Genomic DNA, 72,089 nt, shown 5'->3' with positions numbered 1-72,089 from the left:
CGTGTTCTTTATACTTGTTAAGCTAATAAAATATTCTTAATAAATATAAATATTATATTATTATAGTAAACAGACAAATAGGCACATTTGATATTTTAAAATCTATAAACAACTGTATAGTATTACATTTGCAAAATGTATATATATGGAAAGTATATTGATTAGCATCTACCAGAAATACTGATACAGGGTGCAGCCAAGAGAGGGGCCCAGAAAAGATTTGGAATGGTGTCCAGAACTCAAAGTGTACAGGAATATTGGAGGAAATATTATTAAGATGTCCTCACCCCACCCAGGTGTCAGTTGGGGGAAGGGACAAATGGAGCAGGGCCACTGAGAGCTGTTTTGCATGGCAACAGTTTTGCAGCTAACCTCTGGAATGGTTATTTAACATATCTATAACCTTTAACTGGTTTCATAGATATGTTAAATAGCTATGGCCAAGTTTTGGGCAAGGGAGAAGTGAGTGGTGGCTACCCGGGATGGAACTGGGGGCTGCTTCTCTGAGAGAGGGCTTGTGGGAGAGCCATGTGGCTTTAGCAGAGTGCAGACCCCCTCTTGGCCAGGTGAAAGGGAAGACCACGCAGCTTTGCCAGAATGGAGATCCCTGCTGCCAGGTGAAGAAGAAAGACGTGCGCTTTTGGTGGAGTGCGGCTTTGGTAGAAGAGGCCCACGCAGCTCCGAGGTGCTCCCTTTGGCCGAGTGGCCTGGGAAGCAGGAGAGACTTTGACTAGGACTTGGTACAAAGAACTCTTGCCAGTGGAAGGTGCCGCATGACTTTGGATTAATTGGAGATCCTGTCTGGACAGGCGACACAGCTCACGTGCCAGCGACCTGAAAAATGGACGTGTGCTCTTTTCCTGACTTATGGTACCTGGAGTTGGGACAGTGGGAGAAGGGAACGCTGTGTGTGTGTGCATAGGTGTAGGTGTATACCCTTAAAGACTTTAATATTTTAAGGAAGGCATTAGGCCTGAATAGCATTAAATAAACATTTTGTTTCCTTTTCACAAATCTCTGGCATTGAGAGACATCTTTCCAACTGGCGGGGGACAGAAGAGCCCAATAGATATTAGTATACCATCCTTGGGAGGGGCCTCTGTCTTCTGAAGCAGTTTTTGACATCCCTGGGTGGGCCAAGTATTGCCCCCCCCTCGGATCCTTGTTCGGTAACAATACAATAACATACTAATCACTAGAAAGTAGAAAAATGAGCACTATAATGGAAATTAGACATAGTTCTGGTTCTGCCAGTCATTTGCCATTTTTGAACCACAGTTTTTTCCAACTAATAATACAATTTATAAGCTATAAAATCGATGAGATTTTTTTACAGCTTTAAAAATCTATGGACATATAGATTTTTATGGAAATCTATGAACACTATTCTGTTTTGTAGGAATCTTTAAGTCCTTTAACCTGTGAACTATTTTACTTGGGCTAATGATATAAAATTAACTTTAATATTAATAGCATAGGTGTGGTAAATTGCAATTATATCTTGAAATTATTGCTTGGGGGAATCGAATATTAAAAAAATTAATTTCATTGCCAAGAGAGTTACAAAATTCAGTTCAAATTATTATTATTGAACTTAAGTCTGTAGAGACATCATCAAAATTAACTTAAGAAAAAGAAAGAAGATGGTGGAAACAGGTTTTGCGAAACAAATTACATTTGAGCTTTAGTATTTTAAATGAAGAATTATTAATATATTAAATATTGGGATATACTTTGCTCACATCATATTATATGTGTTCAGAGTCTAATGAGAGTGTAGCTGCTTTCAGAGAAATTACTGGGACAAAAAATCTAACCCAAATTTCTCATCCTTAATATAAAAAAACAAATGTTTACTTTGTCTCACTGCTAATGGGAAGAATTTTTGCTTATTTCATACAAATTTTATAAAAAGTTATATTACTGCTACTTATGACAGCTCAAACTAGAAACAAAGACCAGATTATTGAACCTATGGTAGTGTTTATTATTCTACAATAGTAAAGATTTAATGAACATAACTTTAAAAATATTTTATTTAATTTTAGACCTTTAAATTCATTTTGTCACATACTGTCAAAATAATTCAGTGACTATGTAAAGATGCACACACCTTGAGCAATATTTTGTACTAAAACTTGGTACAGAGGTAGAGAATCATTGAAAATAAGGGCAAATACTCATAAAAATTAAATAATATTTAAAGCTTATAAAAATGTGTCCTGAAATCATTTTAATCAAGATGATCAGAAATAATGTTTTATTGAATACTAATATTTCCACATTCATTCACTGACATTTTTTAAACATAATTTCAAACTCCAGCAAGAAAATTGTATTTAAAGGACAGTCACAGTTGTAAAAGCCAATACATTTCCAAATATATTTCTGAAAACCTTTCTTATATGTTAGTCAGATTATATGGTTTATCAAATTGTTTAATTTTTTAGTGGTCCTCTGAGACTTTTACTATTTTTCTACCTCACTACAAGTATGACTTAGGAATAAGGAGTATCATCATAAAAATAGTCAAAAGCTCTTCCTTTCTATTTATAATACAAAGTTGAAACGTATAATACAATGCTGCCTGTTTCAAACTTACTATTCTTATGTTCTTAAACAAGGAAAGAAAGCAATGTTATACCAATAAGCCAGACAAAAATTTCTCAAAATAATCAATTCTAGTGAAAGAAAATTATACTCACACACTCAAATTCATACACATATATTATTGTTTAAATATAATATTTATACATTTACTCATTTTATCCATTCTATAAATATTAAATGAATGTCCAAGCACTATTTTGGGGAGTAGAAATGTACCATGTTGCATCAGAGATAAAACCCACCCTCTACAAGCTAATACCCTAGCAGGAAAGACAGATAAATGAATCAGAGATTATTGATCAATTGTGATAAATTATGTGATAAAGTCAGACATATAAGTAATTCAAGGAAGCCTCATGAGAGAATAGTTTTAAATTGCCACAATTTATTTTGCATTTTTGATGTAGTTTAAAAAATTTATTATTTACATATTAAAGTTTGTATATAAAAGCTACAAAATTTTTGTTCGTTTTTCCTAGTGCATTCTTTGGGAGGAGGAAACTCCTTCCAGGGATTTCCTTGAGAGATTGTCATTGGAAATACACTCAGCGTGGCTAAGTCCTCTCATGCTCATGCTGCTCTAATTTTCATGCATCTGTGGGCCACTTATTGTATCTCAGAAAAGTCACAAAACTCCTCTCAATAACAACTCAACCCCTTATCTGAGGATTATAAAGAGTTGTAGAAGCTACACAATATGCACAGAAAAATACACAAAGAGCAACATGTACACTGATTTTATTTGATCTATCCATTGTCTCCAGGGCTTATTTGCACACTCTTGCTGACACAGAATAATAGCTTTGTATGTCTAATGGGACAAACATCTTTATTTACATCTTTATTTACAGTTTTGAAAAATACTAAAAAAGATGAATTCTGTGTGGCTGTAATGCTGATATAACACACTGCCTACAAAACTCATCTGACATGATATTTCACCATCATACTGCACAGATTTAGAGTTTGGGGGAATTTAGGTAAAATCATATTATAGTTTTATCCTTTCACAACTCTTGAAGAAATAGGTTTATATTATTTTAGTGCATACTAAACAGTTATTTTAAACACAAAGCGTATTTTGATTTTTTGCTTTCCGAGCATTAGTCCACTTAAAATAAGAACCTTGAAATGAAATCTACTTTGCCATATTATAATAACTGATAGAAAAAGTCCATTTAGAAGTTCTGGCAGAAAGCTTTACTGGCAAAACTTTGCTAATATATTCAATTGAATCTTGTAAAAATACTAGTTTTATACATTAAAAATAGTAAAAAACAAGTTTTTGTCTAATGCGTTGGAGATATTTTGTTTGTCTGGATGCTAAAAAACACACATCCCTAACTGTATATCTACCTAATGAAACATGCTGCTTCGACTTTTTGGTATATTCTTTATGTAACTTGAAAACATTTTAATATCTAAATATTCTATTGACATCTTTTAAAAAGAACAGGAAATTTCAAATTCTAAGTTTTTGGTATTGGTTTTGTTTAGTAACAATAATTCTGGTCCTTTGTCCGTGAGCTACTAAAAGTATAAAATCCTATATCCCTGGACATATTAAACAGATCTACCAGAAAGAATTTTAACTGTATAATCAATAACCACATCAAAACTATGTAGATAGTTCCAACAGTTCAAAAAACTGCAAAATTATGATTACGCACTTAACTGTTCACTAATCTCCAATACTTCGAACACCACTTCATATTTTATGCAAGAAAACTTGTCCAGGTCAGGGGATTGAGAACCTCAGAAACCTGAAGCTGTGCCAACTTTGTACATTGTTTTTAAAGGGGCGACCCCTGTGTTAACTGCTAAATGGAGCGATTGTACCCCACGCACAGGTATTGTTCACTCCCCTGTCTAAGGAAAAGAGCACAATATTTCTGAGGATGCTGGTAACTTACAGACCTGCTGACAACACAAAAGAAGGTGACACAGTAGCTTGATGCATGTTCCATCACCATCACACATGCACCTGCCACCAAACTACAATAAGAAATACTTGTTCTTCAGGTGCATCTACAGTTTGTGACTGTGACATAATCTAATGTTGATGGAAAGAAGGAACCACATAGGACAACTGATAAATGATACATTCAGTCCTTCCTATCAGTGTCCAACACAGACAAGGCACACAAGATAGTATGGAAAGAAAACAGCGGAATGTCTATTTCTATTTTTTTCTATTTCAACCTGTTTAATTTATATTTGTGTGCATGATTTATAATGCAAAAATAACTAGCAGGGTTACACATGCATAAATTTTCTCAAGTTTAATGGAGTTAAAATTAAGATGAGGCTCAACTGTCAGGATCACATTGTTATTAAAAGAGATAATAGTATCAAAGAAACAAAAACTCAGACACAGACCAGTGCATGGTTACCAGAGGGAAGGGGAAGGAGGGGTATTTAACGGTAATGGGGATCAAATATAAGGTGATGGAAGATTTCACTTTGGGTGATGGGCACACAAGGCAATATACAGATGATGTATCATAGAAATAATATGCTTGTAATATACATAATCTTATTGACTGATGTAAGCTCACTGAATTTAATTGAGAAAATAGAAAACTTTCTCTAGCACTTTAACCATAATTTGAACTAGTTATTGTGTACTTGAGTATCTTCCACTGCATTAATATTTTTATGAATTTTGCTTTTATTAATATTTACTATAACTAGGGACAGTGTATATTGTAAAAGCATAGCATCCCACCCCCAATACACTAATCATGCCTCTATTTTCTTTCAGAGAGTTTACATTTCCATGATAGAGAATTGGTGAGCTGTTCTTCCATATTTCTTTCTTTTCCTGACTAAAGAGTAGACCTACAACCAATATGAACCAGACTCCCTGTCTCTTCTGCATGTACATCTTGAACAGAAAAATAACAAACCTGAAAACCACTGCAACTGACTCATCCAGATAAATCATTTTATCTATATTTTATAATAAAATTACCTCTATCTGACCTAAAATGAAAAATTTTAACTTAAATGCCAATGACTGAGAAATAGATAGATTGATAGGCAGGGTGGTGATTTTGCTAAATAAGAAAAGCAGCAAATTTTCTTAGAGTATAAAACTTTTTCAGAAATATAGAAATTATATTATAATTCACCCACATCACCTCTTTCAGCTGAATAAAATGACAAATAAAGTAATGAATAGCAATAGTTTTAGAGCTCTTTCAATCATGAATGTATCTACATTTGATTCATAATAAAACAAGCTGATATTTATTACATTATTGCTACTTGCCAAATGATATTGAAAGTTTTGTATGCATATTAATTCAATTAATCCTTATAATAAGACTGTGAATTAGCTATAATATTCTTATTTTACATGCAATAAAAATTGAGGCAACTGTTGCATTCAAACAAAAGGTCCACAAACAGACAAGAAGATAGCAGGCACTGTATATCTGAGATATGTTCTCTTTTTCTTCCACACTGCCTCGCATGTAGCTTTGAAAGTCTGTCGGGGCCTAAAGATGGCGGATGCAATCTATCAAGAAGATCGCACCAGGAGGGCTTGGCTGAGGCAGCCCCAAACAGGATACTGCAGCCGAGCCAGGTAGCCCCACCCTTGTGGGCATCCCTTGATCACGAGTACTAACTACCAATCAAGATGCTGATCACGCGCCCACCTACCAATCGTCGCCAGGAGCATGCAGTGAGCATGCACAGGACAACCTATCAGAACCACCTCCCCTTTTCCCCTGCCCCCTATATAACAGCCCCGCCCAAAATAAAATTCTCAGCTTGATCAGAATCCTTTGTCTTGCTGCCTTTCTTCGAACCTCTTGTTCCCATCCCTATTCATCCGTTTCAGGTAGACTCGGGACCCCAGTTGACTGTTCCGCGGGACGGAACAAAAGTCAAACCTTTTGGATATTGTTTACTGCTATAAATAGTTCAACTAACTTGTAGTATAATTTCCTAGTCCTTCACCCAGCCCTTCCTGGCAACAAAAGTCAAGCAAAGCAAGATATGCACAAGCAGAAGGGTAAGTCACTAAACACAGTTTGTCCAAATCCTGCACATTCACAATAAAGGTTTGGTCCTTGGCTAGTACTGAGAGATAAGCTTTAGGCCTTGGAATAATTAACATAACAAGAATGTCTTTGTTTACTTGGGGTCCTAGGCCAGGCCAGGATATTTTATGCTAATGATCTGATCTATCGTGGGAGCCACATCTTCGGAGGCAACATCAGCAACATCAGTTTGACACTGAAAAAAACACCGAAGTGTTTAGTTGACAACTTAAGCTTCCCTGGCTGGCAATACTTTGTGCATGTTTTTACATATTGTTCCTGAAGAATTGTGTTGTCCACTGGATTCCACTGGGAGAAGACAAACGGAAACCTGCACCTGTTCTCTCCTGGACTCTGCTCTTTGTGCCGTTCACCTTTGCTGATCTCTGTGCCCTTGCATGGACATAAGCTACATTTATGAATTTGATAACTCTCCTGAATTCTGTAAGTCCTCCAGGCAAATCATTGAACTGGTACTGGGGGATGTCGAATACAACACCATGTCCTTTCTTCACTCTTTTTTAAGTACACAATTCCATGGTTTTTATTATATTCGCAGAGTTGCACAATTACCTCTGCAGTCTGTGTAAGAACAGTCTTTTTTTTTTAATTGTTCAAATATAGTTTTCTGTCTTTTACTCCCATCCCAGCTTGGCACCCCAGTGCTCCCCACCTCCCTCCCATTTCCACCCCCCTTAGTTGTTGTCCAGGCATCCTTTATACTAGTTCCTGTAAATCCTTCCCCTTTTCTCCCTGAAATTCCCTCCCTTCTCTCTTCTGGTCACTGTCCGCCTATTCTCTATTTCAGTGTCTTTGGTTATATTTTGCTTGTTGTTTGTTTTGTTGCTTAGCTTCCTGTTAAAGGTAAGATTGTATGATCTTTCAACGCCTGGCTTATTTCACTCAGTTTTTCATTTCCATCCATACTGTTTCAAAGGCCGGAGATCCTTTTTTCTTTCTGCTGCATGAAATTCCATTGTGCATATGTACCATAATTTTGATCCATTCATTTACTGTATTTTTTTCACTTTTAAAAAATTACATCCCAACAAGGAAAGAATAATGAGAATATTTAAAGGAGATTAAGAGACACTGATCAAAACTTTCAAGTGTGGAATTCTCTCAGTTCTCTAGATGATTAAATTGAATCTTGTTTAAATAATATTTGATGCAGACCCTGGCTCATGGGGTCCTCCACATTGTGGATGAGACACAAGAAATTCACACGGACTACTGAGTCCTGTGGAGGAAAAGCGATGGCCTGGATGACGTGGCTTTTCTCTCAAGAGAAGAAAAAGCCTTGGCCCTTGCCATGACTGGCCTTTTTGGGGGGGCACATTACATTACAAGATGGTCCTCATTTACTATGCAGAGATTGCTTTAGGTGGTTACCTTTTTACAGAAAACAAAGGAGATGATGCCACTAATCACATCACAGAAGAAGGATATTTGCAAATGAAAAGGAAAAAGTGGTTGAACCAGTTACACTCATCCTTGGAAAGTTTAGCATGGATTTTAGGAAGTTACTTTGCATTAAATGTTTGCCAGTGAATTGTGTCCTATTAGCCATCAGAAAAATGCAAATTAAAATCTCAATGAGATATCACCTCACACCAGTCAGTCAGATGGCTATCAACAATAAATCAACAAACAATTTCTAGCAAGGCTATGAAGAAAACTCTCACCTGCTGGTGGTAGCATTGCAAACTGGTGCAATGAATATGGAAAACAGTATAGAGGTTCCTCAAAAAAACTGAAAATAGAGCTATTATACGACCCAGCAACCCCACTTCTGGGTATTTATCCAAAGAATTCCAGAACACTAATCTGAAAAGATATATGCATCTCTATGTTTATTACAGCATTATTTATGGTAGCCAAGATGTGGAAGCAACTTAAGTTCAACAGATGACTTAATAAAGAATCACACACACACACACACACACTGTGGAATGTTACTTGGCCATTAAAAGAATAAAATATTACTATTTGAAACAACACATATGCATCTAGAGTAGCAATTTTCAACATTATTCATCTTGTGGCATTCATAAACTAGTTACTAAAATTCTGTAGCACCCCCCAAATATATTTTTTGCCAATCTGACAAAAATAGGTGTAATTTTGATTCATTCACACTGGACAGCTATTGTTGTGTTGGCTGTGATAATTATTTTATTGGGCAACTTAAGGGAAAAGAGGTCAGTGCCCTGGGCTAAATCATCAGGCATTTCATATTTTAAAAATTCTTGCCACAAACCAATTTTCTGGTTGAAAATTGCTTACCTAGAGGTATTATGCTAAGTGAAATAAGCTCAACAGAGAAAAACAAATACCATGGGATTTAATGTACCTGTGTCACCTAAAAAACAAAATAAATAAACAAAAAAACATAAACAAACTCATAGTTACAGAAAACAAACTGATGGTTCCAGTTAAGAAAAGGATCGGGAGAGCATGATAAAACAGGTGAAGGGATTAAGAAGTACAAATATTCTGCTTTCCCTCAAACAATTTGTAAACATTTATCTTTTACCTTTAAACATTCTGAAAGCATTTCTACTACAAGACTCTGTAATACTTTATGTTATGACTCTAACAAACAATTCCCTATCTTTGGACATTTGTATATCCACCTTTCTAAATAATTACTAAAGTGTTCCAATGAGCATTTTTATAACAATTGGTGCCATTCTTTGATTAAATATCTGGAGTAAATTCCTGTAATTAGAATTAAGATTCATTGAATATGAATATTTTGCTTATTCTTTCACCAAATACTTTAAGAAAATTTTAATAGCTTCAAAATATTACACTCCATGTATTATTTAAATTTTATAAAGTATGTTTTCAGGATAACATTCACAAAATTCTTTGTTATATTCCCATATAATTTAATATAAATTAACTTAAAAACAGTAAGTTCCTAGAGTCAAATGGTATAAAATATTCTGAGGTGTTTAATATATTTTCTCAAATTTTCCATTAGCAATATTGAATTTACAATCTCACCAACAAAAATTTAAGTCATTCTTAAAGTCTAGTTGACCAAAGTTGGAGAATTTACGTATTGAAGTTGCTAATGATCATAATACTATTTACTACATATTGAGCTCTTACTTCTTTATACTACATTATATTTGGTCCCCAAAACAATGTTAGGGAATAGGCACTATGTTATTCCCATTTTGAGGATGAGAAAACCCGTTTAAAGGCATTACTTAACTTTTTCAAGTCCAGCAGATAGAAAGTGAAATAAGTATTATGTGATCACAATCAGTCTGATTCTTAGTTCAGTGTGAAGTCTTCCGAACACTAATAGGGTAATATAAACATATTCAACAATCTAACAGTAACATAGAAAAAATAAGTTCCCATTTAAAAATATCTTCACATATTTTTTGTGTGCCTATCAATTCTTCCTTTAGCAATTTACTAAATCAATAACAAATGCATATAATTTATTGTAAAAGTAATATTTATACCAGAAGTTACTACAAATAAATGATATTGTAAAATGACTATAAATAAATATACCTTCTGGTCTAATAAACAAACACAGGCACTTTTTTGTAATTCCTAATGCTATGTGTTTACCCTTCCAAATTTTATTAGTCCTGTATTTTGAAAATTTACACTTTTCATACGTCCTTTTTTATTTTTGCAAGAATCTGTATTTTCATGCTAATGCGGCATATTTTATGTGATGTTTGCCTTTTGATTGATAAAATCAGTCTGAGATAGAAGGCAGTAGACCAAAGGTAAAGTCTGTCCCTTTGAAGTGTTGCCAGAGGGTTCTAGCACAATGAAGCGCACTTACATGCAACAATGCATGCCATCACAGGAGCTACAATAGAAACTGTCCGTGTATAAAATAATAACATTTATTCTATCCTTGCAATGTCACACTGTCTATAATTTATAGGTTAAAAAAATAATACATTTGGAGTTTTACCATGGAAAGGGTGAAAAACTAGCTTAGAAACCTAATTTTAGGCGTATTTCTGCTACATATTATCTGTGCCACATTAGGTAAACATATTAACATGTTTGGTTCTTGTTCTCCCACACATACAATAAAGTGATGGCTGTATTACATGATGTAATTCTGTATGGCCTTTCTGGGTTCAAAATATCTATGAATAAATTACTCAGCACGTGATTTGTTTAATTTTCACTTGATTTTTCTCACTGAGAGTTGTGACTAGTTGTGACAAGAATCAGACTTTTGTTGTAACTTAGTTTAATCATGGCCAGGGATTTGGGGGAATTTGCGGCCTCTGCAGTTCGTAACCTGGAAAACCATTACAAAGTGTTGTGAATCCTCTGTGACTTGCAATCCTATTCAGTCGTATAGGTTTTTCATCATGTCACATTTTTGTGCTTCCCAAAATGAGCTATTTTAAGACATGCTTAAAGTTTTAAGCATAATTACTGCAAGTTAAATGGTGAAGGAGAGGTCAGATTTTTGCTTTAGAATGCAACCATAAAAATACCTAATTTAGAAAACAGTTTTAGAGGTTACTTAGCATTGCAATCTCATCCAGCTTGGATGCATTAAAATATCTTTGCTTTGATTTACACCACATTTATCTATCATGATGATAGCTATTTATTACATGCATATAAGAACAAGGCACTGGCCTACATTCTCTCCATGCAATATTTCATTGCTTTTATATCAAACCTACAAGTTTGATATAAACTTTCTATAATTTTCCTTTTATCACTATTTCATAGAAAGGAGAGCAGAGATTTAGAAAGTTGAAACCACTTCCCCAAAGTCACTAGCTAATAAAGCACTGATATCCAAACTCAAGTCAGTCTGCCTCTAAAGCTCCTGCTCTGAAACACTACATTTTACTTCCTTTAAAAGAAAAAAGAAAACATGTCCTTCAGGAGGAGGCATGGGCTGACTAATCCGTCTTCTCCAGCTTTAAACTCATATCATGGTTTCCAGATTCACACAATCAGAACCCCTCAAAGACAATAAAAAGGATGGTAAGAACAAAGAGATAATAAGGAGGAGATTTGTCTTAATATAAGGCATAAAATTTGACTATATTCACGTTATGATTCTTGAAGCAAGTGTTTCAGAATTTGGATCCATTATTTCAGAAATATAATTATATATATACTATTTGTAACATAGCACCTTAATGTTTCCTCAGAAAAATGTATGAACATTCACATTAAATGGAATAAACAAGTCTCTAAATAAACTTCTGTTGGTTCAAGTCAGGATTTATAACAAAATAAGTTACAAAAAAGCTTTCCTTAATAGAAGTAGAGATAAGAAGTCATAGGCCTATATTTCTTTTCTTTCTGCAAATTAAAACAAAAGTCAAGCAATATAATCTTAAGTTACTGCTACTTATTCTACTTTCAATCTACTTTTTGTTTAGTTTTATTTGATTTTGTATGCAGCACTGTGCAGGCTCTCCTTTTAACTACATTCTGTGCAAGTAGAAAAAAGTAAAGTAAATGTCAAGAATTTATTTAAAAAAAACACATACCAACAAATGTCAATTATATTATTTAGAGTCTTTATGTTATTCAGAGTCTGTCTAAATAGTTTCAATTCTTCTATTATTTTATAAATCTTTCCCTCATATATGATTCACAAAGGCACTACACTAAATTATATTTGTTCAGGTTTCAAATTTTCTTACAAGACCTCATTTTTTAAAATCATAATAGACCTCTAAGAATGTTGGGTACATTGTGATTCCTTGTACAATAACTATTGGCAATTTTAAAAGGCTCATGCCCTTTTGATTGCTTCAGATAAATTTGAAACTATATAGACAACTATCTTTGAAGAATTCCCTTTACAATGCTAGCAAAAGATGAATTTTGAAGATGTATATCGCTCCCTTAATTTTGAGTACTTTGGAATAACTAAAAAGCAAATCAGACTTGAAGATGTACAATTGTCTTCTCCAAAAGTTACCTGAATCATCTCTCATTATTTTGAACTATGGCCAAAAAACAAGACCACTTTTTTCTAAATACTTCTCTAAATATGAATAAAAACTTTGAAATCAAAATCAACCATAAAATCATGGGTTACCACTAATTTACTTGTAGGGAACAGGTAAGAACATTTTTGCTTAGCTAATAGAAGGGGATTTTCATAAAATCCCAAGTTTCTGGGTAATCATCAAACTCTCCAACATAAATCATATCCACATGCTGCCAAATGAAACAAGGACAAATTCTGTTCCACAGAGGAAATAGAACAAGGGAAAGAGGAAATGGACCCTTTCACTGGGCTAAGCTACGTAAGGTTGGCATTTTATGTCACCAGGATGGTGCCACTTCCTTATTACGACATATTGTTACCAAACAAGGGTGGGGGGGGCAATACTTGGCCCACCCAGGGATGCCAAAAACTGCTTCAGAACACAGAGGCCCCTCCCAAGAACATTATACTAATATCTACTGGGCTCTTCTGTCCGCCGCCAATTGGAAAGACATCTCTCAATGCCAGAGATTTGTGAAAAGGAAACAAAATGTTTATTTAATGCTATTCAGGCCTAATGCCTTCATTAAAATATTAAAGTCTTGAAGGGTATACACCTACACACACACACACACACACACACACACAGTGCTCCCTTCTCCCACTGTCCCAACTCCGGGTACCGTAAATCAGGAAAAGAGCACACGTCCGTTTTTCAGGTAGCTGGCACTGTGGGCTGGATCCTGTCTAGGCAGGATCTCCAATTAATCCAAAGTCCTGCAGCACCTTCCACTGACAAGAGTTCTTTGTACCAAGTTCCAGTCAAAGTCTCTCCTGCTTCCCAGGCCACTCGGCCAAAGGGAGCGCCCCAAAGCTGCATGGGCCTCTTCTACTAAAGCCGCACTCCACCAAAAGCGCACGTCTTTCTTCTTCACCTAGCCGCAGGGATCTCCATTCTGGCAAAGCTGCGTGGTCTTTCCTTTCACCTGGCCAAGAGGGGGTCTGCACTCTGCTGAAACCGTGTGGCTCTCCCTCCTAATGGCTACACGGGTCTACATCTTTCCAAAACAGCATGGCTCTCTCCCTCACCTGGCCAAGAGGGGGTTCCTCACTCTGCTAAAGCCACATGCCTCTCCCACAGGCCCTCTCTCAGAGAAGCAGCCCCCAATTCCAGCCTGGGTAGCAGCCACTCACTTCTCCCTGGCCCCAAACTTGGCCACAGCTATTTAACATATCTATGAAACCAGTTAAAGGTTATAGATATGTTAAATGACCATTCCAGAGGTTAGCTGCAAAACTGTTGCTATGCAAAACAGCTCTCAATGGCCCTGCTCCATTTGTCCCTTCCCCCAACTGACACCTGGGGGGGGGGGCGGTGAGGACATCTTAATATTCCCCCCAATATTCCTGTACACTTTGAGTTCTGGACACCATTCCAAATCTTTTCTGCCCCCCCGCCCCTTGGCCGTACCCTGTATCGATATCACATATCAACATTACAAGGTGAAAGGAGAAAATAATAGTAGCAAAGTCGTTTGATGCCATTTTGAGCTATTGAATAGTTTGGGATCTCATTTTTGACAGCTTCTACTTAAAGACATATGTTTTACTCTCCCTCTCCCTAATTTCACTTATTTTAACAAATTTGTAATTCAAAATAGCTATTAAAACCTCAAACAGGCACCAACATTTCTAACATCATCAGTGATTTCAGGTAAAACCAATATCATTTTCTTTTTTTAAATTTTATTTATTTATCTTTAGAGGGGAAGGGAAGGAGAGAGAGAAGGAGAGAAATATCAATATATGGTTGCCTCTCGTGAGTCCCCTCCTGGGAACTGGCCTGCAACCGAGGTATGTGCCCTGACTGGGAATCGAACCACAATCTTTTGATTCGTAGGCCCGCACTCAATCCACTGAACTACACCAGCCAGGATATCATTTTCTTTAATATTCAAGGCAGCTAATTAAAAGAGTTTTGTTTAAGATTGGCAAAGGAGAAAAAATCTCAACATCCATCTATTTTAGGGACCTAAAATGTGCCATCACGTATTGAAGAGATGTCACGTAAATATATTTAAAGTATCTAACTAAATTCTACTCATAAAACCTATAATATTTGAACATGAAAAAAATTGTCTTAGATGGACATAAATACGCTTTGTGGGTTCAGTTTGTTATTTAAGGAAAACTCTCTAGGTAAATAGTAGCAGTACTCTCAAATATTTATCACATACTATGAGAAATATAGGTGTGGTTTCTCTAAAGGATAAACCTGTATATTCTGCAAGGATCAGTTTAAGTATTTCTAAATGGTTTACTGTTGGAGTTTAGTTTAATTACTATGAAAAATATATTTATATATCATCTAAGTGTCTTTAAAAGATCTGTGGTGTGGTTTTCACAATTGTTATTAAATTTCTTATAAATAAGAAAGCAATGGTATGGAAATCACAGAAAGAGTCATCAACTTCCATGTTCATAAATAATGCTGTTCCACCTGAGAACTAAGCTTCCTACAGCATTGATTCTATCTCTGCACAAATAACTCATCGCAAAATACTCCACATTTGCCAGGCTTGTTTTCATAGCCTTTGGAAATAAAGTGCTTAATAACTAGACTCATTAATACTAATGGTAAATCAGTGAGATTAAATACTTCTATAAATCATTTTATTAATAAAACAGAGGGCCGACTAAAGAACTATTGAACTGTTAAGCTGCAATATTTCAGAACCAGCACTTTATAAACAGTTCAATTAGCACAGGTTGACAACACCTAGAAAAAGGCACAGCACACCAATGTCACAGGATAAGAAAATGTGCACCAGCCAAGCAAATCATGAGGACACACTTTTCTCTAAAATATTATCATGTATGGTAGTTGGACATATATATTAAATGAATATGTTGTATTAGATGGATATTTCCTAGATACATAAATATATGACAATATATGTATCATATATATATCCATATATATTTTATATATGGGTATTTTAAAATATTCATATATATTAAACAGATATTAATGAGCATGTATATAATATATATATAAAATATCCCCATGTTCTGTCTTACGCAGCTTTCAAGAACCCTCTGAAGGATGGCATGCTGTGATATTGACTAACACATTCTGTCATGTTAATATCATCCTTAAACAAATCATGGACAACATGAATGATATTTGAGCAGTGAAGACTAGAGGAGTGAATACTGAAACACAAAAAGAAAAATGATAACTTACTACAACTCTCAGTAAGAATGTTCAGGATACGTAAGAACTGAGAAATGAGAGTAGAGAGAATCCATTTCAAAAAGTGAGCACAGGCCAAATGCAGCAATGGCCACCGACTAAGTGGTGTGTAAAAGTATGGAATGTTTGGAGTCTTTCATATGTAAAAAACTTCACTTTTCATTAGTTTTTTTTTCCCCTTTTAGACTTTACTTAGTTATTTTTTAGAGAAAGGAAGGGAGGGCGAAAGAAAGGGAGAAAAACACTGATGAGCTGCCCCTCACATGACCCCTACTGGGGGCCTTGCCTGCAACATAGGCATGTGCCCTAGACTGGGAATTGAACCAGCAGCACATTCATTCTCAGGCTGGCATTCAATCACTGAGCCACACCAGCCAGACCTCGTTTTTATTTCTTTTTTGACTGCCGTGTGTGTGTGTGGTGGGGGGCTGTATGTTTAAGCTCCAACTGCAACTATTCAGTTGGTAGAAATTATTTTACCTTCAAGCTACAATCTCTGCTATAGTCCAGAATGCTTCTAATTTGCCAAGAACTGCACATTAGTTCAGGGGAGGTGAGGAGCAAAGTGTAAAAAACCATCAGAATTCCTGGCAAAGGGCTGTAGCAAAAAGAGCCCAGGATTCAGAGAAGCTGGATAAATATCTAAATTCAAATCCCTTGTTTACTATAATGTTTTCTGTGTTGGAAAACCAAGCTCATGCAGCTTAGGTTCTGTGTATCAGAGAGTAAAATTTAGGTGACTTTTTGCCAGGCTATTGTTTGTACTAGCATTTGGGGATTGAGTTTCCAGAGTTTTTTCATTAGAAAGTGTAAGGTGAGCCATATGTTAACCAATGCAGCACTGGTTTGAAATACAGAAAACAAAACTAAGAAATAAGAAATAATTAAGTGTGATTTTATATTATAAAGAATATACACAACAATTATATATCTCAAACGAAAGTTTGCCACAGGTCTTTTCACTCTATTCCCACAAAAAGGTGGGAGTCTATTTTTTGCCCCTTGCCTTGAATCTGGGGTGGATCGATGTTGCTTTGACCAGTAAAATGTGGCAGAAGGAACATGATGCCATATCCTGGTTTAGGAATTCAGAGGGCGAACAGACTTTAATTTGATGTCTGTCATCTTTGAGACACACTTTGAGAAGCCAAAATATCCTGGGGTTGCCGTGCTCTAAGAAAAGTAATCCACAGGAGGAACTTTAGAGAATGATTTATCTTGTGGAAAATGAAAGAAAAATAGCAAAGACTATGAAGGACTCAGACTTGGAAGTAGAGTTTCTAGGACCAGACACTCCATGGGAGCTATATTCATCAGAGACTACGCACCCAGACTATTAACTTCCAAATTGATGACCCAAAGTCATTGACAAAATGAAATGATTGTTTTAAGCTGTGTGACTTCAGGACAGTTTGTTACACAGTAATAAATAACCAAAATACAACATTAGCATGAGAATCCTCAGGTTTTCATAAATTTAAACATGTAAGAAAACCAATGCAGGGCTTCTGGTCAAGATACTAGGATAAGTAAACATGGTACTCACAGCCGCCCAGAAACAACACATCAAGGTTACAACAAACTACAGAACTACCATCCTATCAAATCACTCTGAAATCTTGCTGAACAGAAGAAGTCCTACAACTAAGGATATGCCTCAAGATTGGTAGGAGGGACCAAGACACAGAACAGGCTGGCCCCGAACCCATATTTGACTGTTAAAAATCAGAAGGGATATATCAGCTGCTGAGAATGTCCCAAGGACCGAGGGGTCCCAGCTCCATGCCAGGCTCACTAGCCCAGGATTCAATTACCATGAAGAGAAATTCCCATAATGTCTGCCTGTGAAAACCAGCGGGGATTGTGGAGGGCTAGGTAGTCTCAGGCATTTCTCTTAAAGGGCCCATACAGACTAACTCAGATTTGCTAACTGAGCTCCAGTGTTGTGGCAGCAGCTGAAAAAGCACCAGAAACATAGGAAAAGGAACTGGCTTTGAAGTGATGGCCAGAAAGCCAGCCTTCTCCCAGAAAGAAGTGCCAGTGGAAGCTACTGTTTCTACAGGTGCCAGTAGGTGTCATATCTGAGTCTCCATCAAACTTGTAGCACTGCTCACCCTGAGATACTGCCCCACGGAATATGTGGACCCACTCAAGCTGCTTCCAGTGGCTTTTCCATACAAATGGTCTGTCTTTGCTCCTATTGGGGATATTCCTAAAATCTCTCAAAGTTTCACAAATTCGAAACAAGCAACAGTTGGCCTCAGTGTACCCTGTACCTCTTGCTAAATGGACCCAGGCCCCGTGCTAGTGGCAGCCAGCCTCAGTTCACAGCTTGGCCACTCCTGGGCACATCCAGACCCAGCACAAGTAGCAGCCATCTGAAGATTGCTCTGTCACTCATTCAAGGTGACTCTGGGCAGGGCACAGACAGAGGCTGACCTTGTCTGTACTTCCCTGGGAGGCTTCACAGAAAGCACACCAAGTAGATAGCTACAGACCATGCCAGAGTGCCACCAAACCAACTCCATGAGTGACACACTCAAAGGGTAGACACATCAAACACCAGAGTCCTTCTGCAGTGAGTCCTGGGGCCCACCATCGCACAGCTGCTCTTCCACTGCAGGTGCAACTGGTCCTCACAGCCAATCAGACTAGGGAAAATCCCTCCCACTGGGGTGCCAACAGCAATCCAGGCTAAACTAAAACGGGAGGGTACACACAGCCCACATGGGGACACACCAGGAGCATCTGGCTAGGGTGACCAGAGAGGCTGTGTCCCTAGCCTCCACAGGACACTGACTACACAAGGCCACTCTACCAAGATGAACAGGCATAGCTACTTAGAAAGAAACACAAGGAGGCAACTGAAATGAGAAGCTAAAAAAACATGCTAAATGAAAGAACAAAATATTTTTGTTTCAAAGGCTGTAACAAAAGACAAAAACAAGAACCCAAAATTTTACTGCTGAGTATTTATCCGAAGAAATTCAAAACACTAAATTGGAAAAGACATACATATCCACATGTTCCTTGCCACATTATTTACAATAGCCAAGATACGGAAGCAATTGAAGTATCTATAAATAGATGGATAGATAAAGAATAAATGCTATATATGTATGTATAATGAAATATGATTTACCCATACAAGAAGAATAAAATCTTGCCATATGAAATAACATGAATGGACCTAGAGGGTATTGTTTTGAGTGAAATAAGTCAGACAGAGGAAGACAGATGCCATATGACTTCACTTATATGTGGAATCTAACAAAACAAAATAAATGAGCAGAACAGAAACCAACTCATAGATACAGAGACATTTTGACAGTTGCCAGATGGGGAAGGGTCTGGGGGACTGGGTGAAAATGGTGAAGGAATTAAGAGGTATAGATTGGTAGTTACAAAATAGTCATGGGGACGTAAACTAGAGCATAGGAAAGAAAGCTGATCATTTTGTAATAATTATGTATGGCGTCAGAAAGGTACTAGATATATTGGGGTAATAACTTTATCAGTTACGTAGCTGTTTAATCACTGGGCTATACAGTACTATTATATGTCAAATGTAATTGAAAAACAAAAAGTTATTTTAAAAATGAAAAAGAAAAGAAAATAATTCAGAGAAGCCAAAAAATTTCTCCTGGCACAGAAAATATTCTCCAAACTACTAACAATGGCTGTCTCTGAAAGGGTTGTGACTTTTTTATTAAACTTGCTGAAACCAGAAATATTACTTTTAAAATTTAAGATGTTTAGCAATATCAATTTGATCACAAAAATTAATAAAGTTAATTAGCCAATAGTTTTTAAGTATTTTTATTGGTTATGCTATTACAGTTTTCCCAATTGTCCCCCCCTCTACTCCCCTCCTCCCTGCCCCCCCCAACTCTCCAACATCCCCCACTTAGTTCATGGCCATGGGTTGTACATATAAGTTCTTTGAGTCTTCTTTTATACCATTTTTTATCTCTCCTCATCTATTTTATGCCTACTAACAATGTTTCTTCCTCCTTGTACCCCCCCATTCCTCCCTTCCCCCTCCCCACTGAAATCCCTCCATGTGATGTCCATTTCTCTGACTCTGTTCCTGTTCTGGTTGTTTGCTTAGTTGTTGTCTTTGTTGTTTTTCTTTTCTCCTAGGCTCATTTATTGATAGTTGTAAGTTTGTTGTCACTTTACTGTTCATAATTTTGATCTTTTTTGTTGATAACTCCCTTTAACATTTTATATAACACGGGCTTGAAGAGGATGAACTCATTTAACTTGACCTTATCTGGGAAGCACTTTATCTGCCCTTCCATTCTAAATGAAAGCTTTGCTGGATAGAGCAATCCTGGATGTAGGTCCTTGACTTTCACGACTTGAAATATTTCTTTCTAGCCCCTTTTTTGCCTGAGAGGTTTCTTTTGAGAAATCAGCTGATAGTCTAATCAGAATTCCTTTGTAGGTAACTGCCTCTTTTCCTCTTGCTTCTTTTAGGATTCTCTCTTTATATTTAATCTTGGGTAACTTAATGATGATGTGTCTTGTTGGTGTGTTCCTCTTTGGGTCCAACTTCTTTGGGACTCTCTGGGCTTCCTGGAATTCTATTTCCTTCTCCAGAGTGAGGAAGTTTTCCTTCATTATTTGTTCAAATAAATTTTCAATTTCTTACTCTCCCTCTTCTCTTTCTGGCACCCCTATAATTCAGATATTGGAAATTTCAGGTAGCCCCAGAGGTTTGTAAGAGTCTGTTCAATTTTTTGAATTCTTGTTTCTTTATTTTGATGGACGTGTATTTTTTTCTTTTGTTCCAAATCATTGCTTTCAGTCTGGTTTCCTTCCTGTCATTGTTGGTTCTCTGAACATTCTGCTTTATTTCACTTTGGGTATCCTTTCACTTTTGGGTATTTGTTGGGGTTTTTTTTTCATTTTTTGACCAAGCTCAATCAAATCTCTGAGCATTTGAATTACCACTGCTTTAAATTCTCCATCGGATAGGTTGGCGATCGCCTCCTTGCTTAGCTCTTTTTCTGAGGTTTTTCTCTGTTCTTTCATTTGGGCCCCATTTCTTTGTCTTGGTGCACCAGGTAAGTTGTGAGGGGGTGGGGCCTTGTATTCCCTAGGGCAGGGCAAGCCTTTGTGCTTCTGCTGCGGCACTGCCTGGGGCGGGGGGGGGGGGGGGGGGCAGACAGGGAGCAGGGCAGCTGGCCTGCTCGTCTCTAGCACACTTTCCCGATGGACTCTCAAGTGAGACTGGGAGTTATCTCCCACAGCATAAGCCAGTAGTTTTTGTTAAGCACTTTTATGACAACTAATAAACTCACTTGCCATAAACAAGAAAATGCATTTATTTTATTGTATTAATTCTTGGGTCTTTATAATGGACTTCTTTATATTGTTACTCATTGTCCTAACACCAATTATCCTAGTGCCATTTCATTTGGGCCGTATTTTCCTGACTCGACTGATGAGAGAGGCCTATCAGCCTCTGCAGAAGCTGAAAGATTCAGAGATCACGTTTCCCTGATCGCCTACAGTGTCATCTCGTGATACTGAACCAACGAAATCCTTCAGATACAGTTAAGGGCTTTAGCAGAGCAGTATTGAGAGTCACAGAGATGCCAAGCAAGGGTGGTATCATTAGCATGAACTTGGCTGTATTTCCTTATTCCTAGCCTTTTAGTTTCTGATTATTTTCTGAGACTGATTCTCCAGCTTTCTCATGTATGCTTGAGCACATCATTATTCATTCAGGAAAACAATTACTTCTTAACTTCTCCAGAGTTAATGCTGTTGCTTATAACAAAAGCCCTGGGGAAGAAATTGGTATATGGGAGTAGATTATAGGAGCAGATGCTTAGAGAAAAGAGGATTCTTATATTGTTTATGGACCAAAGTCTGCTGAAGAGTAACAAAATCTCTTACTAGTCACAGGTGGAAATTTGGCAACAAACATATGTAAGGCGTGGCACGTTCAAGAGAGTAGGATGGTGTGGCTACTTTATACTAGAAGGCTTAAAGAAAGAGAAAGATAATAAAACCTGTGCTGTTCATTATGGTCATGGGCGACTTAGAACAAGCAAGTCTAAGTGACAATAAATTGTCACAGGGATAGAGAATCAGTTCCTGAGGAATGGGAGACCAAGAAGCAAAAGAAGACAAATGTCTCCTAAAATTTTTATGAGGGGGGACCCCCCCAAAAAACAGAAGTGTTTCTGGCAGATGGTCCCCTTGTGGTAGAAGCTTCTCCAACTAGATGAGTGTTCCAGGAACCCATTTGAATTAGAGTATTAGCTGGCATTGTTGGGAGAGGCTGCATTCAGCTTCAGTTAATTTTTTTGGAGAACTTTTTCAAAGTGCTTGCATATTTCATGATGGGTGATTTATGAGAATACCTACCCACATCACACTGACTGTTTAGCAGTTTTTTAATAAAAATGGCATGTCCTCTGTGCCCCACCCTCACTATTCATCTGTTCTTGCCCTGAGAGACACTTTTCTTTTGTTTCCCTGATTGAAAAAAATGTCCTCAAAGGAAAATATTTTGCTGATGTGGAAGAGGTGAAACAAAAAATGGCAGAAGGACTAAAAGGCATCAAAATCAACAAGTTAAAAAACTAATTTGGGCAGTAGAAAAATGTCTTGATAGGTGTATTGTATCAAACGCAGAATACTTTGAAGCTGACTGAAGTTTAAACATATAAGAAGAAACAAATTTTTTATAAACTCTGTTTTCTGGGTCCCCTTTATATGTCAAGGGCACTGAAAAAGCCTGCGATTGGGAAACAGTTAATTTAAAATGGAGAAAAATTAACTTCATCTTTGTTGCTCAATCACAGCCTCTAGTACATGAGACATCTTGTTTTTAGTCTCTAATATCCAACTGCTAAAATTAGGATGCTAAAAATAATATTAACTAATGGAGACTCTAAATAATCACCTGTTAAAAGTAGGACTTGCCTTGGTCAGTGTGGCTCAGTTGGACAAAAAGGCCACAGGTTCGATTCCTCATTGGGGAGCATATGAGAGGGCAACTGATCAATGTTTCTCTCTTACATTGACCATTGATGTCTCTGTCTGTCTGTGTCCCTCTTTCTCTTTCCCCTTCCTTTCTGTCTAAAACCAATGAAAAAATGCTCTTACACGAGGATAAAAAAAGCAGGCACATCATCCATAGTTTCTATTCAATAGCATACAAGCGACTATGCAGTACAATATCATGACAGTTACTTTAAAAAACGTACATGATGAAAAAAGTTGTGTGGGTTTCTTTGAGTTCTCTTTAGAAAGGTAAGCAGCTAAATGCTTCAAATTTCCCTTGTTAGTTGCAATGTAAACAAACTAGTTCCCTAAAACAACCTAATATTTTGATTCTGTCTATTGTCATTTTACATATCAATCTTAAAAGAAAAAAATGTAAAGAGGGTATCAGAAATATACTAAGAAAATATGTAAAGGCAAATAGTAAACTGACATTAGAATTGGCATTCCTGGTTCCACAGGGAAGTCACAAGAAAATCTAATGCAGGAAAAAAATCATAAGTAAACAAAATGCTTTTCTTTAACCTATGTTCAATCACATGTTACTAATGAAAGAAAGCAATAAAAAAGAAAAATGCTACAAAATATAGTAAAAATTCTGAAGAACTAGAAAGTAAGTAGCATGAAGGCTTTTTTTTCAAATTCAGAATCTAGAAAAAGTAAAGTATCAAAACTAATATAAAACCCAGTTTTTAAAATCACAGGGGTAGAACTTTTTAATGTGAAGGCAAAGGAAATTATTCCTTGAATTTCAATGTATATATTCATGGGAACAGATGAAAACAAGTATTTTTCAATAAGGCTGCTTTCTCAGGGGGATTATGTGAAAGGAGGCTTTGGGCTTCTGGCGTCCAAATGACAAATGAAATTGAGAAGATGGCAGTTTCATCTTATAAAATGTGCCTTGAAACTTCAGTATGAAACCATTAAAATGCATGATGTTATTTAAGAGGGAGAACTGTTCAACTGCAACTGAGTTCTGCTATCACGGTCCAAGCGCCACAGCAGCCGCCACCTGGCTTTGATTCGCTCCTGGATGGGGTAGCTGCGTCGGGGACGGTTTCTGTCCTGCCGATCCAGTCCCTCTGCCGGCCCACATTTTCTGTTCTCCTCTTGGACTCACTGTCCTCACCCTCCCTTTCTAGTGACTTCAGTATCTATTAAAATTTTCTTTCTGATGCGAACAATACGTACACGCCGTGCAAAGAGCGCAGGTGAACAACTCTGTGTGGTTAAATTATTCATGGAAGTGCTCAGGAAAGGGGTACCATGTTTAATTGAATGTCTTATTAGTGTGATACGGAAAAACACTTAAATACTGCTTACTACATGTCAGACGTAACTGTGAGGGCTTTACATTTACTAACCCATTTGATCCTCCCAACAACCCTACAAGTTGAGGACAATGACCTCCACACTGCAGGTGAAAAAACTGAGACACAGAGCAGCTAATGATCTATCCAGTAGTTTATCTAATAACAGGCAGAGGCAGGATGTGCATGGAGCCAATCTGGTTGCAAAAGTTGGGCTCCCCAAAACACAAACTTCACTGCCTCTCTGCCTCACTAAGGATCTTTCTCAAATATTTGTTTATTTACTGCCATAGTGAGTCAATGAACTGTTTAATTCTATTTCACTACCTTAATAATCATGCAGTGTTTGGGGATCATTATGCTGACAATGAATTCTCATTATATAATTCAATAAATGCTGAAAAGAAAAGACAGAATATTGAGCACACACACTTAGTGTCTCAAAAATCTTTCACTTACAGCATGTAGGATAATAGATCATTAAATAATAAAAATGTGAAAATATAGTAACTGTCCCCACAAAGGACACATTTTGTGAATATAAGTATGTAAATATATCTAAATATAACTAAAAGGTACTATGAGATCCAAGAATAAAAAGCAACAAAATATTTAGGGGCTGGTGAGGGAAGGCTCCAGGGAGAAGGCATATTTGAGCTAAACACAAACAGGCAAATAGTCTCCAACGTCTGCAGAACATACTAAATAATATGCAATGAAATCTCCATAGGTTCATCAATCAACAAATACCTGCTAGTATGGCAAGGAAGGTAAAGGAGAGCAAAAAGGAGTATGTCCCCATTCTGAAAACATTGTTTTTATACTACAAATCAAACTGCAAAATCAAGAAAAAAAATTTGGAAAGCTAAACAATACTCTAGATGGTATGCTCGTATCTCTTTCTCCTAAATAGTTAAATGTAATTAAACAAATAAATACTAAATGACTACTATCTGTAATGGAAAGCATTACAGATTCATATAGACAAATCATACATGGAGACATAAAACCTGCTCTTTAACAACTCACAACTTTATCAAAATAACAGAAACATACAGAGCATCCCTGGCAAATGAAACACTCTGATAAGTACCTTAAGAGAGCTTTGGCAAAGCATTACATGAGATTAGATAATGAAGATGCTATTCAATATGGTGACACATTCGGTTAGTTAGCAAGTGTAGATGACAAAGGGGCCTCATACTAAACCTGAGAAGCTTAGGGGACACCTATATAGTGAGCCTTATGGACTCAGAGAAGTAAAGTAACCACATAGGATGGTCTGAAACTAAAAGTAATGAACTAAAAGTTTTGAACTAAAAGTAAGTATCTTCTCTGACAATGGTCAGTCCTTTCCTTCCCTGAGCCTCTCTACTATATTTTTGTCTCTATGATTACACACCTTTGGAATCTGGGAAGCAACCCCCCTTTTCCAGACCCCTCAGGGCACAGTCTCCCACAAAAGCACAAGAACATGAAAACCTCCTTGTCATCTTGTCCCCTGCATTCTGTGTGCAGTAAATATTAATTGTTAACTATCCTCTACCCACCACTGTGAAAAAACTATTTATCTCTCTGCTCTTTATCCAGTCTCAGAGATTTGCCTGCTTTGCTTTCTCCTGCTTCCCTAATCTACCGTAATGAACTTCATGTAACCCATGTAACCCCCTTACGTCTCCTCTTTTAATTCTAATGTAAAAAATGAACCGCAAAACAACCATTCTCCAGAGCATTTTCTCAATCCATTGAGATTTTAGTTCTTGGCAATTGTCATCTGTCAAATAAACTCATAAAAATTTTCTACAGTTTGGTACGTTTCTTACATTGACATAGAGCAAGATAATTTTAGGAAAAAAGCATAGTAATAGTTAAGATTTTTCAAGTGTTCATGATAAAAGAACTGATTTAATGTTCTTAACATTAAAATGTAGCTATTGCTACATTTTACAGTATGTATTTAAATGTAGCTATTGCTACATTTTACAGTATGTATTTTACAGTGAGGGAAGTACAACACAGAGACATATTGGTAACTTATCTATTGTAAGTTCCTTGTAATATGTGGGAATCCAGGTAGTTCGAATACTTTACCTTACTCCTAACAATCAGTTTTACTATCTCACTAATGCAGTAAAAACAAAATAAGAAAATGCAGAATATTTTTGTATACAGCAGGAACAAAATGACTGACTATTCTATATTTAGTAATAATAATTAAAAAGGACATCCATAAAATTAGGGTGCATTACTATAGTATGCTAATAATAATATACTTGATTGTATAATATACTGAGTACATAAATGCATTTTTCAGAAAGTTTGCTAATCTAAAATAATGTGGATATATGTGTTGTTCATCATGTTGATAGAAACAGAGTGTGCCAATCAGAGCATTCCAGACCATTCAGAAAGTTATTCAAAGGTCTAGGCACAATTAAGAGGAATAAGCTGCTGTTTTTACTCTAATGATCACAGTGATCTAAAATCTCAGTTGGAATGCAAGGGCCTCATTTTCATGTTAATAAGAGCTATACTCTAGTTACATTTCAACTAACGCCATCCATCTGAATAGGAGTCTCAGGCATAATTTCCAAAGGATTTAAGTGGAGGAGAGATACTGAACTCTTGAGAAATCCTAGGTATGGCAAGTATGTGCCATTTTCTCCAGATGTGGCTAAAACGGTTTTTATACACCACTTGGTCTAATCTATTACTAAGCAAATCGACGTTTGGAAGAAACTTTGGACTTGGAGGGAATTTTTTTTATTAACGGACTACAGAAAGTGCTGCTTGCATATTTGGCCTGATCTTTGATGCCCTCTGCCTAAAAAACTTAAGAGGTATAGACATGGAGTTAAAAGAACACAGTAGTGCCTTGACCTATGAGTCTCAGTTGGTTGAAGTGTTGCCCTGTACAAGTTCAATTCCTGGTTGTCACACGCATGGGTATCCTGTTCACTCCCCAGGTCAGGGCACTGTGGCAAGTGGCCAGTCAACGTTTCTCTCTCACATCTCTTTCTCTCTCTTTCTCTCTCTCTCTTTCCCTAAAATCAATAAACATATTTAAGAGAAAATAGCATGTAGTGGAAACAGCAGAGTGTGGAGGAGTGTGTACTTTCCACATTTACGCTTAGTCCCTCTTTCATGAGGAGCCATTGACTTATAACGCGGTGCATGTACACATGGAACAAACACACAATTTCAAAGTTCCCTTTTAATTAGGTATGTTCTTATGCCTAAGGCAGAAGTAGAACTTTTATATGATAGCATGTTCTTTCCACATCCTGCCTATAACATGGGTACCAGTACTTGAGCTACATTTTAGATTATGAGAAAGAACCCCAGTTTTAGGGATAGCAAGGCATAGAGCTGCAAAGAGTTCAGGTCTCTGAGGACTTTATGTAGCAAGGTTACTCTGCCATCACCTAATTATTTGCCCTGAGAATTATACATGAACAGTAAATAAAATTCAGTCTCTTCTAGTCATTGATATTTTGGGCCTCAGTTATTCTTAAATAAATACTTGCCCTAACTGATACAGTTCACATATTATAGAAATGTTAAAAAACTGAATCCCTACTATACCAGAAAAAGTTTCAATTGCTGAATTTATGTTTCTAATATTTATTTATGTGCTAGAGAAGCATTGTTACAAAGATAACTAATGAATGTTTTAGGGTTCATGGGCAAGATCCAACACATGGAATCAAGTATCTATCCAGGAGTCCATTATAATACACCAGGAATAATATAATAAACATTTAAACTTTGGAAATTAAATATAAAATTATATTTCAAAAATCCATATATTCCATATCCACCCCTGTCCTCAAGTCTTGATGTTTATTTGCTTTGATAAATAATATTTTTAATCAGTTCAAATATCTAAAAATGCTTTCTTTGAAGTAACGTGTACTTTTAAAAATTATTCTCATCAAGGGCATTGTTTTATTGCTTTTAGAAAGAAGAGAAGAGAGAGAGAGAAATGTTGTTGAGAGAGAAGAATCAATGGGATTCTTACCACATGTGCCCAGAATCAGGTCTGAAGCTGCAACCCACACATGTGACCTAGTGAGGAATTGAACCTGCAACCCTTCAGCTACAGTGCAATCCCCCAACCAACTTAGCCACACATATTATGCTGAAGTAGAAAATTTTTCTCCAGCTTTCTCTTAGATGTTGAACTATCGGTGGCAAAATAGCACCAGAATGTTATCAGCAACTGAACCTTGGTTCAACAATGTCAGTACTTGAGTTTTGTCTAAGAAAGATTTCAAATCCAAGACTCAAATACAACAAACATTTATTTAGAAAATCAAAGGAGTAGCAATTAGCCTTTGAGGAAGTGAGCTAGCCGGGCTGGCTGCGTGGGGTCAGGAAACAAGGTACAGAGACAAAAGAAGGGCTTTTGGAGCTTAGGAAAAGACAGGCAGAAAGCATGCACCTGATGGAAGGAGAGGTGGAAAGGTGCAGGCACACTCTGGAGAGAGAGAAAGACACAAAAAGAGACTTCCATCTTAAGGGTTTTTACCTGAAATTCTAGAATATTCATCAGCTTGCCAGGCGTGTCCTTTCAGGGTATGGTTTTTCCTGATTGGTCAGGATCAGGGATCATTAGTATCAGCTGGTCCTGATGTCCGCCACGGCATTGCCACACCCAGCCTTGCTGCTTTACTGGGGTTGGAGCTAAAACACACCAAAGGCCTAGAGACTATCTCTAGTTTGACCAAAACTCTATCTCTGTGGTCAACAGACCCAAGGCTTTGTTTCTGAGACTATTTTGGGGGGGTCAGAACCTCATTGTTCTACACCAGCCAGGGCTATTTATGTTATTCTGAGACTCTGTAAGAGATGCCATTATTTAAGAAATTATTTTTCCTAATTTTTCTTTAAATAAATTTTTATAATAGACACATTATCTTGATTTCTTAAACAGTTATTAACACAGCACACATGTTTAAATTAAACTTAGGTGACTGTATACAATATACATCAAATATTTTAGGTGAAAAGAAATTTTTTTTTCAGTTAATACCACAGTTTTTGTGGTATTATATCTGTTTAACTCAATGATTTTTTGTACTTCAATTACTCATTCATAGTTTTGGATAAGAAAAATCAGTTCTTAAGTCCACATGTCATAGATTAATAATTTACTTATTTGTTTCTTCAACAAATGATTACTATATGCAAGGCCCTGTGTCAAGAATCACAAAGGAGAGGGAGGTTGGAGTCTGGGTGGAAAAGGTGAAGGGATTTAGAAGTACAAACAGGTAGTTACAGAGGTATAAATTACAGCATAGAGAATCATCAATCATTGTAATAACTATGTATGAGGCCAGATGGGTACTTGAAACATTGGAGGAACCCCTCTGTGAAGTATATGATTATCTAACTACTGTCCTGTATATCTGAAATTAATACTAATTAATATTGAATGCAAACTATAATTGAAGAAACAAACAAACAAAGAAAAGGGTCATGAAAGAGACAGCTAAGATGTAGTTCTTTCTATCTCAGATTTCATTATGTAGAGATTCCACATTGGAGGTGGTAATACTGCGCTGTGGCAAGTCTTAAGGAGAAAGAGAGATTATAAGTAAAATGCAGAATTGTTTGGTGACTAAAGCGATTGTTTTGAGAGTGGGAATAGAAAATGAGGTTCGGCATGGCAAGAGTTTTGCTTTAGAATTTTGATGAGACAGAGAAACGGAGAGAGAGAGAGCACTGTGTTGTGGAAATTGAACTGACAGGGAAGAGCTGAAAGCAAAGAGAAGAGTGAAGAAGCTATTCCAGCTGTCCAGGTGAAAAATGATCACCTCTTGAACAAGAGTACTGGAAGAATATTGACAGGGGATGAGGCAGATGGGAGAGAGAGAAGGAAGGAGTGGTCTACAGAATTTAAGCTCATCTGAAAATGCTATGTACATTGGTAACTGGAGAAGTGTGGGGGAAACTTTGCTCACAAGTCCCCCCATTTGCTACGGATGAAAATAAAACTGCCAAGACATATCTGCTTAGGAAGGAGAGGTGGTCAATCTCTCAAAGGAGAAAGACCAAGAACCCCTTCCTCAATGGCTGTTATTAGGTTTGTAATACACAGGAATACAGGTAAAGCTCATCAAGTAATATCAGGGCGGCAAGGGTCAAACAATAGATAACATTTCAAAGATATCTGAGGGCTTAATCTGAGTCAGTGTCTGTCAGGTAAGGAGATTGCAAAAACTTTGAGAGACATACTCATTTCCTGGTTGGACCTTTATCATGTGAATTAAAGTACTCTTAGAAAAGCAGGCTTCACAGGACTTTGTGAATTCTTTCTTATGCTCAAACACCTTGGAAAACACACTAGTCAGCAAAGGGCTGAACCACCCTCCCAGTCATAGGTTTTTAGGCTTAAATGGATTAGAGCCAGAAAGCACTTCTCCCAGACAGAAACGGGGACTCAGGCTATGTTGGAATAGCTGGGTGGTGAGGGTCCACCACCTCCTCTTTGCTGCAGCCCCCCGAGTCCTTCCTTGGGGGCCTCCCAAGTGATCATGTCTGGCTTAGGTTGTTCCCCCTCTGAGGGGTCTTACCTGCCCCTGACTAACCATTCAAGTGTTGGGGACCAGAGATGGATGAAGCAGAAGCAGCGCTCCTGCCAGGGAGACAAGCTTTGTCTCCTTAGTGGCTCACAGTCTGAGGGTCGTTCACTCAGCCTGATCCATGGGGGTGGTTACAGCTCCTGAAACCAGGCAGAGTGGTTCCCAACATCTCTGTTGGGTAAACAATATTAAACAATATTGTTTAATAATAATAATAGGATTTCTACTCATGATAAAGTAATAGATACTATGCCATTGATGAAATTGTAAAATTAAGAAAAGAAAGCAATTTTGAAGATTAGGTGGAGAATGGAAACCTAATAAATTTTTCTGACATGCTGAGTTTGAGCTACATGCAAAACATTCACAAGGAGGTAGCTATAGGGCTTCTGGGTACCTGAATCTAAAACTGGGGAGAAAGTCTGTCCTGGAAATATGCACTTTGTGATAGTCTAAAGGTATTACATTTCTCCTTCTGAGCTTTATATGATACTAAACTTACTAGATTCCATTCTATAGTTGTGATTTTTTCTCAATTACATAAACTTTTATTCAGTGATCTTCTTTACGTATTGATATGAATTAGTATTCTGTCCTAAATTGAAGTGGTTCTCCTATACAGGTTGTCTCTTCAAAAATTGAAATGCATCTATCTTTTAAAATTATGATGATGATGATGATATTAGGTTGAATATGCCAATATAAGACTATTTTTGGCTTATAAAAGTGGCAAATATACAGGTGATTCTAATACATGCATATTATAGTATTAAACCAATTCCAAAACACATAAATTAAATAGCATAATTGTCCATAATCCCATTGATTGAAGGTTACAACATTAGATGTATACTAATCTTTTTCATGTTTTGTCTATATTAATACACACATATATAAAGCAGTACATACCATACAAACTGTGGTCTTGCTATTTTCATCTACTATATTTTGGACATTTCTCTTACCAATACCTACTTTTAATGGCTACAAATATTGTAATATATCTTCATTAATCATTAAAATACATCAAAGTTTTTAACACATATTTTGTGCATGTTTGCAATTATCTCTCAAGACTAACTCCATTGCATAAATGAAATTTTGGTGAATCGAACTTCTCTCAGGGCTTTGACGTGCTAGAAACTTGCAGGTAGGTACATACATTCTAAGAACTTATACTACCTGAAATATGTCCCAAATACTTTATTTTAAAAATTCCACCTTGTTATCTGAAAGTTTTCTCTCTTCCCTTTTCTAGCTCTCTTTCTTCTCAATTTTCTGAAGACCATCATATTTCTAAAATGATTTATAAACAGAACAAGCAAACAAAAAAAACCCCAAGAATCATTCGAGAATATTCCCTTTTCCTCAGCCACCCCACTTGCCAATCAAGCTTCCATTTGCTACAGAATAGCACCTAACTCTCGAATTCTATATGTAAGACCTTATATTTCTTTCCTGAATTCTGCTCATCTTTTTGTCCTATTCTTTTTATGACAGTCTCCCTTTCACTCCAGTCATATTGAAATATTAAGCATTCCCAAATATTAAGCTTTCATTCCTTCCCCACTTAATTACAGTAGAATCTCCATACCTTTTTGGCCACCTGGATAACACATATAATTTCTTTTCAATAATTACCAGGATTTTATCTTTGAATCTTATCTATCAACTTCTTGGTCAAATCACTTCATATACTCATACATATATGACTTTTTCCACTTCTCCAGAATGAGGAAGGAAGTACATCTAATTTATTTCCATTCTGTAATACATAAGCAAGTGTAGGTTGTGAATAAATTCTGGATCAATGAATAGATGGATGGATGATGGATAAAAAATGGATGAAGGGAAAAAAATTCACGAAAGTCGAATGGGATAAAAATTAAGTAAAAATCTGTATATAAATGTTTTTGAAAAAGGGAAAAGGAATGGAAATGTACTTAGGGGAGTTGACAAATAAAAGAAAAAAAAGCAGCCCTCGCCGGTGTTGTTCAGTGGATTGAACATGAGTTTGGAACCAAAGGGTCTCAGATTTGATTCCCAGTTAGGGCACATGCCTGGGCTGCAAATCAGGTTCCCAGTAGGGGGCGCGTGAGAGACAACCACATGCTGATATTTTTCTCCCTCTCTTTTTGTTTCCCTTCGCCTCTCTAAAAATAAATAAACTCTTGAAAAAAAGAAAAAACACATATGGGTAGTTTATCACAAAGGAAGGAGAAATTTTCAAAGAGAAAATGGCGAACGATTTAGATCGCTGAAGAGAAGCCAGTTAAAATGACCCCCCCCCCCAAAACAAACACACCAGGAGTCTTTTCTAAACAGTTAAATAAATATTAATGCAGTTAAATAGACATTTTTAATTTATTCTATTATAATTTTAATAAATATTTAATGGATTGGCAAGAGTAAAAGACTCATAAACATTGTGTCACTTGGAGGGAAAAGATAACATTTTGACTATTATGTAAATAATTTGTAATTGTTATTTTAAATATATATTATCACAAATCCACAAAATTCTAGTGTCTATTATTTAGAACTAATTATGTAATTTCAAACATAAAGTATCCTTTGATTTCAAAATATGAATTCTGTATAAAAAGAAAATTTTGATTTTGGAAATTATTATGTATTTAGGTATAATAATTTAGTATTTAAAAATTTGGAATTTAAAAATGCACATCTAACTATTGTCAATTTATATGATTTTCTATCCTTTATCTGTTCAATCTTCCATTATTTTATCTATTTTATATTTTGAAAAATATTATTTTTTCTGTTTATACAAGGTGGGGAAAAATATATTTATATCTGTGAGTATGCAAAACACAGAATTTATTCCTGTACTATTACTTATTAATTATTAAATTATTTTCAGATGAACAACTATAAGCCTATTTTTGCCCCACTTTGTATTATACTCCTCTTCCAATCATATGAGTGATTCTCCTGCTACCTTAGCATTGTTTGTTCTTAAATATTCTACTGATTCTTGATACCATTAAACTGAATATGTGTTTTAGGCAAATTTGACTTTTATGTATCAGAAGTCCAGGGACACATTAATTCTATGTTGATTCCCAACCCAATGCTAGAAAAGATTAAATTATTCCACAACAACATATTAAGTGATTTAATGTAAAATATGTCAATTTTTTAATAAGAGTTTAAAACTAAATTAAAATGAAAACCTTACATTAAAAATTAAATTGTTATTCAAATAATTTAAAAATATTCACTAGATAGTCATTGGACAGCATATACAGGATATCATCATTCATAATGTTTTCTACAGAATAAATTACCTGAAAAGCCAATCCATTACTTGCTTCAGAAATCAATGTAGACATTTGAAAATGTATGTTTTGCTCTTTATTTTGTGATCTAACTATACACATATACCCACATATATTTGATATCCACACTTTTCATTGAAATGATTGATTTACAAAGGTCACAAGACAAGTGTGTCTTCTCTCTAGGTCATTGGTTTTCAAATATTTAATCTTTTGTATTGAAATGAATAGAAAACCCTTTTCCTTTAGAAAATTTAGTCATTAAGAGAAAACACCAAAACACCAATTTCTTTTTTTTAAAGATTTTATTTATTTGTCTTTAGAGAGGAAGGGAAGGAGAGAAGGAGAGAAATATCAATGTATGGTTGCTTCTCGTGAGTCCCCTGCTGGGAACTGGCCTGAAACCCAGGCATGTGCCCTGACTGGGAATTGAACCTCGATCGTGTGATTTGCAGGCCTGCCCTCAATCCACTGAGCTACACCAGCCAGGCCAAAACACCAATTTCTTTTAACAAATTAAAAGAAAAAAATCAATCTACACAGTTTTCTTTTTATTTCTTCTTCTTCTTCTTCTTCTTCTTCTTCTTCTTCTTCTTTTTTTGCTTTTGTTTACTGTAGAAGTAGGTAAAACTTTTCACTTTGACATTCCTTAATGGCTTTGATTTGGCCTCATTTCCCTTTACCTTTGACTGAGACCACCATTGTCGTTCCGGTTGCAACATTACAGAAAATTTACTTTTGCTGCTGCTTAGTGTCCATTCCAGCCCCCTCTTTCTTGACACAAATAAACTAATCAGTCTTGGGAAAATATAAGCCTAGTGGTAAGAAAATGATAAACATAAGTGAGGGAATAGCAGTGTAATCCTGTATTTTTTGCTACCCCCTGAATGTATGGCTTGAGATACGTTATGAGATACATAAATTTCATAAATGAGGTACACTTATGAGATACATAAATATGTACACACAAACCTTTCTGGAGCCTCAGTGTCCAGATCTAAAAATTCAGATATAAAACACCTATCCATGAGAGGTACACAGTAAAAATTTCCCACATGTTTTCTTAATTCAATACATAGTACTTTTCCTGTAGGTTTTCTAATAATTATATCTTCTTGATTTGAGATACCAGACTCAACAATTCTTACCTGCAAACCTTGTTTCACTGTAGCGGAAAATATTCAAATTTTCAGAGATGTAGTAAGAATAACACTTTTCAGAAACCACTTTATTTTCATTTTTTTATTCTCTCAATATCAAACTTCCATCTTTTTCTGCTATCATATTTTTATTTACAAAAATTAATGTTTCAAAGTTCACGATACAAAAAGTTATAGCTGTTATAGCTTTATAAACAACTTTATAAACAAACTAACTAGCCAATCAGATCTCAAACACTTCTGGGATTTCTTAGACCCTTGAAAAACATGATTAACTCAGATCCAAAGGCTTGCTAGGCCATTAATTTTAGGGAGATGATTGCTTAGGGCTATCATCTATATGTGAGTATCATTTCAATACAGTGTAAAGATTTAGTGGGTACTTTTCTTTCTATTATAAAATCTTTCCAGGGAAACTTTGTTGGATGATCTAGGTAATTTAGTTCCAATCATCAGTTGATTGGCCGCCAAAATTGTGAACAGGAGCGATGGAGAAGAGAAGGAAAAGGTAAAATTGATATCCACCGTGTTCCTATTTTACTTCTGTCAGCAGGGGGTGGCGTGCTCTGCCAACAGCCCACCCCCACCCCCTGCCTCAGCCACCACAGATGAGAATAAGTCTACCAAGATGGGATCTGCTTGGGGAGGAAAGTTGGCTGATCTTTCAAAGTACAAGGGCCAGGAGTCTGTTCCTCAATGGGTTTTTATTGGGTTCAATTTGCACAGGAATACAGGTAAAGCTCATTGATCATTGTCAAGCAATAGGGATCAAACAATAGATAACATTCAAAGAACTATGAGGGTTTATTCTGAGTCTGAGTGAGATAGCTAAAGGGCCATGAAATTTTGGGGAAACAAACTCATTCTATGCTTGGACCCTTGTCATTTAAATTGAGGGTATTAACAAAGCAGATTTCACAAGATTTTATGCGTCCTTTCTTAGGCCTGATCATCCTGGGGACCCCACCCTTTCCAGCACATGGCTACACCCACCTCAAGCATTGTTTCAGCCTTAAATCAGGCAGGGGAAGTAAGGCAGCCAAAAGATTAGGAGACTTCTTGCAGACAGAATGAGGATTCAGGCTATTCAGGGGTGAGGGTCCATCACCCTCTTTTTATATATTCCCCAAGTCCTTCCCTGAGGGCCCCTTTGTGACCATGACTGTCTTAGGTCATCCCTCCCTTGAGGAATCTTACCTGCCATTGGCTAACCAGTCATCTGCCTGGGGCCAAGCAGGGTGAAGTAAAAGGGAGCAAAGGCAGCACCTTTGGGGATAAGGAAGATAAGCTTTGTCTCCTAAGTGGCTTATGGTCCCAAGGTCTCTTTACTCAGCCTTAGCCATGGGGGTTACAACTTCTGAAACCATCAGGCATGGTGGTTCCCAACATTTCTGATAACATACATCTTTGAGCTAAGTAACCTTTGTAGGTATAAATAGTATTAAAGCTCTTAAAATCCCATTCAATGGCGTTCTGTCACAACAAAATTAACATAGCAGGAGGCCAGGACAATCAGGTTTCAAACCTGGGTAATCATGAACTAGGTCTTTTAAGTAAAACAAAGCACACACTCTCTTTTGTTGAATACTGAAGATATTTCTGCAATAAACTTGAACACCTGATACCCTTGTTTGTCACACAGCATAGCTCTCTCACTGACACTGTCTGCAAAGGAGAGCAATGATGGAAATCAACATTTTAAAAAATGACATGCTAAGGGAGCAGTCACCTACAAAGGTGTTCTCCAGAATGAAGAAGTTCAACATGTTTTATTCATAATCCCTATTTCACTCCATTTACTCCTACAAAGGAATTCCCATCAGACCATCAGCTGATTTCTCAAAAGAGACCTTACAAGAAAGAAGGGGCTGGAAAGAAGTATTTCAAGTCAAGAAAGGACCTCCATCCAAGATTGCTCTATCTAGCAAAGCTTTCATTTAGAATGGAAGGGCAGATAAAGTGCTTCTTGGATAAGGTCAAGTTCAAGGACTTCATCATCACCAAGCCCTTATTTTATGAAATGTTAAAGGAACTTATCTAAGAAAAAGAAGATAAAAAACATGAACGGTACAAAGACAACAAAGTCAGTTATTAACAACGCACCTAAAACAAAAGCAAACTAAGCAAACAACTAGAACAGGAACAGAACCACAGAAAAAGAGATCACAGGGAGTGTTAGCAACAGGGGAGTGGGAGGAGGAGAGAGGGGGAAAAGGTACAGAGAATAAGTAGCATACACAGTAGGTAGAAAATAGAGAGGGGGAGGGCAAGAATAGTACGGGAAATGTAGATGCTAAAAAAACTTGTGACACAGGGAGATGAAGTAAAGGGGGGAATGTGGGTGGGAGGGGGTGTGCTGGGTGGAGGGGAAAGATGGGGGGAAATGGGACAACTGTAATAGCATAATCAATAAAATATATTTTAAACATGACATGAAAACAATATCTTCTAAGATGCATTGATTGCCAGCCTCACCCTGCCCCAGTAGCTCTCTTTTCATTTGCACCCCTAGTGATTTAAAATAAAAAAGCCATGTCTTCACCTTCAGTTTTTTGAATGATATGTGAAAAAGTACAGTATGTTTCACAAGATTTGTTCTTGTGTGAAAACTTCTATTATGTTGCTCTATGGAATAAATAATCCTATTAGTTTCTCAAAAAGAAAAAAAGGAGAAGGTAAGTCACCTCAGTTATAAAAGCTGTGGCAGCTTTCTTTTCTTTATTTTGTAAACATTCCTCATTGTGATTGTTTACAGCCATGTGACATCATTTTGCCCAATCACACTGCAACGGAGAGACAGAGAGAGTCCTTCAAATAATCTTGTCCTTTTGCTTTGTAATGTGGGGAATAAATCTTTAAATAATATTCCCACAGCAGCCAGGTAAAAAAATTACCCTTGTCTGCTGCACTCTGGGAAAATAATATAAATTTTCTATTGAACTTAATTAATCTATGTACAAATATGCTACTCACATTTCACTTCATTATATAAATAATTGGGGAAAATAATTTTATAAATACCTATTTTGAAATTGAGTGGCAATTTATTTTGGCTCTTGGTTTCTATGTCAGACTATGCCACAGTTATTTGTTTTTACCTTCATATTCTCATCTATTATATGAAAAAAATAAAGATACTATTCCACTGTTTTCCTCAGTATTTATATGTCAGCAGTACCCTGACAAAGGTGCTAAAATAAAGACCAGTAGGATTCTGTACTGAGAAGGATAAGGTATGATACCCTGTGGATATAAACATTTGTATTTGTGCAGGAAATATTCTTTATTAAATCTATGGATAGAGACACAGTGATAATTTAACACTGGATTCAAAATGTACATTAAAGTATGCATGCAGCCTACAGTTTATCATACATACAAGGCATTATGAAACTATGCACAGGCTGTTTGCAGAGGTATTAAAGATATAAAGGTCATAAAATCACTAGTTAACTAAGAATCACTAATATTTTCATGTATGTTCTATTGATTTTTTCCATGCCCATATATTTGTTAACAATGTAAACAAATAGGTTTATATTATGTATGTTAGGCTTCTATTTATATCATCCCAAATTTTTCATCAAAATCACCTTTTTAATGAGTGCTTAAGATTCTGTTACAAAGATGTGTCATAATGTACTTACTCATTCTCTTTCTTTTTGGCCATTCATGCTTTGTATATTATTTCATAATTCTAAGTTAAACACTTATTTAGGTAAATCTTTGCCTGTGTTTCACCCTTGTTAAGTTACAGAGTGTTGTGTATTCATTGCAGAAATAACTAAATTGTTCCTGAGATTGGCAAAATTGCCAAATATTGTTCCTAGTTTTCAGTGGCACTGCAGTTAGAAAACATCTTTTACAGATTTTATGAATATTTCAATAGGAACATGAGAAAGCACAATTAGTTAACTAGTATCTTCATTTGAAATCAATATCTGAAATATCAAACAACTTGTTTTTATTAACTTTGTTATAACAATACTTTAATGACCTTATTCCACAAAGTCCTACACAGAGGAAAACATTCTTACATGTAACTTATAAAAACAACTTCTTGCAGTTGTAATAGTTGGCTGTCTTTTGATCATAGTAACTTTGACAGATGTCACCCTGACAGTACTAATGCATTAAGGTCATCCATATCAGTCATGTCTAGTTTAAAGGGTCATTTTCAAAGTTAACAGCTTAAGGCAAAGTCACCAATTGTTAATGGTTCTAAACAGTAACTGTTCAGAAAACTGCAGATTTATGCCACATATAGTCATACTTCAAGTAGCTTTGAAGACTGATTAATAAGATCCTTCTAAAATATTTCCAAAATGCATAAATATATTTACATATGTATTTTATTACTATTCATTATATTCTTTCCATTATGAGTATTACTATGATTCTCTATTCCTAAAATATTCTATTGTCACATCTAAAAATCCACATTTCAACTTTATGTGTAATATACTACAGTTTCTGAATAATTGTCAATTTTAAATAATGAGTAACTAATAGGTAAAACAATTTGTTGTAACATAAAACCTAGCTGTGCAATGAAAAGCCAATTTCTATGAAAGATGCACTTTAAATGGAGAAACCAAGACAACAAAATAAAATACTTTGCAAATAGCATCTGTCTTTATAAATCACAGCCTGTGCAATTAAAGTCACTTTTAATATTACTGATTGGGTCTTATAAACCAGATTTTACAAAAGCTTTGGGGAATTTAACAGTTATAAATGTAAATTACAGTTTAAATGGGACAGCATAGAAATGTGTAAATCAAATCATATCTGCTTTTAAAAATCTGAAATCCTCTCTGTGCAGGGATCTGCTCTGATGTATCTGGCAGATACATGGAACCACAGACAGTGCTGAGCTCTCTACACACTACGTTTCTCTCCATACACACATACCTATGGCAAAGATTACTTTATAACCTAGGCACAGTAAGATTAAGAATGATAACTTAAAATAGATAAATTATAAAATGACTGTAAACATTATGCGATTGTGGCCTCTCTCTCCAAGTAATTTTATATTTTTCAGTCCACACCTACTCCTGAGTCTGTGTAACCATCCCTTACGTACAGTAAATGTCTTGGTGTCATTCATTTCACCAACCCCTTGCCGGAGTTTTATTATGGGATCATTGCTCTTTGGCACAAGATGCTGTGGTCAGTGGAAACATGTTTTCGTTCATGTCCTCCACCACAAATGTGATGCCTTTTCCATCTCCACTTGGTACTGAGCACACACCGTGGCCATAACTTCTGAAGTTTGGGGTGAACAGCAAAACCAGCAGGAATTTCTTTTTCGTTCTTTACAATGTCGAGGTCGGCATACAAATTTTTTCTTTCCTTATTAATTCAAGAACTTTCACCTTTTCACTTCAAGAAAGCATTGTATCACTTCTTTTTGGCGTATCACAACTGCTAGCATCACCGCTCTTATGCTTTGGGGACTTTATGAAGGAAAATAAGGGCTACTCTAACACAGGCACTGGGATACTCAGACACTGCATCTGACAACCAAGGCGGGTGCTCAGTGACCTAAGCGTGGGCATGTGTACAGCCTGGAGATGCTGGATTCACATTCAGGAGGGGCGGCGCCTGACATCAGGAGATTTCATGACAGCACCCAGAACAGCGAGCAACTGAAATGTTACGAATCATTTATTTCTGAATGGTCACTTAATATCTTTGGACTGCGCTTGGCTCAGGGTAATTGAAACTGTGGAAAGTGAAACCACACATAAGGCAGGCGACCTCTGTAATTCGGATTCTCAAAGGAGTCAGAGGTTCATATTCTGTTCCAAAAGAGAAGTCCGCCTGCCAGCCAGTTGCTGCCCTAATGTTCACTGAGCTCGACGTCGGACCAGCGCTGCGTGTTTTTGCACAACCTAGATAAGTCTAGCTTTCAAGGCATTGATTGAGAAAGAAACAAGATGAAAAGATATATATCAAAAGTCAATCTATTGTAACTCTTGTTTCATAACATAATGATAAAAACTGCCTGGAGTGAAATCCTACCCTGCTACTTACTAGTTTTGGGATATTGGGAAAATCACTTAAATCCTCTGTGCCTCAGGTCTTTTTTGCATGAAAAATGGTGATAACAATAAGCGTTCAGAGTTGTTAGGATAGTTAAATGTCATCACATACAGGAAGCAGTTAAAGCAGTTCTGAGTGTTGTGACTGAGGGCACAGACTGAGTGCTGTGTTAGTGTTAGACACAATTATTGGTGTGTCGATGGTTCTCCATCATGCTCCATCAGGGCCTACTCCCATGTATGGGTGACATCCGATGGGCAGGAGAAGAAATATGGAAATTTGAAGCCTGTGTGTGTATGTATGTACATATTACTACACACATATATATCTATATCTATATAGATCTATATATCTATATAGATATACCTATATATAGTTATATAATTATATAAAATTGAGAGTTTCTACAATCAATGTCAATGGAAGATAACAGTTTTGAAAAACTCAGAAAGTTCTCCAGAATGAAGAAGTTCAACATATTTTATTCATAATCCCTATTTCACTCCATTTACTCCTCATGCACTCTTAATATTCTATACCAAGTAACATTCAGATGGTTGCTCTTGGTGCTTTCAGAAATATATGTGCCATATCGCTCCCTTTCTATTTATTATTTACTTTCATTTTTATCTCCTCTTTTCTAGTTTCTCACAGTGAAGATTTGCATTACTGGTTTGAGACCAGTCTTTTCTTCTTATATAAGCTGCCTTCCACAATATTTGAAAGGACTTCTGTTTTTTATTCAGCTCAAAATATTTTTAAATTTCCTTGAGACTTTATTTGGCCCATGTGGTATTTGCAATTATATTGTTTAATTTCCCAATACTTAGGGATTTTGTAGATATTAATCTGTTATTGATTTCTAGTTTAACTCTGTTATAATCTGTGAACATACTTTGCATGATTTCTAGTCTTTTAAATTTAGTGAGATCTGTTTTGTAGCTGGGAGATGATATTTATAGATTATTGTTTATGCATGTTTTTAAGTAATAGGTATTTGGCTGTCACAAATTAAATATTCTATAAACACCAATTTTAGCCCGGCTGGTGTAGCTCAGTGGATTGAGCATGGGCCTGTGAACCAAAGCATTGCCAGTTTGATTCCCAGTCAGAGCACATGTCTGAGTTGCAGGCCAGGTCCCGGGTATGGGGCGATGTTTCACTGCCTCTCTTTCTCCCTCCCTTCCCCATCTCTCTAAAATAAATAAATAAAATCTTTAAAAAAACAAACAACAACAACAACAAAACACCAAGTTGGTCTACATAGATAATGTTAGCTAATTCTTCCACAGGAGTATTGATTTTATTGTCCACTTTCCGAAAGAGTAGTTTTCAAGTCTCCAACTATTATTTTAGTTTCTCTGTTTTTCCTTTTTCTGTCAGATTTTTCCTCATGAGTTTTGAAGCTCTGTTATTGGGTGTATATGCATTAAAATTGATATGTTTTCTTGGTGAATTGAAACTTTTATGATTATGAAATTATTCTTTCTGTCACTAGTACTATTTAATACTCTGAAAGCTAGTGTTTCTTATATTAATATGGATACTCTTTTTATGCTGTGAATAGTCATAGATTTCTTAGGCACTCATAGGTCTTTTAGAGGATAACAAGGATTGGATTTGGGGACTAGTCTATTTTAAATCAAAAGCCCCGTGATTGACTTTTAGCTTAATACTCATTAGAAATTAATTTTGATGGCATGTCTTTATCGTCGAAGCCTACCTACTACTTTGCATAAAGAATAAATGTTAGCCACAGCAAGCAGAACACACAAATTAGAGTGACCTTTCACACTCAGCTGCACATGAATACAGCCTTAAAAAATACAATTTATCAAATGTGCCTGGCATTAAATGGTTGTAAGTAATATCATTCAAGAGTTACTTAAGTTGCAGCATCATATAAATGGAAAAGTTTAGAACTGGAAATGAAAATGCTTATATTTGAGACCTGCATTCATAACACTGATAGTATTAAGGAAGGCACTTAGTAGATAAAAGTCCCAGCTCCTGAGCAATAAGAAATGGATACAAGACTCCCTGACTTAACTACTGAGTGACTTACTATGGGGCACCAGTCAGATATCTAGAACGAGAACACTCTAAGGTGTTACATGATTATTTGCTTTTATCATTAAGCTGATTTAATTGTAGGTCCTTGGATAAATACTGTAAAGTGCCAGTTTTATCCAGTGAGGCACTAGACTTGTGAAGTTGCAATCACATAGTGAGATCCATAACATCTTAGCTATAAAAATGAGAAGTATTGTCAACCTCTATGTCTGCAACGCAGGAGTTTAGAAAGTAATGCTTTAAAAAACATCATTTTTTCCCATACAGGAATAGTATCAAAATCGAGTGTTAATAGAGGTTTTCCCCAACATCTTCATTTTAATAGTTGTAATTCCCTTGTCTCCCTGAGGATATTATACCTTATGATTTGACATTGATGAATGCTGCTAGGATTAGGAAATAGCATGGATAGTTTTGCAGCAGCCCGATGCCGTCAGTTCCATCAGTTAATCTCTCTTCTCATGGGCCAGCTTAACGCTGCACAGTCATTTGAAAGCTCTTTGTATGAGTCTCCCACCTTCTTTTCTTGTAATAAGGCAGCCTTCCAAGTATCTCTGTCATTATACACTCTTTAATCTCTTTGAAAGTAACATGACCCACTGTATAGTTTTCCCTTTATTAGTGCAAATGTTCCAGACAGTATACTTAAATGTCTAGAATTAAACATTTTCTATCACGTTCTGAAGATGGAGTTCTGTTCAGATAACGAGAATGCTGCTACAAACCTTGCTTTAATTGCTGCATTATAATCTCAAGACCTGCAAAGCCCTGGAGACCCTGACACAGGAAATGCTTTTCAGCTATGCAGGTGTGGAATTCATTATAAGTGTGTTTTAACTTGGGACTATATCTTCAACTCACTGAAAGAACATCAATGTGTGGAGTGTATGATAACGAGATACTATGTAAAGTGTAACTATGGTGATGTATTAAAAGAGTAAAGAGTGAGAAAGCATGTAATTATAACTATGAAGACCACGTGCATGCACAAGCCTCTAAGAGAAATAAATAATATCAGACATTTGCAAAAAGCAGTGAAAAAATAAAATCTCTCCATACAATAAAAATCATTATCAGTAAAATGACAGCATGTTAACAGGGTTGGTTACGGTAAGGGTAAAAGTGAAGTTTCTACCTTTGTAGAGTGAATTATAAACTTTATTATGAGTTTATTATATACTTTATTATAAGCATGTTTTAAATAAAAAATTTAAAAAATACAAATGCCATCTAATAATGTAAGTCTGCAGTATAAATGAAACACATTTGTACATCAAACCATAAGAAACTTTTCTCTTTAACGTATCCTTATGTGAACGTAATAGGTTCACATAAGGATATTTTGTTTTGTGGTCCCTATTCATAATTTTCACAGCTAAATCAATGCCAAGTGCACATCTTGCGTTAGTTAACAGATTACAGAATACAGTTCACATGTTTCAACAATAGCAAAAGTACAGTAAGTTGTGGGTTTTTCTCATTCCATTGAATCATGATAAAAATAATTTCTAAGGCCAGTGCAGGGATAGTCATAGATTAGTGGATTTCTCTTTCTTCCCCTTAGTCACATATTAAATACTTGTCCTCTAAATTAACTGTGCGGGTCAGGATGAAAGAAAGGAGAGGGAGCACAAGCCATGTCAGCGGGTATATTAATTGGCCCCTGTGCATTATTTTTTCTTTGATACCTTAATTTAAAACCATTTTTCCTGAGAAATCTTTTGAAAGAGAACATGCAATTTTCAAAGAAAAGTTGTGAGACAAGCTGATCAAAGTGCCCATCAGCTGGAATAACATTTAACTGTGGGTGACCTGAAAATCCTCATAATGGAACTTAATCACATAAAACGGAAGAAAAACCGAACAGCAAGCACAGACACGGTGACACAGGCCTACTTTGCCAATCAAGCAAACAGTGCCTTAATGCTTCAGAGAAAAGGCAGTAATCAGTCTCTGATGTGATGTCCAACTTGGTGCTCCTGTTAACCTCCTTGTCCCCTGCAGAGAAGAGGTTTGAGAGCAAAGCACTACCACGGAAATAAAGTAACAGAGGTAAAGTATCACCAAGACTCCCTTAATGCTTACAATTACGTTAACACACAGAAGTGCACAGGGAAAAATATGTTGCATATACATCATATTAGAATGTGACAAAAATTCATATAACCATTTGAAATGTATAAAAATGATTATCAATTTCATTAATTTTTACATTACAGTATTTCTAAGAATGATTGCAAGACTTTATTCCACGTGTTTTTTCCTTTGTTCTTTTTTATGTAGGAAGTTTGAAAATTGAAGATATTCTTTAGAAAAACTTATGTTGATTTCTCCCAAATAATACACTGAAGTGGAAATTCCCATCGCAATAATGGGAAAAAAAATCCACCCATCAAGTGAAACCCCCAAACTTAGCAAGAGAAAAACTCCTCCTAGTGTATACCACACATAGTTGGAAGGTATTAAATGTATCTTTATTAGTATTTCTGTGTCTCAAGTGAAGAATATTAATGGAAAGTACATAGATAGAATGCATCTGACTAACTCGATCTACTCTATATAATAGATTATGCAAAAATTACATGGGTGGTGCCTATGCATCCCCACTTCTTTGCTTAATCAGAGCACCTCAATTCTTTTTCATGTACCAAACATATTTGATTAAACTCTTTGATTTATATGCAAACAATATTATGTGGGCAACAGTTGCTGTCTGTCTAAAAGTTAGATTTTTTTGAGGTAAGGGTGTGATATTTTCCATAGAGTAGATACATAGGAATGAAATGACTTGTTCAGAGTCTCCTGAGCCATTACAGATTTCGTGCCAGGTCACTGAGGTTTCAGAAAAAAGGCCCAGTTACCACACTCAGCATAGTCTAGCAGAGAATCAGTATCACCAGAGACATTGAGATTCAGTGGGAATGGATTCTAATTAAATGTTTACTGTATAACAGAACCACGTCATAATGATGTTAGAAAAAAATATTATTTTTACTAGTGCTATGGTGACTGAGAAGTTTCAATTAAATTACATTGCATAAGTTGTTAATGTGCAAGCTATTCTGTCAGTAGTTATTAATAAATCTTACTATACCAACAAAATTATAGGAGACAGGACTTATCTTAAATGAAGTTTAAGTAACAATTTGGGATCTCCAAGCATTTGTGAAATGTATTCATTTATTAATATAATCTAAGAATATCTAAAAAAGAGGAAAAATGTTTAAATGCTCACTCATTACAAGGAAATTTTACTCTTATTCTTTAAGGTAAAAAGAATAAAATGATGGGGAAAAAGCAGTGATTTGAAGCATCCATTGGGAGAAAAACTTGCCTGCTTGTGTGTGGTTGTGGGATAGGTTGTGGGCTTGCGACACTTCCAAGCCCTGGAGACTGTGTTTAGTTGGTCTCATTTGTGAGGAGAGCCTGTTTCATATTTTATGTCCACAGACAAGAGAAAGCATGCTTGTGGGAAAACCATAGCAATGGGAAGTACTTACGTTTTGCATTTATGTGGGAATAACAAATCATAACTAGACATATGTTGGTTTCGAAAGTATGGTTTTGCTGTAGAAGATTTACTTAATGTTTGAAATATTGAAGTACTATTACCCTGGGGTTTGGGTAGGAATGAAGAATAGTTAACAGGTTATATTTTTGCCAAAGTATTAATTTACATTCCACTCTTCTTGCTTGTTTTATATTTTTTCTATATTCATGGAAACAGAAATCTGTGTTCAGTATAAATATCAAGTTACAGTACAAATGATAAATATAGGGTCGTGAGAGTTTAAATTTCAAGAAAAGTTGAACTTACTTCAGTTCTGAGACCAAGATACTTCTGAAATACTTCATACATGGTTCATTCTAAGCATAATTAAAATTAGCAACATCTAGCTTAAAAGTTGATCTATACCTTTTAGTCCCAAGTCAAAATGGTTTGGGTCTACATACGTGTTTCAGAACCTATGTTGTTGGTTGAAAGGTAAAGTTAAACTCTACAATATTACTTTCACTTTTGAACAGAAAATAAGGCACAATGCATAGAGAACTTTCTATTCTGTCCCAATGATGTTAATTTCCTGTATTACAGCTTAGAATTAGTCAATTACTTCTCTCGTTTGCTTGCTTCTTACCCTTACATTTTTTTTCTGAACTAATTAAGAATAGCAACATTTATTTCAATTGTTGAGGAAAACTCACTATTTTGTCTTTTCTGGTATAAATCTTTCATTATTTCTGTTTTTCAAGTATAAAATGTGTATTAGAATCAATTCTCCCTATGCCAGTCACTGAATTATACAAGGTGATATGCAGTGAAAATAATATTTGTGTTGATTCATTAAGAAATGTCATAATCACATTTTTCTCCTTCTGTGGACCATTACCTGATATGGCAACAGCTAAGTGTCAAATGGATAAAATGAAAGCTTTAATTTGGAAATGGATCTTGCTGATCTCCCATTTATTTTGCTTTACCATGCATTCATCCATCAGTACTGACTCTTTGCGGTCTTACTATTTCCTTTTACATGGGTTTTAATGTAGGTGTCACCAGATCTATAATTAATTGTTTTATCATCTTCACTTTGAATACTGAGATGACTCAATGCCATTCAATTTACAATTTATCTCTCACTGTAATTAGCCAATATCAACAAATTTGACCTAAAGATGATTGAAACATGGTGAAACGTATTCAACAAATCTTCAAAAGAGAAAGTGACTTTAATAATTTGTAGAGAAAGACAAAGGGAATTAGACATAAAAATTGTATGAGAAATTGAACCCCTTAAGAATAATTAAAATACCTGGAACTAGGAAGTTTTTTGTATGTACAGGTAATGTCACATGAGTAGAGGAAATTCTTCCAATCCTTACATAAAAATCGTATAGCCTGAGTTCCATCAGACAAAAGAAAAAATATTCTGGATTTGCTGGGTCAATTCAAAAGAGCATTGCTATTTTAAATGTTTTTAAGGAAATCATTGATAAGCCACATGATTGACTATTCTGAATCGTCTGATCTAATTCAAATATATCATCAGAATAAACTCTAGTCACAATAGAAATTTAAGTCATATCCACAATGTAAATTCTAAATTGTTAAATTTTCCTATACAGATTTATTATTAGAATATAAAGTAAAGAATATTTTATAATACTTAAGTACTTTTTCATTTTTTAAAATTATCTTACTTTATGGTAGGATTTATAAAATGGGCGAACTATCACTGAACTGAAAAAAATAAAATAAAATAATTTTTTGTTGATCTAAACCTGCAGCAAAAGTTTGAAAGAAAGAGATATTAGGTAATTTTCTATATATTTTTAAACAAATTAACATGTTATTGATAGAGCTGTTGCTCTTAACTTTCTTTGGAAATATAAAACTTTCCGTAAGATATGTTTTGTTTGATTGCAGTCTTGTTTCTAAATACATATTTGCAATTTTGTACATGAATGCTGTAGTCTGAACATTTGTGTTATTTCCAAAATTCATATGTTGAACACCTTTGGGAGATGATTAGGTCTTGAGGGTAGAGCCCTAAAAATAAGATTAACACCTTTATAAAAGAGAACTCCCTCACCCTTTCTACAATGTCAGCATAAAGTCAGCATTCTTCACCCCCAAAGGGTGCTTTCACAGGAACCTGGTCACTCTGGAACCCTGAACTTCAACTCTAGCCTCCAGAACTGTAAGAAATAAATTTCTGTTGTTTATAAATTACTCAGTCTGCACTATCTTGTCTTAGCATCCCAGATAGAATAGAACAATGAACTGGATTTATGTAATTAAAAAAATTAAATTTCATGCAATTGAAGACTAACGAGTTAAGTCATTAACGTGGATTTATTTTAACTTTATAAAGTATTTAAAATTTTAGACTACACACATCTTAAACAGTGGTTTTAAGTGGTTTAAACCTTCTGATGTGTGTGTAATTATTACTGCTTCTCCAATATTTGACGAAATGTGATTTTAAAATTTACACATTTGTAGAGTTAATCCAAGTGTAAACATATACAAGCATACTTAGTTTGATTGTGGTTCACTTTATTGTGCGTCACAAATACTGTGTTTTTTACAAAGTGAAGGTCTGTGGCAACGCTGCATCCTGCAAGTCTGCTGCCACCACTTTTTTAAACAACGTCGGCTCACTTGGTGTCCCTGTCACATTTTGATAATTCTTGCCATTTTTCCAATGTGTTCATTGTTAATATATGTATTGTGTTGATCTGTGATCAGTGATCTTTAATGCTACCATTGTAATTTGAGGGGGCAGTGAAGCATACCTATTTAAGTCAGCAAATTTAATAACTGTTGTATGTGTTTTGACTACTCCACTGAACAGATGGCCCCTGTCTCTGCCTCTCTACTCAGGCCTCCCTGTTTCCTCAGACACAAAAATAGGAAATTAGGCCACTTAACCCCACAATGTCCTCTAAGTGTTCAAGTAAATGGGAGAGTTGCACATCTCTCACCCCAAATAAAAAGCTAGAAATGATAAAGCTTAATGACAAAAGCATCTTGAAAGACAAGATAGAATATCGAATGTGCTACTCCACTGCATACACAAATGCCAAGAATGTGAAACAGTCTTGTTGCTGATACGAAGAAAGTTTCAGTGGTGTGGATTAAAAATCAAACTAGCCACAGCATTCCCTTTAGCCACAGCCGAATGCAGAGTAAGATTCTAACTCTAATTCTCAGAACTCTGAGAGAGGTTAGGAACCTACCAAAGAAAGCTTGCACCTATCAGAATTTGGTCCATGAGGTTTAAGAAAATAAGCCATCTCCATAAGATAAAATTGCAAGGCAAATCAGTAAGTGCTGATGTAGAAGCGGCAGCAAGTTATCCAGAAGATCTAGCTAAGATAATTAATGAAGGTGGCTACACTAAACAACCGATTTTCAATGTAGACAAAACAGCCTTGCATTGGAAGATGACACTATCTAGGACTTTCACAGGTAGAGAAGAGAAGTCAATGGTTGTCTTCAAAACTTCAAGGGTAGCCCTGGCTGGTGGAGCTCAGCACACTGAGCGCGGGCCTGTGAACCAAAAGATCGTGGTTTGATTCCCAGTCAGGGCACATGCCTGGGTTGCAGGCCGGTTCCCAGCAGGGGACGCACGAAAAGCAACCATACACTGATATTTCTTTCCCTCTCTCCTTCCCTTCCCTTCTAAGGATAAATAAATAAAAAACTAAAAAAAAAAAACTTCAAGGCACAGTCTGACTTTCTTGTTAGGGTCTAATGCAACTGATATCTATAATTTGAAGCCAATGTTCATTCATCATGTCAAAAACTCTAGGACCCATAAGAATTAAGCTAAGTCTACTCTTCCCATGTTCTTAAGTGAAACAACAAAGCCTGGCTGATGACACATCTGTTTACAACATGCTTTATTGAATATTTTGTTTTATATTTTTACCTTTTTAATTTATTTATCTTTAGAGGGGAAGAGAAGGAGAGAGAGAGAGAGAGAGATATCAATGTATAGTTGCCTCTCGTGTGTCCCCTGCTGGGAACTGGTCTGCAATCCAGGCATGTCCCCTGACTGGGAATTAAGCCACAATCCTCTGGTTCACAAGCCCACGCTCAATCCACTGAGCTACACCAGCCAGGGTGCTTTATTGAATATTTTAAACCTACTATTTAAAACTAATGCTCAGGGGAAAAAAAGTATTTTTTTCAACATATCACTGCTTGTTGACAATGTACCTGGTCATCCAAAGGCACTAACGAAGATGTATAAGATTAATGTTGTTTTGTGGCTGGTAATACAACATCCATTCTGCAGTCCACAGGTCAAGAAATAACTTTGAAGTCCTGGCTGGTGTAGCTCAGTGGATTGAGTGCGGGCCTACGAACCACACGATTGCAGTTCAACTCCCAGTCAGGGCACATGCCTGGGTTGCAGGACAATTCCCAGCAGGGAATGCACGAGAGGCAACCATACATTGATATTTCTCTCCCTCTTTCCTTCCCTTCCCCTCTAAAGATAAATGAATAAAATCATTTAAAAAAGAAAAAATAATTTTGAATTTAAAGTCTTATGTAAAAAATACATTTCATAAGGCTATAGCTGTTATAGATAGTGATTCTTCTGATGGATCTGAGTAAAGTAAATTGAAAATCTTCTGGAAAAGATTCACCATTCTATGTTGTTGAGAACACTTATGATTCATGGGAGGAGGTCAAAATATCAACATCAACAAGAGTTTGAAAGAAATTGATTCTAACCCTCATGGATGACTTTGAGGGGTTCAGGACTTTGGTGGAGGAAGTAACTGAACTGCAGATGTGGTGGAAATTGCAAGAGAATTAGAAGTTTAAGTGGATCCTGAACATAGTGACTCAAATGCACCGATCTCATGACAAACTTTAATTAATAAATAATTATTTTGAATGGATTAGCAAATAAAATGGTTTCTTGAGACAGAATCTACTCCTGGAAAAATCGCTGTGAAGATTGTTGAAATGATAACAAAGAATTCAGAATATTACATAATCTTAGTTGATAAAAAAGCGGCAGGCCCTGGCTAGAATAGCTCGGTGGATTGAGCAAAAGCCTGCGTACCAAAGAGCTGCTTGTTCGATTCCCAGTCAGGGCACATGCCTGGGTTGCAGGCCAGGTCCTTGGTAGAAGGCACATGAGAGGCATCTGCACATTGATGTGTCTCTCCCTCTCTTTGTCCTTCCCTTCCCCTCTCTTTAAAAAAGTAAATAAATAAAATCTTTAAAAAAAACAGCAGATTTTGAAAGGATTGACTTCCATTTTTTAAGAACTTCTATGAGTAAAATGCTATCAAACAGTGTGACATGCTACATAGAAATTATTTATGAAAGGAACAGTGAATTGAGGTGGCAAACTTCATTGCTGCTTTCTTTTAAGCAGTGACTGCAGCCACCTCCGCTTTCGGCAACCACCAACTCGATCAGTCTGCAGCCACCCACTTTGAGACAAGACCCTCACCAGCAAAAAGATTATGGCTCACTGAAGGCTCAGATAATTGTTGACGTTTCTTTTAGAAATAAAGTATGAATTAAGGTAGGTTTATTTTTTTAGACATAAGGCTATGACATACATAATAGATTGTGCATAGTGTAAACATAAATTTTATGCACACTAGGAAATAAAAAATATTCATGTAACTTGCTTTATTGCAACAGTCCTTTGATTATTGCAGTCTAGAACCAAATCTGCAATATCTCTGAGGTGCTTAAACACTGCCTGTTGAATATTCCAGTTTTCTGAAAGTCAGTGGTAATCTCATAAGTGGGTATGACAGATCATTTAGGTTTCTTTTATGGCATGGATTTATAATATGCTTTCTTATATTTCATAGAGTAAAAATACTACCCTCAGTCAACTTTCCATAGGCTATTTTTATTATTATAAATACTTTTAAAAAATGTCATTGATTTTTGCATATCTAAAAAGTATTACATTTATTTGTATTTTTAAATGGGTAAAAGGCAGTTTTTAAAAAAATAGGAAATAGTAGAAAGGTAAAGATTGTCATAGCTTACTTTCAAATACAGAATTAGGAAGTGAACTTGCATGTAAACACTCAGGATATTTTGTACACTACAATGACACTATATATACATTCAAATGTACAGCTTGCTACAGGGGAAACATTCAAATTGTAATGCTTATCTTTTGTTTTTGCTAAATGCTAATACTAAGTAGTACCAGGAAATGTAATATACATAAATATATAATAAACCATGTTATTATTTTAACATATTTTGAGAAGAAAAAGACAAGGGTAAAAATGTTTGAAAATTAACTGCAGAGAAGAAAGTTTATTCAACTATAACCTGAGTTTTAGTTAAAACCATGATTGATGACAAATGCTAACTTGCGATGTGACCTCTAGAATGAGCCACAGCTGTTGAATCAATTGAGAAGATAGTCTCCACTGTCTTCAAAGTAAAGCACAAAGAAGATACATCATATTTAAAATTATTAATCATAAGAACATTATATTAGATAGACAAAAACCTAAAGACAAAATGTAGTCCTGAAAATGAAATAAAGAGCTTTGGGGGGCCTTATTTGGAAGTCCATAGTTTCCAGATTATTAACTTAATCATTTAAAAAGAACTTTTCACTGCATTAATCCCATTTAAACTCAAGATGGAAACACTGAATAAAGGCGAAGCTCTATTAGTTGCACAAAATGAATCAAATGGGACTACAAAGAGAGCTGGAGATAAAAACGAAATGGTAAGCAGGCTTTCAAAAGACATCCTTAGCCTCTGCGTGTCCAGCTAGAAGGGTGTGTGAATTGGAGAACTTCCTTCCCACCAGTGGCTCTATCTGTACTAACATTTGATTAAGTCTTTGAAAAATCTACAAGATAAAGCAAGTGATCAGATGAGAACCACAAAGAAGATGTTCACAGGGTTTTGACATTGTCAGTCAATACCACCGGGCAGCTGTGAAATTTTTAAAAATAGATTTAAACCTAAGTCTAGAAAAGCCAGCAAAACCAAGGTCAAACCATCTCTAGAACTCTCTGAACTGAGTCCATTAATATATTTTTTAAAAAGGAAATTAACTCCTAACACTAAGAAGAATATACAAGACATCTAAGGTTGAAAAATAAATATTTTAATATAAGTTAAAGACACGTGAGTTATAGTTAGAAAAAGAGACATTTTCAGTATTCATCTTTAAGTATATAGAAAATTCTGTTATTTAAACATCACTATGTGTTCTCAAAAAAGCAGAGCAAAAGGCAACAAGCTTAAACAGCATTGAGTAGGATTTATGTTATGGAGGGAAAAAAAGATGAGATTTCCTGCACTAGGGGTTGTTAAATCCGGGAATAAGGGACAGAAGGAAGCTGCACTTTCTTCTGAAGGGGTAGAGAATTAAGGTTGCTCCTCATCTGTCAGGAAAGTTGAAAGCAGGGTGAATGGATTAGGTGACCTCTCAAAATTACTTCCATCCCAGGATTTATGATGTCAGTATAAACCAGCTGTCCCAAATGGAAACTTGCACAGGAATCACTAACTCTCCCACTTGTTTCTGCCATTCCTTGAATACAGGCTTAGTTGAGTAACTTGCTAGAAAAAACTTAAAGGACTCAGATAACCTTGGTTCCAAAGACTCTGAGTTTTAGCTTCTTCAGCCACAAATAGTAGGTAACCACTGTGCCTGTATCATTAGATTCTTGAGAAGATTCAGTGAGATGATATGCACAAAGCACATAAAGTGAAGTAGGTATGCAAATCGGCATTCTCTTTAAAGTCTGTTCTGCGACTACATCAACTGCTGCAGTAAGAAATTTTGCTACCCCAGTGACAGCTCCGCGTCTCTTTCCTATTTCTCCTTGTATTTCCCTCTTCCTCTCTTTCCTTTTAAAAGACAGCTCTAAATCTGTCTATAAAAACGTTTAGCTACTGAATTTCATCACCACAACAAACAACACACTCTTTGAGGATATATGAGGAACATATGAAGTGGATTAAACAAAATCATTGAGACACTGGGAAATATATTAAATATTAGTACACTATGGTTTCTTTTGAATGAAATTGCATTCATCTATCAGGATACTTTGTAAAACGATTTAATGACAAGGTATGCTGTTGTAATACAAACAGATAAAACTGAGTTAAAAACTCAAAATAATGGAAAACACATAAATCTAAATATACTAGGTGTAAAAACATAAAGTCCTCAAAATTTTTATCATATATGCCTCTATACACCTCCTTTTTATGGCACTGATTTGAGTTCTTCCCTAAAGTTTAATTTTTCTATGTTGCAGGTTTTATTAGAAAAATGATCCCTTGTTTTGTTTCATAAAATATAATTTTTTATTTTTATTTTTTTATAGTTTTCTCCAAAGTTACAGTCTTCTGATTGTTCTTTTAGGAGAAAACTTTGTATTACATTTTATTTCTGATGGCATTTAAATGTCATAAATGTACAGATTTAATACATTTTTAAATGTTTACAAAGATACGCATGCATTTGTATGCAGAAACTATGAAAAGATGTTAGTGGAGAAATTACCATAAATCTGACCTTAATTTTCTTTTGTCAGACTTTAACTATAGCTCAGTTTAAAAACAAATTTTCATTTGTTGCTTAATTTTTCTGTAAGATAAAATCTAAGAATTCATTCAGAATTTTGCTGATCATTGATATTTCTACCCAGTAACTATATAGATATAGATATAAAATAATAAATAAAAATTCTACAAATAATGCTAGTTGTTTTTAAAGACAATAAATCTCTTTTTGGTTATAACTCTGAAGAAGCTCGTTCATTTCCTGATGAAATGTACATTTCTTCCCAAGAGTCAACACTTTTTTATTGCTCAGTATATAATCTCATTAAGAATATGTTTTTCTCTGTGTACCAGCCTATTTTAAAAGTGAATTATAGGAGTTTTCCTGCCCTAATTTTCCACTAATAATGCCTCATTCCCAAATATTTCAGAAAATATTATAACAATCATATTAATAAAATATGAGTGGTAATAAGAGGTTAGCAATAAGATGGCCTCTTTTAAGTTGTCCCTGAGGTCATTTGCCCTTTCTGCGTTTTTGATTGTTTATTAGTTTTTATTAAAGAAATCAAATAAATACTGGTCACCATGTATCCACATCTTTGTTGGCTGTTAATTTGTGAGAACATATTCTTTTACAAAAGACAGAAACAATGCATCAACGATTCTTATAATTTCCCTTTTCTTGTTAATAATTTCCCCAGCTAATCATATCATTACTGCTGTTTTCACAATCAGACCTAATACAGTGGAGGAAGCTGCATGTATACCGCTAACTGATAATAAAAGAACAAATGAAAAAAATCCTGTCAGTCTCTTTAAGAAACGTCACCCCCAGGAAACTAAAACTGAGCATGGAGCGTGTACTGCGTCTATCTGCTTACATCCCTTGGGCCAGAGAATGTCTTATTTATGTCTTTCACGGTTCTGGCTTACTGATCTTCTCTGGACCTCTTGACTGTCAATATATTTGTTAGGGGGAATACTTTTCTCTTTCCCAACTAAAAAAAAAATACAAGCTTGTTTTCTCCTTCCCTCCAGGATATAAAAGAAGAAAAACAGCAGTTAAAAAAACTCTTTTAAAAAACTGCCATAAAAATAGGAAGCAGACACGTGGCATGAGAAGAATTCAAACGTTTGGTTGTTTCATGAAAAAGTTAATGCCTTGGAAAGTTGACTGCCTTCACCAAAATATTCTTTATATTTATCATAAAGATGAATCCTCCCTAATTAAAAAGGTATAGAAAACTCCAAGATCATAAAAACTTATATTAAATAGAAATGTCTCATATATCCTAAAGACTTGAGTATAATTTTTAGAAAATGGTGGTAATGACTTTGATAGGGACTGCCCTGAAGACCGCCCTGAATACATCATTGGGGAGGTATTATCTTCCTTCTCTCCTCTCCACTCCAAACCCCTGAGGCTATGAAGTTGTAAGTAAGGTATGTGGCAATTGTAAATACATCACTGTACTACGGATTCAAAGATTCCACATATTGCCTTATTTCGAGTTCACACACACACACAAATACACAGAAAAGTTTTTTTAAGAAATCTTTATCTACTCTAGTTTATCCTGTTTGCCAACTGATTGTATTTTTATAACATTTTTGTAGAACCTATGTGATCAAAGAATTGTGCCTGTTTATGCTGGTGCCCAGAGTCTAAACTAGCCACCTCATAAACATATAATTTCTGATTATGTTTATGCAAGATTCCCAAGATATGAAAGCTAAAAAAAATCATAGAAGTATACATGAATCTGCCAGGCAAAATAATAGGTGCAGCCGTGTTTCCATAGTTTGACGCCAGCATGTTCTGCGAATCAACCAGAATCCCCTGTGTTGTGCATTCATATATGATGTACTGTAGACACCATTGTATTAAATTATTTAATTTATTTAATTCAATTATTTCTTTAATTTCAAAATGTTTTTTCCACTAGCCTCAAAATGCCACAAAGGTAGAAAAAAGCACTATGATGTAAAACAGAAAAGTTTTTTGTGTGTCTTCCTTCAATTCATCCTATCACGTGGATGCTCACATATTTCTTATAATTACCTAAAATGCACAGGTATAGCCGGTGCATCAGATTACATTTACAACTTATTTATATGTACACTATTAATGAAACACAAATGACATGATTTTCCCTGGCTGGTGTGGCTCAGTGGATTGAGCATGGGCTGTGAACCAAAGGGTTGTTGGTTCGATTCCCAGTCAGGGCACATGCCTGGGTTATAGGCCAGGTCCCCAGTGGGGACCATGTGAGAGGCAACCACACACTGATGTTTCTCTCCCTCTCTTTCTCCTTCCCTTCCCCTCTCTCTAAAATAAGTAAATAATTAAAAAAAAAACAAATTACAGGATTTAAATTTATAAACTTGCTAGACCAAGAAAGAATTTTAATAAAGTCACTCTTTGTTTTTTCAATACTACAATGTACTTGCTAACAAAAGTTAAGTCCAAATTCTCATGATAGATAGCATGTGTGAAGAATAATCAAGAAACCACAGTAGCCACATCCACTCAAATAATGATTTAGAAATGTTAAGACTAGTAGACCTACCAAGGCTCTCCAAGTTTCACCTGTTCCACCTTTCTCAGGCATTGTGTGGGTGTGAGAGTAGAAATGACTGGAGTGATGCCGGAGACTCTCCTTGGTGCTGGCACAAAAGTTCAAGAAGGATTGCTCAGGCCCCTGCAGCACTGGTTTCCAAAGAAGCTTGAACTTGCTACTGCAGTCTGGACACAGAAGAAGCAAGTCCATTCTGCAACAGCACCCACAGCTGCTGGAGAGACAAGGTTTCCATGAATCTTGCCTATAGCACACTTGAGTTTGTGTATTAGGATGCCATCACATGTTTCAGTTCTATTGAATAAAAGAATTTGGAGAGTTAAAATAAATTTTAAAAGTAAGTTCAAATCACGGAGAAATACAGCTGAATAAAGTGAGCTATAGCTGGAGTGCTGTACCTGTTGAAATTATTGTTCGGGTTTAATGGACTTACCATATGAATAGCCTTCTTGGTAAAAAAATGAACATTTGGTCAGGAGTTTTATAAGCTCAATGATATTCATACATGTCTGAAAAAGCACATAGACGTCTGGATATTACAATAATGATTCAAGGGTGGTTCTGAGTGTTATGTAAAGAAGCCAGCAGCTTAGAAACATCTATTACTAAACAAATAATTATAGGAAGTACTGAAGGTGCTGAGTGAATATTGTCCCAAATTTAACGTTCAGATAACATACTTTTATTTTCTGGAATTATATATGTAATGCCATATATATAATTTTTCCCTAAATCCACCAGTCTAAAAGTAGACATAACGGTCTGACATTTCTTAGCTTCTGGTAGCTTACATGTACATAGAGTAGTCATTGAAATAATCATTTGCCTAAAAAATAGCATTAACATGAAATTATGAAGCAAGACAAAAAAATAAAAAACACATGTCATTAGTGAAATTAGTAACTATTTACTGAAAACCAGAAGATTCATTTTTAGCATAATTTGAAAGTACATTTGGGAAAAATAATCTGTATTGAGACTACTTAGTTTGAAAATTGAATAAAATGAGGAGAAATAATGTTGCCTCTTTGAATTGGCGGCTGGATTTACATCTCATTAACCCACTGACACAGTCTTTAGGGCTGGAGAGCTAGTAGATGCTTTTCCCTCTCACGATACCTACTAAAGGAAAGTAATTGACACATCTTTAATGTGGTGTCACTTTCAATTAATTCTTTAAGGTGAGCCCAGCACACTGTCGGCAGTGGTGTTGCCGAGTCTGTCTGCTTGTACGTGTCCAAAGACCCGTGTTCTGAGCCTCTGTCAAGCTTGAGAGTGGACTGCAGAAGTCGCAGTTGCGCTTGCCCTTGTTCTTTCAGAAAACATATCTGGAAATATTGTACAAAGACAATATATCATATACAGCACTAATATAAGTATATGTCAATATAATGTATTTAGTAAAAACTGCTTCCATTTTTATAGCCTAGATGATTTAATAGCAATTCAACAATATTGATTTTATGTAGCAAATTGTTTCTTTAATTTAAAAAAATAGAAGAAAAATTACTACTGTACTAGATGTTTCTTCATAGAATGTTTGTTGTATTTTAGTTAAAAGGTATTTTGATGTGCCTTCTAATAAATTATGTAATTATAAGAGGTAAAAATAATAAAACTGACATCTCATATGTACATGATTGACTATTTAACTTGAGTAACTTGAAACATACTGCTCTTAACTGCCAATCTTTGCAAATACAGTGTCAAAAAAACTAATCTCTTGAAAATAATTATTGCAGAAGCAGAGTTAGAAATTACTCACAGAAAATGAATTACACAAATATATAAAATAATGAATGGTATGTAAATGATAAGATGTTTTTTTAAAAAAATTGTGCTTGTAATCACCTATACAAAAAAGCAATATCAAAGGCCAAAATGTACAGATTCTGAAATGCAGTCAAAATGTTATGATGAACAGTTATGTACCTATTTACCTGCAAATAAATAAGTCTTTTTATTAAAAACATGTCTTCTGCTAAATGGCAACATGTTTGCCATAATCAACAAGAGCCAAGACATTACTTTATATATGAGTGTATCTATTTTTCTTTTCTATAGCAACACTCAAATTGATTAAAAAGTTGTTTTTATAATTTGTGTTCATCACATGTACACTGTAGTCTTCCAGCAGAAGTTGGAATTCTCATTGTGGGAGTTTTACATTTTATTTTCTTTGAGATTATCTTCATGTGTTTTTAAAACCTTAGCTAGTTCAAGTTGTGTTTAGAAGATAATATCATAACTAAAGTTATCAAAATTTCATAGAAAACTTGTAAGATATTAATTTCTGTTCTAAGTGTGTAAAAAAGTAACGCATCATACCAGCAGTAAATAAATCTATGTCTTTGCTAGGAAGACATAGATTTATTGGTAGTACGATATGTTACTTTATTTATTGGTAGTACGATGTATTTGTAAATCTCAGGATTGTTTCATTAAGATTTTAACAGATTGTTAGAGCCAGTCCCTAAAGCATTTATCAAAGCTTACATCTAAACAATATTTATATGGAGATACATAGCTAAGTGAGTGAAAAAAATGGAGTATGTTATACAACAAATGAAAAACAAAATATTTCAGATAAACCCATCCACTCAATGTTAAAAAAAATCCACTTGTATTTCACAATTACACAATAACAAATTCTTCCATTCAATGGGTGAAAATAATTCCATGTTTAAAATGAGCCTGCTCTTTGGTCAAAAATACATTTCATATGTAAAGCAATGAGTACAATGGAATGCTTCTTCTCTAGGTTCTGAATGAATATTGATGGAAACAAAAACATAAACAAATAAAAAACCCTGCCTTAACTTAAACATCGTGAATGTTCTGGTTCATGATGCTTATAAGTTTGAGCCATCCTTCACAGCCAGGGGCAGAGGGGGTTATATTTTTTATGTTTATTCCATGGTTCGTCTGCAAAACAGGAAGTGGTGTCCTCAGGGAACCAGAAATCATGAAGAACTCCTGGACGATTGAGAGCAGGAGATAGAATTGGGTCATACAGGGTAGGCTCGCTTCCAACAGAAGCAAGAGAACACTTCTGAATGAGGCGAATCCTGCAGAGGGAGCTCTCTTCTATTGATCCAAGTCACCAAAACCCACCACATTTATTATCAATCTACAAAATCATGTAATATATACAATTTAAAAATCTTGATCAAGTGTGCTTGATTGGTAGTGTTAGAGGAAAAGTGAGGAAGAAATGGAAGTAGGTAAAATTATGCTTTACTAGGGAGGCTCAAGAACTTAATTGACACTAGTCATTTATGAAAAAATTAAATACTGAAAGATGTTACATTTAGTATGTGTCAAAATATAATGAGTTCACTTTCTGTAAATTTGTAGTAGACAGCTGGTGGTTTACAACAGTGATTCCTTAAAAACAAATAGAATACATTTATATTATATATTTATCTGTGTGTACACACATATACACATACATATGTGTATGTGTGTACACACATATATGTATGCACATATGTATATGTGTGTGTGCATATATATGGTATATGTTTATATGTGTGGGGATAATATGCATCGTCCAAGGCAATGAGAAATTGTGACGCAAAGCTCTTGAGAGTCAAGATGCAAATATGTGTACCCAGGATTTAGTACTGCTTTTCCCCAGCAGACATTTGCCTATGCCTAGCAGGTTAATAAACTGAAAATAATTTTGAAAAGAACACAAGGCATCAAGTAGATGGGAAGAATTGAACAAAGCCTTATTCATTCCAGCAGCTTTGCCTTGGAAACTGATGTACTAAATCCAAAATATACAAAGAACTCACACAACTCCACTCAAAAAAGACGAGGAACCCAATTAAAAAATGGGCAAAGGACTTGAACAGACACTTCTCCAAGGAAGACATACAGAGGACCCAGAGACAAATGAAAAGATGCTCGATATCGCTAGCTATCAGAGAGATGCAAATTAAAACCACAATGAGATACCACTTTACACTGGTCAGAATGGCCATCATAAACAAAACAACAAACAACAAATGTTGGAGAGGTTGTGGGGAAAAGGGGACGCTAGTTCACTGTTGGTGGGATTGCAGACTGGTACAACCATTATGGAAAACAGTATGGAGTTTTCTAAGAAAACTAAAAATGAATGTGCCTTTTGACCCAGCAATTCCACTACTAGGAGTATATCCTAAGAACCCTGAAGCACCAATCCAAAAGAAGCTATGCACCCCGATGTTCATAGCAGCTCAATTCATGATAGCCAAGAGTTGGAAGCAACCTAGATGCCCATCAGTCAATGACTGAATCAAAAAGCTATGGTACATTTACACAATGGAATGCTATGCTGCAGAAAGGAAGAAGGAGCTCCTACCCTTTGCAACACCATGGATAGCACTGGAAAGCATTATGCTGAGCGAAATAAGCCAGGCAGTGAAAGACAAATACCATATGATCTCACCTTTAACAGGGATCTAAACAACAAAACAAACAAGCAAGCAAAATATGACCAAAGACACTGAAGTACAGAACAGGCTGACAGGGACCAGAGGGGAGAGTGGAGAGAATCACAGGGGAAAAGGGGATGGACTCCCATGAACAAGTATAAAGGACACATGGACAATAACTAAGGTGGGGGGCAGAAATGGGAGGGAGGTGGGGAGCACTGGGTGGGGGCAGGGCTGGGAATACAAGACAGAAAACTGTACTTGAACAAGCATTCAATTAAAAAAAACTGATGTACTAAATCCTAGCAGTAAGTTTAAATGAGAAATAAACCATTCCTCCCAAACATAAAAATCCAGTTTCAATTTACACTAGTCTTTTACTGGATTAAGGTGATCTGATATTTCTAGTGACTAGTCTCAGCCATTTTCAGAGGAAGATAATAGTGAATCTCAAAAGCCTTAATATTTTTTATTTAAAACTTTCTTTCTTTTTTTAAAAAAGATTTTATTTATTTATTTATCTTTAGAGGGGAAGGAGAGAGGGAGAGAAACATCAATGTATGGTTGCCTTTTGAGCGTCCCCTGCTGGGAATTGGCCTGTAGGGAACTGGCCTGCAAACCAGACATGTGCCCTGACTGGGAATTGATCCACAATCCTCTGGTTCGCAGGCGGGTGCTCAATCCACTGAGCTACGCCAGCCAGGGCTATTTAAAACTTTCAATCAAAATAAATTAAGCTATGTGACTATAAATCATGGCACAAATGAGAAAATATAAAGAAACCACATTCATATAGACAATGAAGATTTCAGCCATAGACTATAAAGTGTCTATACTGCATATATTGAAGAAATTAAAAGGTTTCATTAAGAATTTCAGGTGCCCAACTTTTCCAGAAGAACCAAATAGCACCTCCAGGCATGCTGAGCTGGCTTTGGGCATTCTACAAGCTGTTGAGTCTCTTCCTTCTTTTCTGCTGACTCAGCTATATTGGCCATGAAGATCCTGAACCCCAAGGTCAGGGTGGCCTGAGACCAGACAGCATTGTTCAACATCAGCAGGGCCAGGGACTGCAGGACACCCATAGGACCAACTTGGAGCCTCTGGGCACCATGAAGATGCTTGTTTCTGGTGTGGAGACATGAAGCTTACTACAGACAGCCATGTGCTGCTTCATGAAATGCAAATTCTATACCTAACAGGCTCCTTACTAGCCAAAGTAGCAGCAGCCCAGGTGACATAACAGAGGATAGTACCACCTCCAATGTCTAACCATTGGAGAACTGCTGAAACAGGTGGATTCTCTACATTTCTGAAGGTCTTCATCTCAGAATAGTAACAGAAAGATCTGAAGCTGCAAAGTAAAAGGCACTTCAGTTTTTGGAACAAGTCAAAGTGAGCAAAGAGATGGACAGAGAAACACTCACATATGTGTTCAGAACATCTCTTTGTACTGAAGTTCATGCTGAATTTGCTGAGGCTGTAATAGGGGCTCTAATTGACTCCATTTGGCCATTAAAAAACAAGATGAACCCACTGACTTCTTCATGGTTGAGATCATGGAGATAAAACATAAATCTGAAACCAATATGATCTTAATCAAAGATATTGTTTTGGACCATGGGGCACAGCAGCCTGATAGGAAAAACAAAGTAGCAGATCCCTGCATTCACAGCAGTGAATTACGGCATTTTAAATCCTCACATGGGGATATTTTATTGTTGTTTAGAGAGAGAAGAAGGAAAAGCTAGAGAGAGGAACATGTGTGTTCAGCTAGATCAGTTCCCTCATGTGTGCCCCAACCAGGGATCAAACCCACCACCTTTTTTTGTTGCACAACATGACAATGCAACCAATCTACCCACCTAGTCAGGGCAGGTTCTAGCTGTTTACCCTCAGAGTTCAGGAGTAGAAAGAATGAGAGAAACTAGTAAAAACTGAAACAAACATCACTGAAGATAGAGTTTTAAAAAATAATAGAACAGAAAAAGAAAAACTATAAGAAAAAGAAACTAAAAAACTAAAAAAGAAAGACTATAGTGACTCTGATAGAGAATTTGTTGTTATTAATCAAAAGGGAATTGGCCCGTTTTCCTTACATGTTTTCACAAAAAAGGATATAATAGCTCTGTACAGAACTGAAAGGAGAACTAAATGGAAAAACTGACAGGTGCTTGTGGTAGGGTAGCTCTAAATTATTTTAATGACCTCAGTCCTGATTGTTTGGGATATGCAAGACTTGTCTCTGTGTATACATTGCGAGAAGACAAGTTAATCTTTATTGGAAAATGTAACAATCTTTGCTCTAAAACATTATCGGTCAAAGTACCATTAAGCATGCACTCACTCAAATCAAAGATGTAATAAGAGACAGCTTGAGGGCCATTAAAAATGCTATTGGTGGCCATTGTGTAGTTCCAGGTACTGGTGCAGTGGAAGTGGCAATGGCACAAGCCCTGATTAAGTACAACCCCAGCCCGATGTAAAGGGCAGGGCCCAACTTGGAGTTTAAGTACTTGCTGATACAGTACTCATTATTCTGAGGTTCTTGCTCGGAATTCCAGTTTTGATTTTCAGGAGACACTGAAGTTTAAGCAGACCTTTGGGAATCAGGTTGACCTGTGGGTATGGACTTGAACACAGGTGAGCCAAGGGTAGCAGCAGAAGTAGGCATACAGGATAACTATTGTGTAAAGAAAAAGCTTTCTCATTCATGCACTGTGACTGCAACCAACATTCTCCTGGAATGTCTGCTCTTATGGGTTTAACTGAAGCTTCCCTTGTATCACATGATTTTACAGAATGATTCTTTAAAAAGTAACTATAGTATTTTTGTCCAAGCTTCAAATGATTTTTAAAGGAATTTTCCTTTCTTTTCTTAAAGAAAGGAAAGAACACTAGCACCTATTTAAACTCTGAAGTCTGAAATTATAATGACAGTATTTATTTTTCTCGTACTCAGTGTATGCACATAAAGCAGGCTGTTTCCACCCATTGAACACGATGTTTGCTTTAGCTTCAGCGATAAAAAATACATGTTAGAAAAGCATGTCATCTTCCTTCTTAACTATTCCCTGAAAGGCAAAACAAAACCAAAAATATCATTAGAGTACGGCAAAGTAAAAAAAAAATAAACAAATGAAAATTTGATAACTGAAAATATAGTGATTGATATTAAAAATGATAGAGCATAAAAGATTAAATGGAGCTTAAAAGAAAGTTAGAATTAGAGATAGATCAGGAAAAAATAATATCCAAAATAAATACAAGGGGATAGTAGGATGGAAAATAAAGCAAATGCTGTAACAGAAACATAAAATATCGTGAGAAGTCTTAAAAATGTGTAAAACATCCCAGGAGAAAAGAAAGAGAATGAAACAGAAAAGGTCATGCTTGAAAAGGTAAGTCAGGGAAAATGACAACATTGATAGACGGCATCCACCTACATATTCAATTTCTAAAAATCACAAGAAGAAAACCATGCTCAGGCACTGCATAGTAAAACAATTGAAAGCCTAAAACTAAGGAAATATCATAAAAGTAGTCACAGGAAAAGAAAAACCCAAGTCAAAAGAACAACATGACTGAAAATAGAATTCTCAACAGAAACAATGGAAGGCAGAGGACAAAAGAATGATATACTCAATGTGCTGAAAAAATAATTAAACAGTGTGGTGATTACGAAAAGGAAAGGGAGACTGGGAGGTAGCAGAGGATAAAGGGGGCGTAAATGGTGACAAAGAGACTTGACTTTGGATGGTGAACACACAACAAAATATATGGATGATGTATTAAATTATATGCTTGGAACATATAATTCTATTAACTAGTGTCACCCCGATAATACAATTTTTAATTTAGAATTCTGTGTCCAACAAATTTCCAACTCAGAACTGCATATGCACAAAAATATTATCCAAAATTGAAGCTGAAAGAAATTTTAGAATAACAAAAACAGATACTTTATCATTAGCGTAACATCACTAAATACGGTATTAAAGAGTCATTCTCAAGCAGAACATGAATGACATCAGATGGAAACATTGATATAGAAAGAAATAGAGTGCATTATAAGAAGAGCACATGTAAGGATGATTATAAACAAACACTAACTGTCTGAAATAAAAATAGTGTCGTTGAATTGAGTTGAAAGAGAATTAAAATATATACTCTGAATATGTATTAACAAAAGGAAAGTGGCCATGGATTTGAAGGGGTGTAGAAGGGCTGCCCCACTGGCCATGGAGTCAGTAGTAAGTGGCAGCTATGAGGATGGTGCCATGAAGTACAGGGATTCAGCCATGAGGTCTGGGGTGCAAGGAGGTGCCCTACAGTTTGGACATGCATTTTGGGATTAAGAGCTGGAGAACAAAAGGAGACCCACTGGGAAACCTACCTGGAAAACACTGTGGCTGAGCTGGTAGTGCTGGGAGTTGTGGAGACCTGCCTAACCACGCACAGATTAGTGGGAGATGTTTGGAATGCTGAACTATGATGGGGAATGCTGGTCAGTGGACGTCTGCTTTTCTGAAAGACAGTACCTCTGACTGGCGTATTCTGAAACTGTTCTGGGTTGGCAGAGGGAGGCAGGACTATGTGTTTGGGGTGTTTTGAAGAGAGTGGGACTTAACAGCAGAAATCACCACTGGTCTGAATGTGTCTAACCTGTAAATAAGCGACCCCTTTCCTTTTTTACCAGACTCTCACACTGGGAGTCATGCTTCTTGGCAGTGGGCAATCAAAGCCCTCAGCTGTTCCAGAACAGCACAGGCAGGTTTCTGTAACAACGTCACTGCTGTTGGTTTTGGCTTTTGGCTAAAAACTCAATCTAGTTTACTTTCGTCTTACTAATGAAAATAAATTAACTTAATCTATCTCTGTGTATATCAAAAATATATTGTTTTAAAGTTTTCTTTATGTAGGAAAAATGTATTTTCTACCCTTTGGTTATGTAGGCAAATTGCATAAAAATGTTACAAAAAATTTATGTCAAGATACTTCTCTGTGAAGCTAATGAACATATAAAAATCTGCAACGAATTACAAAAGGTAAAAAGGTAAGTTGCCTTTTTTTGCATCTTAAAAATTTCAAAGAAAATCGAAGTGTTCATAAATTCTATGACTAGTGTACTTTATCCATACACACAAACATCAACAGAGAATGCATGATGCTGTTAATAAAAAATGACATTGAACATTTGTGTATTTCAAGTACAAAAATGAAGTGACAGTTGAGTATTTTTTATCCTTGGATAATTCTTTTTTCAACTCTTTTATATAATGTAACAATTATTCATGACATGATGCTATTGAAATTGGCTCGCTAGATAAATAAATAGCCTATACTTCTACTTCTCAATTATAATCCATGATGTTTATATTTATCCTTCAGATAAAAAAACTACTTAGGAATATGGAAGAGGCAGAAAGTGCTTTGTTGAATGAAATGCAGTGTATAGTAGCAGCTAACCTCACATTAAAATTAGTCTCTGACTAACCTCCATTAGTGACAAAGACACAGTAATGGAGGGAAATTTTTTGTCTTATCAGTAAAGCAGCAATTTAAGACAGGACAACATCATTTTCTATGAGACACTTATCTGTCTTTTCTTCTTTACGTAGGTATTGTTAGATATCCTCTACATTCTATGTGCATAGAGAGCATCACCTCTTTTTATGTCTCAACTCCTAAATTAGCAATTTTCATCAGAGTTTTGGGATTTTTTTTTACTATATCAAATATTTACCTACGAACTTGGAGTGCTTACCAGAGCACAAATTGTCCCCACTTGTAGGGCCCAAATCAAATTTACATATGCAAATATTAAAGAAACTAAAATAAAACATTTTAAAAGTAGCAGAATAGGAAATAACTGTAACTATAATATATAATAAATGTACTAATTGTTAGGGCTGATAATACATTAAGAAAGTACAATCTTCCAAATCTATGTTTTAACATAGATTTTTTGTCATTCTTTTGTCATCCACTTTTAAATTCTAAATGTAATCTTTCTGAATCCTTTCTTAATTGCTGGTGGAGTGCAGATTACTCTAAGTGGAAATTATATGATACACAACACAAAGAATATACATACTACATGCCATAAAATACTTTGTTCTTATCTTTATTCGCTGTGTAACAATAAATTCAAAAGTATTTTTTTCACTGTATATTTAGTTATTTTATCTATTGTTGAGAGAGCTTAAGATTTTTTGTACTGATTTAGTAGCAAAACAAAAATCAAAACATGTTCATACCCTTCAGTTAATGTCTCCAAAGTAAAATGAGAAATCTTGAACTGTTTTTGGTGTACTGTTATTATGAAGAGTTTCATTTTTCAATTCTAACCATATTAGCTTGCAAATGAATATGACTCTTTTATGTCATAAACTTAAGAGAATATTGGTTATATATATAAGTTGTGTAAAACAGAAAAGAATGAAGATGTGAAATAAATATGCTGGCTCTATTCATTGGCACAACGTGAAAAAGTATGATGCATGCTTTATTACAAAGTTTACTTTTAAGGACAGGCTAGAACTTTTACCTTGTATGAAACTATGCTATTCACAATAAGTGTTTCCATAATAGCACAAACTTGTGCTGATGCACCGGATCCTCTCCTTTTGTCCCCAGATCTGTCAGGATGTGGACTGTTTGAACTACATCAACGGGCTGTTTTGCCCTCCAGGTTCTTGTTTCTTTTGACTAATCAGAGGAACTCCCAGAAGATGGGGGTTATGGAGGAGAGGAAGAAGACTCAATTAGAAGTCCGTATTTTCCTGTTTATCTTTCTGGAAGTTCAAATTTTGTTGTTTAACTAGTTTGTATGCTTGTTTTATTTTTTTTCTGTTGTTGTTGTCATTTTGCTCTTTCCTTTTAACAGTCATAGTTTATGTCAGACAATTCCCCCCTTAAAGGTATCTTACTTGTCTATATGTTGTGAAAACTTTTTGTTATCATTATCCCCTAGAGTAACACAGTATTCTTTGTAGATCTTAATCTCTTCTGTGAATAAATACACTGCACAGTACCCAGTTTCAATGCACAGTGTGTATCTTGCCTGGGACCTGATTTATGTAGTGAGTGAGGACAATGGAAAAGACTTGAAACATTAGTAGGGTACTTGCGATCATTCTATAAGCTAATATAATACTTAAATGTTAAATACTTAAATGTTAATACTTAAATGAATTATGAAAGGTATTCCTTATGTTCTTCTAAAATATTCAGAAAAATCAATCAGCTTTAGTGAGGAAATGGAGAACTATACTCACATATTTTATATATACATATATACACATAAATATAAGAAGTGACCAAAAAAAAGGAATTATCTTCTGGAGGGCGGGCCCCTTGTAGTGCAGGCTTCCCCTGCTAGGTGAGTGCTCTAGGAACACATCTGTATCAGTGTGCCAGCTGGTGTTGTGAGAGGCTTCATTTGGCTTCAGAGAATTTTTCTGAAGACTCTTTCATTGTGGTTGCCCATTTTATTGGGGGAGATTTACAAGCTCACCTGCTCACACTGAGTCTTCAACAATTTTTTGACCAAAAATGGCATTTCCCCTGTGCTCCACCCTCCCTATTCACCGAATCTTACCCAGTGTGACATTTTTTTGGTTTGTTTCCTTGGAGAAACATGTCCTTACAGGGAAATGTTTTGCTGATGTGGAAGAGGTGAAACCAAAAAAATGGCAGAAACACTAAAGATGACATCAAAAGTGTTGCATTCAAAAACTGTCTTAAGAGATGAAAAAAAATCTCCACACGTGTATTACATCCAAATGGAGAGTACTCTGAAGGGGATTGAGGTTTAAACATGTAAGAATAAATACACAATTTTTAATAATAAATCCTGGAGTTCTTTTAGTAACTTCTTGTATACATATATACACATGTATATGCACATACAGTGACCCTTGAACAATGCAGTGGTTTAGAGAGCCATGTCTAACTTTTGACTCCCTCAAAACCTATTTTTCCTCATTATCCACAGAGAATTGATTCCACAACTGTCATGAAGACAAAAAGGTGTGGGTGTTCAAGTCCCTACATAAAAAGCATAGGTCAATGAGGTTGGCACCCCTCATCTGCAGACTCCCAAACCCTGGAACAAAAACAGTACAGGTGTTTACTTTTTTTTTAGATTATTTATGTATTTATTTTTAGAGAGGAAGGGAAAGAGAGGGGGAGAGAAATATCAATGTATGGTTGCCTCTCGTGAGTCCCTGCTGGGAACTGGCCTGCAACCCAGGCATGTGCCCTGACTGGGAATTGAACCTCTATCCTTTGGTTCTCAGGCCTGCGCTCAATCCACTGAGCTACACCAGCTAGGGTATATTTTTTTAATCTATGTAAAAGTCGACCTACGCAATTCAATTTTGTGTTGTTCAAGGATCAACTGTTCATCTTTTTGAAACTACTTTTGTAGCTTCATACCAATTAAGGAGTTTCCATTTCATCTTGATTTTATGCGGTATGGAGGCTCTGTATTACAGATCCTCTACCTGAAACCCCAAGTTCACTGTCAACCTGAGAATAATCTATCTCCTTAGCTGTAAGAAGTGAGCTCAAAAAGAATACAGTATTGGTGGACAAAAGTGAAACAAAGAAAATAAATCTCCCTCTACCTTCCTGGCTTTCAAGTCTAACTGCCAGTTTTCTTCCGTCACAGCTAAAACATCTAGGAAATTGGCAATTCTCAGTAGCTGACCCCATGACAGCTACTGATTCCAATAATTTTAACTCGTGATTAAAATACAATAATATAAAAAAGAATAAAAATGATTATAGAAAATCCTCACCATCATAGTATCTAGATGATAATCCAAATTTCAAATTACCTATGGGTTGAAAAAATTGAGCAAACAATTGAGCAAATGAAGAAAAATTCTTTATTCTTTATAAAGAATCAGCAAAAAACTCACATGTGTAAGCCTTTGGGAAGTGCAGGGAAAATCAGGGAAAAGAAACTGCATAGAAGAGAGAGAGCAGCTAGCAGAGAGTCTAAACTTTATCCCAAACTAGCATCAGAAATAAAAGACCACTTAGTATGTGAAAATAGAAATTACAGGAGTAAGAGCTATATGAACATGTTAGATATGGACATCGTGTCTGGTAGTGGATGGAGAAGGGTATGGAAAACAAGGAGGCAAAGGCACCCTTCAGAAGAAGCACTATGAAAAAAAAAGAATAAGGGAGAATTCAGGACATTTCTAGGTAAAAGAATTTTTTAAAAAACTAGAAACACACAACTTGACTGCCCATTCTTCACTCCTCTTTAAGAAAAATCTAGTAAAGAAACATACTTTGTTGCAGAGATAAAAGCAGGTGCTTTTTAACCAATATTCCTATAAAACAAAACATTTTTGTTATCTCTGTGACAAAGATACAGTTAACACTCCTCTTCTTTGAAAACTATGATAAAATTAAAATGGAAATATGATTCTATATCGTTCAGCTAGCAAATTCCCTGGCAACAAACAAACAGTAGTGAAGCAGAAGAAATGAATGAAAATCCCAGAGAAATTTCTTAGAGTGGAAGATAGGAAAAAGAAAAAATCGCATGTTCAATAAGAATTTTTAAATAAGAAAAACAAAGCAACAGAGTAGATTTAATTTTTATTTATATGATTACTATGTATATAT

The 72,089-nt window shown here is 35.7% G+C and overlaps 1 pseudogene; it reads left to right on the top strand.

Moving 5' to 3' along the window:
- The first annotated feature begins 45,219 nt into the window (after window positions 1-45,219).
- Window positions 45,220-65,206, top strand: LOC118977468 (T-complex protein 1 subunit zeta-like; annotated as a pseudogene).
- The last annotated feature ends 6,883 nt before the right edge of the window (window positions 65,207-72,089 follow it).

The sequence above is a fragment of the Sturnira hondurensis genome, unplaced genomic scaffold (assembly GCF_014824575.4).
Source record: "Sturnira hondurensis isolate 20B ecotype Veracruz unplaced genomic scaffold, ASM1482457v3 Scaffold0021354, whole genome shotgun sequence".
Taxonomy (NCBI): Eukaryota; Metazoa; Chordata; class Mammalia; order Chiroptera; family Phyllostomidae; genus Sturnira; species Sturnira hondurensis.
This window is presented reverse-complemented; position numbering and strand designations above follow the sequence as displayed.